This window comes from Strix uralensis, chromosome Z, assembly GCF_047716275.1.
Source record: "Strix uralensis isolate ZFMK-TIS-50842 chromosome Z, bStrUra1, whole genome shotgun sequence".
Taxonomy (NCBI): domain Eukaryota; kingdom Metazoa; phylum Chordata; class Aves; order Strigiformes; family Strigidae; genus Strix; species Strix uralensis.
This window is the reverse complement of record NC_134012.1, coordinates 81291330-81362863: the sequence shown is the minus strand read 5'-3', so window position 1 is coordinate 81362863 and position 71534 is coordinate 81291330. Positions and strand designations below refer to the sequence as shown.

At 41.3% G+C, this 71534-nt stretch overlaps 2 protein-coding genes across 7 annotated transcripts in view; one reads left to right on the top strand and one right to left on the bottom strand.

The window, feature by feature from the left end:
- The window catches only part of MIER3 (MIER family member 3), a 23860-nt gene extending 21938 nt beyond the window's left edge, over nt 1-1922 (bottom strand). For both annotated transcript variants that reach the window (XM_074855632.1, XM_074855633.1), the window contains exons 1-2: nt 1800-1922; nt 990-1014 (exon numbers count right to left, since the gene is read on the bottom strand). In XM_074855632.1, coding sequence (XP_074711733.1) covers nt 990-1014; nt 1800-1808 — 34 coding nt within the window. In that variant the 5' untranslated portion in view covers nt 1809-1922. The remainder of the gene's footprint in view (nt 1-989; nt 1015-1799) is intronic.
- Nucleotides 1923-14017: 12095 nt separating this feature from the next.
- On the top strand, nt 14018-60160 carry GPBP1 (GC-rich promoter binding protein 1). Of its 5 annotated transcripts, none has more exons than XM_074855273.1 (14): nt 14018-14103; nt 15080-16106; nt 16843-16910; nt 31726-31845; nt 43866-43989; nt 44477-44700; nt 45336-45402; nt 47741-47925; nt 49330-49470; nt 49924-50088; nt 53026-53226; nt 55400-55584; nt 58472-58574; nt 59683-60160. In XM_074855273.1, exons 4-14 carry the CDS (start codon nt 31783-31785, stop codon nt 59839-59841), a joined length of 1617 nt encoding a protein of 538 aa, XP_074711374.1. In that variant the 5' UTR covers nt 14018-14103; nt 15080-16106; nt 16843-16910; nt 31726-31782; the 3' UTR covers nt 59842-60160. The 5 variants fall into 5 exon arrangements, with proteins under 5 accessions (XP_074711374.1, XP_074711376.1, XP_074711375.1 ...); XM_074855275.1 differs by lacking the exon at nt 14018-14103 and adding an exon at nt 14497-14713; XM_074855274.1 differs by lacking the exon at nt 14018-14103 and adding an exon at nt 14497-14995.
- The last annotated feature ends 11374 nt before the right edge of the window (nt 60161-71534 follow it).

Sequence of the window (71534 nt, the reverse complement as noted above, 5' to 3'; positions counted from 1 at the left end):
TAAAGTAAACTTTGTTTAGCTTGCTTAAGACAATACTGTGAAAGTTCGTAGTATCATATGTTGTAGAGAAACATTCTGCCCCAAAATGCTTTTTATTCACATGCTATTCATATTACGGTCTCACAGAACTTTCACTATAGCAGATAATGCTACTCCAGTTACCATAATGACACTACATGTTGAATTTTCGTGCTCTTGGCCATTACATCCTTATTCAGTCTTAAGGAAGTGTCAGCTGCCTAATCTAATATAAATTTATATGTATGTGTGCTCAAAATTATTGCTTCTAATCACTGTTCCAATTCACTTTACATTTGAGTAATGCAAGTGGAAGTTCTGTTCCACTCACAGACTTTAGATAAAAAAGTCCCGCTTCTTCAGTAGCTCTGAATGCTCAATATCCCATTTAAAGTATTTAAAACTGTATTAAAAAACACAAGCTCATTAAATTTTGTAGGAGTGGTTACAAAAGATGATAAACAGCCAACGCAGAAGGCAGTTACACAGAAGCAAATACATTTCCCAACTACTTCTTTGAGACTAGCCCTGCTGATGTTAACTATGATTGCTTGTGTAAAGTATTCCAAAGAACCTTAACAGCAGTTAAAGCCTCAAAAATTACTTATCATTATGATTTTAAACATGTTATTACCAAAAAGTCAAAAATCACAAGCCTATAATTATCAGCCAAAAGAGAAGCAGACTCTCTCCAGGCTACACAGCTTTACTGAGATGTTGACTTAAAAGTGCTACAAAACTTTGTTTTCATTTTGGGTTCCAAACAGCCAATTACTAATCGCAACCGGAGTGAAGGGGAAGACTCCACAGCGCACATTTCCTTTCAAAAATCTCATAAGTGGTTAACTGTGTGAACATGAAGTGTTAGGAAAGCAACAAGGGGATAAGTTCGGGAAGGAGCGGGAAAGAGAGAAGGGTGTGCGGGCAGCAGGCGGGCCGGGTACTGCAGCAGAAGGTGGGCGAGGACGAACCTGGGCTCGAACTCCCAAAGGAAGCCTGAGGGGAGAAAACAGAGCGAGGTAAGTGCGGGCTCCCTCCGGCCCGGCAGCAGACAAGGGTCTTCATTACACGCTCCCCGCCTCGGCCCCCGGAGTTGCCCCCTTCCCCCGCCGCTCCCCGCCAGCCTCGGCCCCTGCCTCCCGCCCTGATGGCCCCTCCATCCCGTTCACCCTCTCCCATCCCGCCTTTCCCTCGCTCGCTCGTTGCTCGCTCGTGCCCGCCTGCCGTTCTCCTTCCCTCCCTCTCCGCTGGCAGAACTCCCCCCGAAGCCGCGTCCGGCCCGCCCGGCGCTCCTGCTCCCTCCGGCCCCGGCCGGGCGGGACATGACAGAGGCAGGCAGCGGCGGAGGCAGCCGGACCGGCCGCCGCCTCTTCCCCGCTCCCAGCTCCGGGGCTCGCTCCTCCTCCCTCCCGCCGGGCGTTCCTCCACCGCCCGCGCTGCGGCGGCGCCGCCGCCGGCCCGGCCCGCGCCCCTCGGGGCCCGGCGCGGCGGCCGCGCCCCCCTCCGCGCCCGGCCGCGGCCTGTCGGCCGTCGGCGGGCTGCGAACCCGGCACCCGCGCTGCGCGGCGCCCGCCGTGCGGCCTAGTCGCCCAGGCTCCCGCTGCCCCGCCGCCGGCGGCTCCGCCGGCCGCCCCGCCGGCCCGCCGGCCCCCCCGCGCCGCTGGGCCGCCCCGGAGGCGCCTTACGGGGATGTCGAGGCGGGCGCGGGGGGCCCGCCGGCGACGGGGCCCCGCGGGGAGCCGGCCGAATCCCGGCGCCCCGGCCCCGCTTTCCCCGCTCACCTCCGCCATATTGGGACGATCGGGCTGAGGAACAGCGCTGCGCCGAGTGCCCGGATGGGGCCGCTAAGCCAATGGCAGCCGCCGAGCCCCAGCCGGAGCCGGCCGGGGAGGGAGCGGAGGGGCCGGCGGGACCGGGCTGGGGCGGAGGAGGCGGCGCCGGGGCAGGGGCAGCGCCGGGACCCCACCTCCGGCAGCGCCGCCGCCACCGCCCGCCCCGGCCGGCGAGGGCGCGCTGCCGGCCGCGGCCCGCTGCGCCCCGGCCCTGCCCCGCCCGGAGAGGGCGCTCGGCGCCCGCCGCCGAGCCCGGGTCGGAGGGGCGAGGCGCCGGCCGCCGCCCTCCACCCGCCCCACCCGGGGAAGCCGGGGCCGGTGGAGGCTGCCCGCCCCGGGAGCCGGCGGGGCGCCGAGGCCGGCTGGAGCGCTGGTAACTCGGACGCTTCCCGTCCGGGTCAGCCTCTCTCCGACTGCTGCCGCTTGCCATCCCGTCCCGGGCCGGGGATGCCATGCGGGAACGGGACACGGCTGTGTCACCTGCGCTTCAGTCGGTACCCAGCCCCCTCCTCGGTGCTGGTGTGGAGCAGGGCCAGCAGTCACCGATATCCGGAGGGTCTGGAGCAGGAAACAAAATGTCAAAGCCCTCAGACCTTCCTGTTGCTGGTTGCCTGCTGTGTCTCAGGGAAAGTGAAATTAATTTTGCAGTAGGTTCTTCTATCTAAAAGTTGAGGTGGTTTACGTGCAAGGAGTATCTATCCCCTTTTTTAGTAGTAGCTTTTGTCCCACTACACATGAAACGGGAATTGGGCCGTTTTCAGCTTGATTTCTTCATCCCAGGCTATAAAGACTCATGTTTTTAATTTTAGAGTCGTGTGTTTCCGCTTCTGGCCAAATAGCGTCTGCCATACCTGCTATATTGAATACTGCTCTGCTGGATGGGGTGGTGTGCGTCACGGCAACACGCAGGTGCCATAGTGTCCCGGGCTGTGTCCCACTGGGGGAATTTGGGAGGCTCACAGCTGTATCACAAAGTGAATGGCTTCTCTGGATGCGTCCTGAGATGGGTTTGCAGACAGTGTAGAGATCCCAAGCTAGTTTAGGTATTTAAGCAGTGGAGCTCTATAGTGTTTAATTTATTCTGCTGGGACCTGTTGCTCTGAGAAACAGATTAAATTAACTTGTGTCACGTGCTATGCTGCTGAGTCTCGTCCAATTCCAGTGTACAAACTTCGTTTGCGTACCTTTGAACTACACAGCAACCCAAGATATAGACATACCTGCTCTTGATGTAACTGGGGTAAGATGCGGATGACATAAAAATCTCAAGACTTTGCAGAAACATATTTTTTAGGAAAGCTGTCACAGTCACAAGCACCTCCAGCAGTATCTCATCCACTGACTGCTCACCAGTCTTTGCCTTTTTCCAAAGCTGTATACATAGATCAGGGAGTTGTCTGGTAAAAATGATCACTGACAGATAGATAGGCTATGTCAGAGCACACTGCAAGTACTCAAAAATTAAGAAGGAAGATTTAATCCTTTCCACCTTTCGTCTGGAAATCCATTATAACCCACTAATGCTCCTTAGCCTTTTTCAGTTTTGTTCCCTCTGGATATGCCAAACCCAGTTCCTATCCCCGTAAAGGCAAAATACCTTCTCATGAACAAAGAATGTGTAAAACATACACAGGCCTGTTCATCCTGTCAACAAAATAGCACAGAAAGTGCAGCAGGAAGAATCCCCAATTTGGGCAAGTATGTATTTGCTACTATATACATTTTCTTAATAGGAATTCTCCCCAGTTTGGGTGCAAGTAGCTATTTCCTAACTTCTGAAGTAGTTCGCTTCAGTCTTTCAACTTTTTAGCATGATTAATTTTTTCAGTTGTGTGCAATTTTATAGAAAAATCTTCTGTAAATTTGCCACTTAAAATCTTTTATCACATTTAGAACTGGGTTTTTTTAATGATAATTCAGACCACTTTGATAAAATAGTATGAACTCATAGGTCTACCACATCAGGTGTGTTTCAGAGCTGTGCTGTAAGTCGCAGCAAGAATTCTGGAAAAACTAGTGCTCAGAGCTGTGGACAAGGGGCTGCAAGACAGGAGGGGGGAAAAAAAGTAAAAACCGGTTCTAGGGCATAATAGGTAAAAAACCCCAAGCATTTTATTTTCCTGTCTTTCCCTGAGATTCAGTTTTGCACTTGGAAATTGCAGCTATATAGAAGAGCTTACAAATATTTGCAGATTCCATAACCCACAAAAAATGATGGTGAAAATCTGGATCCTGAAGAGTTGAAGAGAGCTTCTATGATCCTGAATCTGAGTGGGGGCTGGATTTTGACAGCAATATCTATAGTGAAATTATGTTCTATGTTGTTACAACATGGTTTACCTCCCAGTGGTTTTCACTAAGTACAGTTGAAGATAAAGAGTTAGGATGGTGAGGTTACTGGGGTAAGCTCATTTGAAGGGGATGGAAAAGAACAAGGATGTGATTGCATCACTTCTTCCTCAATTAGCATTTTTCTCCAGAAACGGGTGAGAGTATTGTATGCTCTTGAAGTGTAGCTTGGAAACCAAACCACCTTGTGCTTTTGAGGTATCGTGTTGGTATGGAGATTCCATTAGAGCCCAGAGCTTTTACGGGTGTACTTCCACTCTCTGCCTTGCGGGTCTGAGCAGAAAGATAATGTGACATTGCTCTTTCCATTTTACAGGGACTCAGAGATGACTGAACAAAATATGTGTATGCATATATACAGTGAATCAAATGGTTACATCGATGCGAATGCAGTTTTCCATAGCTGCTGGGAATGCAAGACCATGTGGAGTTCTGTATTTCAAGGTGTCTTTTCTCTTGAATTGGAACCAAGAAGATGGGTCCAAAAAATGCCTTAACTGTTCTTTCTGAAGTAATGGAGGAAGATATGTTTTGTGCCCTTGTTTTGACTATGTTTTATTGTCCAAGATAATCTCAGATCAAAAAAAGGAAACAAAAAAAAATCCCAAATCTTTTTTTTCAATTGATTGAAACAGTCAAAAAAATGGGAAGAACTAAAGTGAATTAGAAGAGAAGAATCCAGTCTTTAAAAAAAAAAAAAAAAACAAACCAATAATGCAATGAAGCTGAACAGTTACAGGTGAGGAGTTGTAAGACAAAGAGCACAGAAACTCTAAAAGAAAATCTAGCATTTTTTTCTCCTTTACCCTTAACAAATGATAGAATTAAGTATTAAGTTTTTTACTTTCTCCACTCTTAGGTGTACAGTATCATGGATACATCCAACAGATACATGGTGATCAGGGAATACCATAACCATGTTTGAAGTTTTGGTCTGTATCTGGGTGATGTGAGCGTTGTGATACTTTTTCACTTCAGTCCACAGTCTTCCAGCAAACCTCTTGCACAAAGCCCTAGAGGAATGACCTCAAATACCCCTTTCTGTAGGCAATGATAAAAAGTAAAGCCTGCTTATTCAGGAGTGAAGCTGGTCTTAGACCCTTTGGCTGTATCTCTACTAGTAAATCAAATATGCTCAGGGATGATTCCTAGACATTATAAACCACCAAAAAGCACAGAACTGCCCACATCTCTGCTAGCAAAACCTTTGCTTCCTTCAGGGACCACCTGTTGCAGTTGGACTGCTGAACACAGTAAGTCCTGCAGGATACAGAGGAGGCAGGCAAGTCACCATCTCCCACAAATCTAGCTAGATTCTTTGAGCTTCAAGATCAGAGGATGGAAGGAACCCCATCTGTGTATTAGGCACATTACTTAATACTGTTAATCACATTGCTCATTGTGCAGATACCGTGGTTTTGATGATTGTGTCTGCAATAGAGAATAAACACGGAAAGTAAGTTTCCAAATCCCCTACTTGTGTTTGTCTCCCAGTGCTTTAATTTTCAGGACTCCCATATAATGTAAGGAAGTTTGATTATTTTAAATAGTGTTGCTTGCTTAACTCTCATGCCAAATTTTCAAAGGGAATAGCTTACCTCCTTCCCAAGCTTTTAGTATCCTGCTATTTTTATAAAAAAAAGAAAGTTTAATTTCTCCCTAAAGAACATGGATTACATTTTTTAAGTTATTTACGTTTCACAGTAACAATAATAATTTAATTTTAGTAATAGGAAAAAGTTTATTTTTGGTGAAGCTTACCAACAACCAGCAGATTTACAGCAAGGGGATGTTTTACCCAGATTTAGAGAGATACATCACTGGTAATTACTTAAGGGATGGTGTAATGTGAGCATAACAAATACTTTAATTTAGGGGATTTTTTTTATAGTCTCTTTTGTGAATTTAAACAATTTCATTTGTATATATTCATAGTTGTAAATAAAAGTTTAGCTATTGTAGCAGGAACTTAGGCAGCCCAGCTCTCCTGGAAAGTCACTCCCTCCATTCCCCTCTACAAGGGTATGCCACTTTTCAGTGAGCACTTCTTTCTGAATCATCCTTACTTGGAATCACTGTTTTTGTTTGGGTTTATTTGTCATTCAGTTTAAAGTGCCAAGGGGTTTCTAGCTAGCCCATATCTTGGGCAGATTGCCCTCCAGCCTCTTTTACATGTTGCTTGCACAGTCTGTATTGAGTTTCTCCCTCTTTCTAGATTCTAGAGTCTTCCCCATCTTTTCCAAGCACCTGTGATGCATCCTCTCACTTCCCAGGTAGCATCTGCCTGCCTCTTCCTTAGCAGGGTCTCGCCCGCATGAAGCTCCTGCCCACAGCAGCTCCTTCGGGCAGAGGTGGCCTAAGGCAGGCTTGTTATCAGGGACCCACCTTAGGCTGCACCATACAGCCCTCCTGGTTTTACCACTGAAGGGATTGGGATAATTCTGGTGTGAAGGGGATGAACCCTGTACTCCCTTGAGTGTCCAGCTTTCCCAGAAAGGGCTTCTTGCTTAGAGAAAGTGGCTTTCTGACTGTCTTCATACTGAAATGTGACTTCACTTGCAATATAATTGAAAACAACTGTTAGTCAGCTATGTATAGAAAAACAGATGACCAAGTACCTCCCCTGTATTAATTACTGTTGGAAGAGGAGCAGTGTAGTTTTAAAGGAAAGGGTAGGTATGTGATTAAGTTGTAAACAATTAAGAGCATCATGAGAAACAATTTCTCCTTAGTATTACACCTTGCTAATTTTCATTTTATAACATTGGCAGATGGCTCATGTTGTATGAAGGAAAAAAATATTGTGCTTGTGGTGTCTCACAATATTTTAAATGCATACACAATAGCTATCATAATTTGAAAAAATACTTACAGGAAACTTGCTTTTATTTAGTAAAGAAATGCTATTAGCCATTCTGGCAAAGTTAGTGTAGTGTAATAAGATATCATTGTTTTGGAAGGACTGAGAAGGAATGTTTCCTAAACAGGAAGCCATGTACTTGTGTTTTGAGGTTGTTTTGCCTATTTCTCTTGAGCCAGTTTATAATAATTAGCAGATTTACAGAAAGGATCATCATTGTCTTTCAAAAAGTTCACAAAGATACACAAGCATTTATATTCTGCAGATGTGAAAACTAAGGCACACAAAAGTTGAAAAAACTCAGCCAAAGCCTAATGCAGGATCTCTGGAAGAAGTGAAAATCAAACAAGACAATGCTGATTTGAAGCTATTGCATCATCTTCATAGATTAAAGTTTGTATTTCAGTGATTTCAAATTCAGAGTTATCTTCCACTTATTTACAAATACAAGGAGTTTCTAATAGCAACATACAAATATACCACTATGTGAGAGTATAAGTATCACTTACGTTGGGTAGGTGTCCCATAGGAAGGCACCATAATTCTAAATTTTATATTCTGAACAAATTAAAGAGAGACTCAAATTTGTTCAGGGGGATCTGGAAAACAGCATAGCATAGCTCTGGATAGATAAGTCTGAGGAAATATTTAATTTGCTTTTGACCCTATTTACAGTCTTTCATACCATTAATTTCTTTGGGTTGCCTTTTTTTTTTTTTTTTGGTGTTTTGTTGGGTTTTTCTTGGCAAGGTTTCAGATGACCAGGTTTCAGATGGTTTTGTCCATGAAAGGAAATATAGGGAAAGAGGTTCAGCTGAGAAAGAGGTAGATTTACCTTTTTAACTTTTTGCATTTAACGTTCTTGGAAAACTGAAGCTTTGCCGGGGCATTTCAGCCTGGTTTAAAGATGGAAAAACCATGCTAGTCAGAAAGCTGGTTTTAGTCTTTCTTGAAAATACTTGTAAGTGAATCTTATTCTGGTCATATGTGAAGCATTTTTTTTCTCTCAAAGGCTGATGGTAATAAAGGTAAGGAACTGCAACAGCTGAGCCCACTCTATCAACCTTGATAGTAATTCTGTTTGGGCATCGTGTCACAAAACTCAGAAGATCTTTGAACTGTGTTTATTATATATGACTGTGTTTACTATATATGACAAAATCTAGGCTTCTAGCAGTGCTAACAGTGTAAGTTTGTCTTTTTTGGGGGGAGGGCTGTGGGGTGGGGTAGGGAGAGATGATTCTGTTAATTAGATCAGTTAATACAGCTGGGAAGACAGTCTTTTCTACATGAAATTCCTGCATCAGGTCTGTCTGCATACAGAAACAACACACATCTCTTGGGCCTGTTTCCTGACGTGAGTCTTTGTAGTAACTACACACACTTTTAAAAAATGGTAATATGTACATTGATGGTGGGCAAAACTTGCAGAAAATTTTTACAAAAACAGTTTTCTTCACTTTACTTGGATGTAAAAAGTTTCTGAATTAATCTAGTCATTAAAAATGGGGGGGAAAATGTCAAGTTGGTGTCAATACAATATTAAAGAAAAAGGGATGAAGCAAATAGATTTGGCTATGAATTGAACTGCACTAAAATGAGATCTGCTCTTTAAAAGTATGTGCAAGATCCTATTATCATGCTGATCATTTGGTCTCCTTATTTCAAAATTAACATGCTCTAAGTTCAAGTTAGCAAGGTTCATTTTAGGGAAAGTACAGGAACTTCATTTCATAGAGAAAAAGGGTAGGGTAAAGACAAGTATCTTACGAAAAATTAGTCACTTGGTATTGTATGTTCAGTTCATAATTTCTTAAGCTTGTTCCTTTTCATCTAAACTGTTTATTGTGATTAATAGTTATTATTTTGAGTTCTTTCTTTGTGAAATTTAGAACAGTGGGTATTTACTTGCTCTTATTTCACTTTCATGGGTGGAACAGGGCAGAAGTTGAGTATGTTTAGGATTTACTTGCTTATTATTTTAGAGAAGGAGTACAGCATGACTTTATCCTTCAATAGAATAAATACCATGTAGACAGTATTCATCTGGGGCATATCTGAAGAACAGTTGCACCCTTTTAACCTCAGTTCATTAGCTGGATAACTTACATGAAAGGAATATTACTTAATGGAGATAAACCATTAAAATAGTTTCAAATAACCCTTGGCTTAGTACTGCCCAATGTTTCTGAAATGCATTCTTGGAGACGGATGCTTTTACTGTTAAAGGGGAAAAGCTACTAGTCAGGCTATTTTCAGTTACAATATAGGAAAAAACTTGAAATGGAGACACTGCTCTTTTAAAAGCTTGATTCTTAATGATCTTTTTACTTCCAATTAGTATAAATAGAAGAATGGCCTCAAAGTTCTTGTCCTGGCTTTTCAATAGTGTCACCAAGTTATTGATTCCTTCACGTAGAATCAGTCATTATCTTGAGAGAGATAAAATGATCAATTAATTTCAATAATATCAGTCAAATTCATACTTATGTGTCATTCAAAATTATTACCTAGGTATTGCTTCAAAATATGAACTGTTACCTACAGCTTTATTGCTCAGAATGCTGCTCCTGTCAAAGTCAGTGGTAATTTTAAGTTCTTCAGAAAAGACTGAGTTAACAAGCTCCATGTTTTAATATTCAGACCTGCTTAGTACTTGCTAATTGTATTAAAGTGCATTGAACACAGAGATGCTCAGAACTCTTGAAAAATCGAATAACTAGAGGTTATACATCCTATGATGCAAATAATGGTGGTCAATTATTTAATACAGTCAAATCCCATTGCTTTATTTCCCAAATAAAACAATTTTATCAATCATATCAATTTTTCATTTGTTACTGCAAATGTTAATGACTAGATGCTACATACTTTTGTATAATTCTTTTTGTTTTGTTACTTAAAATGTTTCGTATTGTGAACATGCAGCTGAAAGATTTGCAATAGGACTGTTTATTAAAACTGTTCATACTGATGAATTCTCACTGTGTTTGGGATCTGATTATACAAATATTCCCCTATTGAGAAGAACATATGTTAGAATTGGGTTTTTATTAGTGGTATTAGGTGGCCATTTTCTTTCTAGTTTTTAAATACTGGGCTCACTGTGCCAGAGGCTTTCTGGATCAAATCTGTATTAACCACATTTTAAACCTGTTATATGAAAATTTTGCTTTTGGCCTTTTGCCTGATTCTTTGGTTCAGACTGATTGTATATTGGGCTCACTGTGTTTTTTAGTACAAGGTCAAGTGCTTTGTACATCTTCAGGAGTGACACAAAAATGCGTACTAGTAAGGAATTAAGTATGTTTCCATATTTTTCTTTAATATTTCCTTAATTAACAGTCTGAGTGTGTAATATACTCACGTAAGTATCTTGTATTCTACTCCTAGAACAAATGAAAGCCAGCACATTTCAAGTGCCTGCCAAAATACATTTTTAACTTTTGGTGTTGTACTTCATCCCATCATCCAAACTTGTGCAGTAAATAATTTAATTTTAAATTCATTACACATTTTTCATATTAAAATGAGTTCTAAGACTTGTACTTATATATGGATGGTTAGTATTTCATGGGAGTTAAAATGTTTCTGGTTTCATTTGTTATACCTCAGCGTTGCCCACGTATTTTATTTCATTGTATTTATTAAATGCTGTCATATACTGATGTAGACAGTACTGGATATGGAATGAGCTATCTCTTCAGTTATCTCTACAGTCTGTAGTCTGACATATACCACACAGAACCTTGTATTACATACAGTATTCAGAATACTCAACCTGGATGGAAGTGCTAAATCTGTTAGTCTTTTCATCAGACTACCCAGAGGTAACTCAGTCGTTCAAAACCAGTGATTATTAGCTTGTTCTTAAATCCCAACTGTTGTCTAGATTCCACATGAGTTATCCTTTGCTTATATCGTGGTTCACTGAAAGGACTTTTAAGAACATGTGTGAGCGTCTGGCAAAAATCTTGGCCTACTTCTCCAAGTTTGCTTATCAAAAGAGAACTAACTGTTCATATGGATATATCTTCCCCCACCATATTTATTTCCAGAATGAATGTCATCATAACCTCCCATAGTAGTTTTCCAAAACAGACATGTTCTGCTCAGCCTACCTAGTTTCAGAAGCTGTTTGTTAAATATCAATCACTTTATCACTCTCACCCTCTACATACTTCTGAAGATCCAGGTACAGTTTGGGTTCAGAAGATCAAATAACATGTTTTACAAGCAAAAAGGCTATAAATATTGCTTCACAGATTTGCCATTCTGGCAATCTTCTGTCTTTCCTCTTGTCCTTCATGACAGACAATGACTATGTTTATGCTAGGATTTCTTTGTCAGTAATGGAATACATATGGTTTTATCAGTGTAGTTTAATTATTCCCCACACAAGCAAAACAACCTGTATTAGCAGAAGCACTCCTTTTCAGGTATAAACTCTGTGTATACCAGGAGAACCAGCTGGTATAGTTAGGCTGTGCATGGCAGAAACCTCTTCACAAACCAAATTCACATGCCAGCAGGCTTGCAAATTAATTCCTTTAAACTAATCCTTGCATGCTGAGAATGTCCTGTTGACTTTGCTGGAACTGCTTGAATGCTTGTGCCATGTAAACTAAAGTGCATTAAAAGAGAAGAGGTCTTGATTTGAATTCAGTGCGAGGTTTGCCACTGCTCTCAGTAAGGTAAGGACATCACCTCAGCCGTTTGCCAGGCCAAAGCCTTGCATTTTGTGAAGTGGAAATGGCATTATACCTTCTTTTATGAAACAATTAGAGGTATAAATCAAACCTTTTCCCCATTACTACGTTAATTTCCTCAATGACTATCACAGCTTTTTCTGTGGTTACTAAAATCGATGTGGTTATTGTCACCAGAAGGAAATAGAAGGATCATATATGAAGCGGCACAAACAGAAACCTATTAGGACTGGTATGGATAAATTGATACTCTCCTGCTACTTACTGTATTTCTCTTTTGATATGCACGGTATTTAATGTGTTGCAAAGCCAGAAGATGCCCAGAATAGCTGTGCAGTGTGGAGGCTTTAGCCGTAACTCACTCAAATGAGTTGAAAGGTCATTTCAGATCATTAATATAGCCTTAAGTGTGTGTTGTCAAGGTGGCCTGGAGATGCTTTATTGACTCCATACACTTTGTTTTCATGTTGCTTTCTGTTCACCTCTTATCTTGTTTTCCCAGATACTGTTACCCATCATATTTTACGATTGTGTATGTTGCTCTGGGACTTGTATATGATCCTTTGATCAGAGCTTCCTTGGTATTACATGTGTTTGAATCACGCAGCATGGTGAGTCCTGGAGTCCTGAGATGTTTTTGCTGACTTCTGATTGAACAAACCCTTTAGCTTCTAGCTACTACTGCTGCATATGTCTGATATGGGTTAAATTGATCAATATGTGGGTTATAAATTACTGTTTTGAAAAAGATTTCAATAATGAAACTTGTGAGGGCAGTTTTGGTACTGTGGTCCCAGTGGCACATCAGACTTGGCTCCTTGGCTGGCACGGTGGTTCCGTCGGGCCAGCTGGCAGGGCACTGCTCTGCCTTTCCTGCTCGTGGTTTTGGGCTTGGCAAGACTGTGAAAATACCTCAGGGACACGGGGTATGCTCAGTCACCCCGCCTGGGAAGCCTCACTTGGGTGGCACAGATCAAGGTTAATAAAAGCACAAGGATGAGGTAGAGAAAGGAGATCGCAATGCAGTCAAAGCTGTGGTGGGAACCTAGAAAATCACTGTTGCTGTTAGAAATGGGAATGAGGGTTGATTATTTGGAGTTGAGCTGAAAGTAGATGTGACCACAGCCGTTTCAGAGCTTCTGTCAGTTTTTTAAAGATGAAACTCTCATGTATTTTTCTTTCTGATTTTCTCAGTTGACTTTTAGTGGTTTTTTAGTACTTGTTGCTTTCCAGTAATGTAATCAAATGATGAAAATGGGTTCTTTTGCAGGCATATATATATGCCTTTAATATATTAAAAAAATCCTACTGTTTGTCAGGAGTTTGAGACACTTTTGTAAAAAAATCCAGTGCATAATTTCAGTTCCTACAATACCTCAAGTCTCAGTGGAAACTGCCGTTGAAAGAAAAGCCAGAATCAAATCCAGGCTCTAAGAACACTTGCCAGTACTCTTTCTAATGAAATTTAAACATAATTTTGTATATTTCATTTTTCACCTAATTAACTGCGGTATAATTTGACTTGAGTGGAAATGAGAATTCAAAATTGCAAACCGTTAATTCAGACATTTAGTTCCCGGGCTGCAAAAATCCATCACGTTTCTTTCAAAAAGGCAGGCACTGAACGACTGCAGGGACGTTAGGCGTATTTCCACTGGTGTGCTTGTAAATTAGAGCTATTTCTGTCGATTCGGCGAAGGTGCCGATTTCTGTCGATGTTTGTTTAAATGGCGGTTATCGGCTCTTTCACTCGCCTCGGCCCCCGCCAGCGCCGCGATTTAGCCCCGCTGCCGGTGCGGGCAGTGCCGAGCCTAGCTGAGGTGCGGCAGAGGCGGGGGCGCCGCAGCCGCCGGCAGCGGTCGGGACCGGCGCTGCCCGGTGCCCGCTGCACCCCCGCCGCTCGCTGGGGCGGCGGGGCTCTCGGGGCCGGTGCCGCGCTCACCGGCCCGCCCGGGGTGGTTCGACCGACCCGCGGCCCGGTGCCGGTGACCCGTTTCGGCACCTCAGCGGTGTACCGCCGGTGCCGGTAGGGGCCGGGCCGCGGGGCTGCGCCGCTGCACGGTTAATTACGGCGGCGCCGGGGACTCCCGCGGGCGGGGCGGGGTGGGGGCGGGGCGCGCGCGCGCTGGGGATTCCCCCGCCGCCCCGCGCGGAACGTTCGGGATCGTTCCGTGACGTCACGGCAGAGGGGCTCCCGCCGGCAGGGCGGGGGCGGGGTGGCGGCCGCACCCTCGGCGGCGGGCGGGAAGCCCCGCCCCGGGGTCGCGCGGCGGCTCTCGCGAGGCTTGTGCGCGCAGAGCACCGCGGCTCGGAGCGGCGCCATTTTGGGAGCGAGGCGAGCGGGGGGGGTGGGTGTGGGGGTGTGTGTGTGTGTGTGTGGCTGCGTGCGCGCGCGGGGGGTGTGCGCGTGCAGCGCTCTCGCGCCCGTGGCCCCCGCGGCTCACGGAGGGGGGGGGGGGGGGCGGGGAGCGGTGGCCGCCTGGCCCGGGGCACACCCCCACCCCCCCCACCCAGGGGCGGGCCGGCGGCGGCGGCGGCGGGCCGGGGGCACCGGGGGAAGAGGAGGCGCGGCGGGGCCGGGGCGGGTACTGGCGTGCGGGGCGCCAGGCGTTCCCTCCCCCGCCGCGCGGCCGGGCCCGCCCTCGGGGAGGGCAGGGGGAGCCGCCCCCGGTCCCTCCGGCGGCGGCGGCGGCTGTGCGGGGGCGGTGCGGCCCCGCGGGAAGGCAGGGCGAGCGCCCGGCGCGGGCCGGTGGACCCCGTCCCGGTGCCCGCCGCCGCGCTGCAGGGCTGGTCTTGGCTGGGGAGCTGGGGCTCTGCCCGCGCAGTCGGCAGGCGGGCGGCCCCGGAGCGGCGAGGCTTCCCCCGCGGCGCGCTGGGGCTTCCCCGGGCGTCTCCCGCCACTCCCCCGGGCTGTGCTGTGCTCATGCTCGGTGTCCCCGGCCCAGGTCAGCGCCTCCCCAGCGGGGGTGCCTTGTGCGGACCCGTTCATCTTTATCAATAAAATGAGAAATGCCCCTTTCTTTCCTTTTTTTTTTTCCTTTTTTTTCCTTTTTCCTTCCCTTTTTGGGGGGGGAGGTGGGAAGGGAATGCTAGGCAGGAGAACGTTTTCGCTGATAGGCTGCGTTCTCCGATAAACATGCCTGCTGCTGTCTCCGGGACGTGAGCGGAGGTTTAACCCGGGCTTCTGCACTCGGGTTCGGCTCCCTGGTTGCATGTGTGGTTGCTCTGTAAGATTCAGGTTTATGTCTTTGTCTAACGCCGGTTCGGATTTCAGAAGGGACAACTGATTGTTCTGGTTCTTTTTACCGTAGGCAGTTTGGATTACAGAGAAGAGTCCTGGATGTTTGCAGCCTTTTGCTTTAGCTGGTAGGGAGGAAAAAAGCGGAAACCGACCTGCACCAGCTGCTTCTTGTGAAAGGGGAGAAATACCGGACACTGTTCTGGGATTATTTGTCTAAGTGCTTCGTCCTGAAAAGGCTTCTGAGAAGTGAATTGGAAGTTTGAAGTCGTGAGCTTTTTCTTTCTAGCAGAGCCGAGCACCTTACCCTTGGATGCTTTTGTCGGCATGACATGGATACATGGCTAAATTTATCAAGTTCTGAATACTTCAGCTGCCAAAATAAAGTGCTTTTTTGCTTTTAGATACTTTTTTCTTCTAGTCAACATTCTGTCTTGAGTCATAGGCATAACCAGTTTTGTTAACTGGCTCCAGGTTAAATGCAGCCTGAGTCACTGTGTCATTGCTGAAAAGTTTCATGGCAGATATTTTTCCCCTTACCTTATTTTCTAGATTTTCTGCCACAGCCTTCTGACATTTTGCAATGAGACCTATTTTCTAAATGAAGAATCTAATAGATGTTTGTTTATCATTTTTTCTTTTATATTTTATTTAATATTTTTGTTGAAAGATGTTGTTGCCAATAAGCAGTATGGAGGTATCCAGATAGCTGTTGTTTACAAATGCCTCTGTTACCCGAAGCTAGGAAATGCTGCACAGTTCAGATGTGAAATTTGGATTTTTGGCTTCACAGTTTGTGGTGTAAAAAGTGTATTTATTTCACCTGGAGCTGATGCTTCTTATTGTGATATGTACATGGAATAGACAAGAGAAGAAACTCTCAGAGATTAAAAATTAAGACAGACTTGGCAAATACTGGAAATAGCCTTGTGGAATCTGTAAGCAAGAAGGATGGGTAGCTGATTTCTGTGAGGTCAAACCTATGTCAAACAGCTACGAATGTAGTATCAACAAGAACTCGGGATATTATCTCAAGGAAAACAAACTGGAAAAATATAAATCACGCAGTGCTAACACCTTGTGCAGTCCTTTTGGATTAGGTAAGTGGTGTAGTATTTATAAATCAATTTACACTTGAATAAACATTTTACCAGTAGAATGATTAAACCAGTAACATTTACGGCCTAGAGATTGTTGTTTTGTTTGAGAACATTGAAATGAGCTTGCAGAATCTAATTTTTACTTGCTGTTTTTAATAATGGAATAATTCCCTAAGAATTTGAAGAATATATGTACAAGGAGAAATGTGTAGGTAGGAGTGTGTGTTTTTTTTTTTTTTCTGGGAGATTAAAGAATACATACATCTCGACTGAATCCATAGGTAATTTAGCCTTCATGTTAATATTGTAATCTCTGCAATGAGCTATTGTACTTACTGAACAAGTCTGCTGGATGTCTTGCACATCTCAATCTTTTCCATTTTAATTTCCTTCCACTGTTCTTTGTCACTTATGGAAAGCAGATATTTTTACCAAAACCTAATTTACTGCCCATGCAAACTAGCCTTTTAATGTGTTGGTATTTTAAGGTTGGGTTTAGAGTAATTTCCTATTCTGTATGTGAATGAATGAGTCTGACTGGTCTGGAAGTACAATATTACCAAAACCCTCCACCTTTTTGGAAGGATTCAAAACAAAATCTAGTGGTGAACTAACTAATCTTAGATGTTATTTTCAGATGTATTGCTGTGCCCTTCCTCCCATAGAGGTTAAATGTTTCTGAAGATAGATGTAGTTTAAATGTTGAAATTAATATGTTTACAATAATTTTTTGTAGGTTTGCATTCAGCTGAATTGCTACTGCCTCAAAGAAAATTAAGATGGACAGAACAACTTAATTCAAAAGTCAGTGGTAATTTTACTAAAGTTCTCTCCTCCCTACCCCACCTTGATTATTCATAAGGCTTTAAACAGTTAAAGCATTATTGGGTAGATGTAAACTGAGTGTCTGGTAAAAGTGACACATTTACCTTAGTCGCCACCTTTTAGAAAACTTCTCAGGGCTTCTCCAGTACTGAAGTACTAGTAGTAGTGAGCTAATAAAAAGGAAAAGGTTTTCTCCAAGGGCAATGCAAAGATGTTTGGAAAGATGGCTCGTGTTAAAGCCTTGTAGAAAAAGTAAAATTAAGCATGTGAAACTGTACCTAAAGATTATTACAGTGTTTTTTTCCCCCCCTGTAACTTGGTATTTTGACCACAAATGAAAGACTTGTGTCTTAAGTTTTTCAAATTCTCTGGCTCACTGAAGTAGTTCTGTTCTGTGTGTTGTCTTGTCAGTATCTAAAAGTTGATCTACTTTCACTATTTTGCTTGCTTTGGATGGCCTTGCTGTTTTGTTATTTTAACTGCTATTTCCGTTTTGTTGTCTTGAAAACATGGAAACTTTGGAACATGAATAGGAGGCTGTTTCTGTAATCTCTTGTGGCTGTGGCTTGTGGCTCTTCTAACATCTAGTCTCAGTGTGGCTGGGGATTGACTGAATGAACTGAGCCACCTGTGAAGGGACCAGACCAACAGAGAAGAATGATCTTCCTCATTCCTTTAGTTGGATTAATCTGTGTTCTGTTTGAAACCATTTGGTAAATTGAAAGAGTTCAGGAGTGGCCATTTCATTTGATTTTTGTCTATTGTGTGGTCATAAGCAATAGTAATACAAGTACTTTCTTCTTAACTCATAGGAAAAGTGATGTGTCTCTTTTTTCAAGCTGATAACTCTTGGTGCTGTGAGGTACTTTTACCTCCTGACAAGAGGGTCTCACTGAAATCAAGTTGCTGCATCACCCACTTACTACTTTGGGTGACATCTTTTTCTGGATGTTTTGAAGAGTTTGCTTTTTAGCTTCATTAAATTAACTCTGTCTATATCTCTGTTTGCTGGTAGGATAGTTCTTTTTTTTTTTTTCACCGTGTTTGCATTTGGGAAGTGCATTTGTTCTTATTTGTATGCTGTGTATTTGACAAGGATTCAGGCATGTTTTACAGCTGTGCCCTTGTACCCTAAGCAAAATTCATGCTTGGGTGAGGACTATTGAGGAGAAAATGCCTAGCGCCCTGGTCCACTTTAATTCCTTCTTTAGGTTTTTATTTGTGTAGTGCTGATGGTATGTTAAGTGGTTTGCAGACAACTATGAAGATAAGGTCCTTGCCCCCAAAAGTTTATACTTTAAGCCTTGATGTAAACATAGCTTTTGTACTGGAATAACTGTCAGCAGCTTGGCTCTTTTGCTGATGCATTTATTCTGGTAGAATCCTAAAACTGGGTACGTTTATATTGAGAAATTGTCTTGAATGGTGTAAGCTATTCTGCTGTGTGAAAAAACTGTTGGTGGAAGCTTTTAAGAGTAAGCAGAGTTTAAACTTGAAGCAAAGCTTAAGTTGAATTACATGTGTAAAATGATATAGGGAAATAGTGTAGATATTTAGCTTTGTTAGTACTTCACAAGTTAATGTACTTTTACCCTCCCCCCCCCCCCCCCCCTTCCATTCTAATGAGATTCTTCTGTTTAAAATGTGTGGATAAAAGTGTGACAGTGACAGTTTATCAACAACTTCTGGGAAGTTCCTTTTATTTTTTAGTATGAGGAGTAAATTCTACCCTGCAAGGAGAACTGTTTGCAGACTTGAATGTAAACGAACTTAAAGGAGACTTGGCATGCTTTTTGTTTTGGTTTTTGTTACTGCATGTGATTGAGCAGTAGTATTACACAGTAACTGATGATAATGCCCTATGTGGTGTTCTCAACTCTTCCACAATCACCTTTTATGTTTTGGGTAAACATAGGGAAACTGCTGAAATAATTGTTTTTCTGCTTTAGATGCTCAGGATATGTCAAAACCGCTGCTTTTTTCAACTTTTTTTTTTCTTCACGATTTTGTTACATAATATGTGCTGAATGGGTGGTGATGTTGCTGCACTAACACTTCAGCTTTTGGACTTTGAACCTTGCAAAGGCCAAGATTAGGATTTTTCTAGCTTTCTGCTAAATGGTGCTGCAAGCGTGTAGGGTTTCAAGCAGAAGGAACCTGGTTGTAGTTTACCGTCAAATATGAAGTTACCCTGTGTTATGAAATAGTTTGCTTATTTAAATTTACATTTAAATAAGTATAGTGCAAGAAGGAAAATCTTTGATAAAAGTGATGATGAAGGTATTTGAAGCTCTCATTAACTTTAGCTGTTTCTAAAACTTTTTATAAAAGATGTTTTGGTTGTTATGACATTAATACTCGATTCACAGAAGTGATGTAAACCCTGTTGCTTGTGAACCATATCCATGTATAGAAAGGGGACCATGTGGTAAACAGCAGTGGTTGGGATTTTTGGAACACCAGTGTCCACCCGGGTCTGCTGACATTGTAGATCCTTATGCAGAGAAGGTGTACTTTAGTTTATTCATCCTCACACAATGAACTTGAGTCCTAAGTAGAAATGAAGGTGGGTTTTCCTTAGGTTTTTTTGTTTGTTTTTTTGCTAAGTCATGGTAAAGTTAGATTTTAGGGCTGTGGCTGTACTAGAGAATGTCTTGGCTTTCAGTGGTTAAATAATTGATTGGTACAGTTTGACTTCATACACTTCTTGTACCTAGGCAATGTCACAAGTCTTCTGGAAATGTTCAGATTTGACAGAGGACCTCACTCCTTCCTCAGTGTTCTGCAGAAAGCCTTAGTTCTTATGCGTCTTTTAAAAAGATGAGGCAAGAAGGTAAATTAAAAAAACATATGGAAATTTTCTTTCATTCTTCCATATTGCCCAGTGCTAGAATACTCATCAGACTAGTTCTGTATTGGATGGTGGGGACAGCAAGACTAAAACTGGAGATTTTACTTGCTCTGCAGTAGTACAGTTGAGAAAGAAGAGGCTTCAGCTGAATTGTTCAGAACTTTTTAATGTCTGTTGAACGACTGTAAAGGTCTGTTGAGAACACCTTTAAAGGTTCATCTCCCTTTCCTTTTATTGGAGGTGTTAAGTCTTTGACAATAAATTTTAGAGAAACAAACAACTTGAGAGAATTACTATATCCAAACTTAACCTTCCTTGTAAGTTACATGTCTGTAAACAGTCTTCTACATTGAAATGGGTGGGGGGGAGGCCGACATGCACACTTTCTTTTCAAAGTGTTAAAATGTTGGTTGTAAAGAGTTAAGCATATTGGGTTGTTGTGGCTGTGCATTTAGGTGGAGAGAAAATAAAGGAAATAAATAATCTTTAGTTCAAGTAGTTGTCATGCTTTTGCAGCAATTTGTGATAAGTAGAAATGTTTCCATTTTCAAAAATTCTATAAAGCTCGTGTGAGGGCTTGAATGTTCTCGTTTATTAACATGCAAATTTTGGATAGCAGAATAACTTGAAATAAGATTGTTTTGCTTTTTTCAAACTAAATGAATTACAGAGTAAGGAAGGTCTCTAATAAGCTGTGTCTTCAAATGGGGGATCAAAATTGAGATGTATAGGGTTTAAACAAATATTTAATGCTTACTTTTACCAACTTTAAATTAGTGCTACTCATCTGTTATCACGAGAAATTTTTTGTTTAAAAAAATGTGTTTTGTGGCAGAAAGAAACTTTTGATGGAGTGGGTTATTTTAAAGACCTGATTAGTTTGAGAAAAAAATCCTGAACGTTTCTGTTCATGAAGAAGAGAGATGGTGTGGTCTGATGGCTAGGACTTGTGCATATAGTTTCTTTGCCTAATTCAGAACAAAATTTTGTAGTTTTTCTATGCCTGATGCTAAAGAGATGAAGTAAATATTTGAAGCTAGCCCAAAGTGAGAGAACTGAAGGGTCAATTTATTCTGTAGCTCGGTTATTTCAGAATTGCTCTGTTTTAGTGAGGACTTTGCCTGCTGCTGGTGGTTCTTCAGGAAAAAAAAAAAATTACCTTAGCAAATACCTTTTTCTTTTTGTTGTCATGAAATGCAGTACAGTTGGTGTTTGGCATACTCTGATAGTAAATACTCAGTTTTAATTCTGTCCTAGAAAATTGTGTCTCCTTTCCCTTCTTGTTAAATGGTCACTCTTTTCTAAGATGTCATAAAGACTTGTTTATTGGAGCCCTCTGAAATTCGTACATATGTTTCATTTGTCTTCCTGATTTGATAAGGATTTGATATACTTGCTGTAGCTCATTACCAAGAAAGCAAAGCAGCAACAGTAGCAACAAACTTGAGCCACTGAATAATAGATAACCTTTTATTTTTTTCTACTGTCATAACACTGTAGTATAGTTTGATTTTGATGGCCTACAGCCTTCTTTTAACTCATTTACAAATATTATACTAAAAATTATGGAGAGGATGAGTTGTGAAACAAGTGTGTAGCTGAGGGATGGAGTTAAGGTTCCCACATGTAGTTTGTGGTGTGCTGTATTTAGGGTAATAATAATCTATAAGGCATTAGGTAAAAGATTATAGGTATGTGCCATTTAGATATGTGTTCATGCTAATTTTAGACTTTCCTGAAAACTACGAATGTGCATATATTCATGTGCTTTTAATACTTATTCTGTTCATGGGTTTCTCTATGCAAATCAATAGACTGAATTTCTAGTCTTCAGTGAGCATCAAGAAATTTGAATTCTTATCTGCTTTCTAACTTTGGGAATTCATGGCTTGAAGCTTCCTTATTTTTTTCCCTGTTAACTGTTGCTTCACTCACAAGCTTCAAGTATTCCTAGCTATTGGAGTTTATATTGTCTTTTATTTTAATCATTTTCTGACAATCCCAGTGTCACAGAAACTGCTTCCTGTAAAATAATGTAGGCTATCCACAGAGCACGGGAAGTACAGAAGCTAAAAATGCAAAACTGTTTTTCTTTGTCTCTAGCTTCTGGTGAGATGGGTTCAGCTGTCAGGGTTTTTTTCCTAATTTTTAGCATTAATTTAGAATTTCTTTTCCTATAAAATTTTGGTCAGCTCCATTTAAATTGGATGTCTTTATTAATATCGTAAATCTAGAAGATGGCCAAAAGCATACAATCTTTTAGTAAATTAAGTTTTTAGATTGTAGGTGTTTTGGCTATTTTACTATTATACTGACAAGCCTTTTCCTTATTATAGTGATGTCACTAATCTTATCTGTTTCTTCATAGTAGGATATTATGAAAAAACAGCTGTTTTTATTTATTCTGGTAGTTCAGACAAATAGTGTTACCAAATGTATCTTGCCAACGTTAAGGAAACCTGCCTTAAATATTGAAGACAGCTTTCTGGGCTAGGGAAGTATTTCTGTTTTGTATGCTTGAAGAGGCCTCCCTGAAGTTGGATCTCTTCAATACCAGTAGGACTGTCTTTCCTTTGCCAGCTAAATACTGGTTAGGCAAGCTAAACAACATGCCCTTAAAATTGGGCGGGGACAGTCTCTGATCTCATGTCCTTGTCATCTTAAAGTTCTGCTGTGCTTTTTTCTCCACCCTTGGTGGAGAAAGGATCAGGTTAGGGAACACTTATTTAAGATATACGTAAATCCATGGTACTTGACAGGATACTCCGATGAGTGCAGAGGGATCCAGCTGATGTCATTGCAAGGCCATTCCTTGTTATCTTTGAGAGGTCTCATGGTCATTGGGAGAGGCTCTTGAGTACTAGAAGAGAGCAAATGTCAGTCCTGTCATCAAGAAGGGTAAGAAGGAGAATCCAGGGAGCTACAGACTGCTCAGCCTCACTTCAGTCCATGGGAAGGTGGTACAGCAACTAATCCTGGAAACCATCTTCAAACACATGAAGGTCAGGACAGGAAGGTGAGTGGGAGCAGTCAGGATGGCTTTGTGAAAGGGAAATTATGCTTATCCAAACTAATAGCCCTCTGCAATGAGGTCACTAGCTGGGTAGTTGAATGGAGAGCAATGAATGGTGTTTATCTTGACTTCAGTAAGGCTTTAGACATTGTGTGCCATGACATACTCATAGAGAAGCTGACAAAGTATGTATAGAGAAGTGAATGATGAGGTGTATCAAAAACTGGCTGAATGGCCAGGCCCAGCTCATCAGGGTTGTGGTCAGTGGCACAAAGGCCATTTGGAGGGAGCCATTATTATTGTACTCCAAGGTTCAATACTGGAGCCTGTACTATTTAACATCTTCATTGAAGTCCTGGACAGTGGGGCAGAGTTTACCCTCAGCAAGTTTGCATATGATACAAAATGGGAAGGAGTAGCTGATACACTAGATGATTGTGCTTCCATTCAGAGGATCCTGGGCAGGGTGGAGAAATGGACAGAGGATCCTCATGAAGTTCAGCAAAGGGAAAACAGGAAGTTCTGCCTCTGGGGAGTCATAGCTACACATGCCAGTACGTGCTGGGGGCTGACTAGCCGGTGAGCAGCTCTGCAGAGAACTCTGAGGGTCCTGTTGGACAACAAGCCAACCATGAACCAGCAATGCATCCTCATAACAAATAAGGCCAACATGTCCCTGGACTGCATTAGGAAGTGTTCTTGAGGGAAGTTCATCTTTCTCCTCTACTCAGCCCTGGTGAGGCCACATGGGAGCACTGTGTCCTGTTACAGGCTCCCTGGTATAAGAAAGCTATTGACTTAGTGGAGTGAATCAGCAAAGGACCACAAAGAAGATCAAGGGACTGGAGCATCTTTCCTATGGGGAGAGGCTGATAACTCTTTGATCTTTCAGGGATGTATGAGTTGGTCCTCAGTCTTTCAGAACATTCTCTGGATGTTAATTTTTCAGAAGATACTTTCCAGACTTAAAACTAAGCCATCAAACTGATATTTTTTTCTCATGTAAAATTCTGTGAAGGTGAAAACTCTGAACAAGTCATTATCTTTCTTAATGCTCTTGATGGGACTGCAGACTGTTGGGACAGGAGTAGAGGTATGGCCTCAGAAGGATGTTACAGGTAGCAATACTTTGTTACAAAGTGATGCTTAAAGTTCATAACCTTGTTTGTGATAGATTTAAGAGTTGTGTTGTTGAGACATTCCTCCTATAATTTGCAATGGGTGTGGACCTGGGAAAATAAAAGGTAGGATTGCATGTTTTTACACTTGGTTCTTATGAGTTGCAAAATTGTTATAGTGTTTAAATAAAAAATGTGATATTAATACATTTCCTCTAGTTAGAACTACTTTAAATAATGAAAATAGCCTCAAAAATCACAGCAGTTAAATGTGAATGCCTATTACCTTATATGTCATAGTCTTTTCAGGATTCTGGACTTTAATAATCAGGCTTATTCCTTATTTGACCTGTTTATAGAAAACAAAACATGGAACTAAAATTCAGAATGGTTTGATTACATCTGCTTGCTCCACTCTCTGCCCAATATCCCAGAAGATCATTTCTTCCCCCCCTGCATCTGTGGACTCTCAGATGTCCACTTAGGCAGACAGTGCAGAGATTCCCTTGAGTTGAATTCTCATGGGAGTCACTCTTCCAACTCCTGAAGAGTATTGTGCACTTCCAGAGATGCTGTATGGCTATTTTTAGTGTTGTAAGTAGACAAATAGAGAGAGGGTTTCTAATGCTGGAAAGATTTGATGAGTGGAAGTGAAGCTACAAGAAATTCTGGATAAAGGATCATCTTTGTAAGGGAGCAGGAGTGATCTCTTAAATTATTTTTTGTGTAACCAGTTTATTGCAGATTTCAGTAGCCTTTGTTTTCTTGTGTTCCAGTGTTGAGTTGGAGACTTGCTTGTTTTGCTTTATTGTATAGCTTCCTAGGTCTAATTGTTTCCAGCATTTTATAGATGCCTGGCATGGGAAGAAAAAAGTCTAGGTCTGCCTTCTTGCCTTATCCTTTTGCTCCATAACTTTTGGCAGCACAACTACTTCTTGATTTACTGCTGCAGCTAAGTGGGTTAATAAATGCATCCGATTCTGTCTGTAGTGACTCTATGGTTACCCTGTCTGTATTGAGTCTGGTATGTGACTGCACTGTACTCCCATTTTTGATGTGCTACACAGATACAAGCTGGACTAACAGACGCTTGCTAGGGTTCTGCACTATGCTTAGCCTGTAATGCTCGCATACTTCACTAATGGTTAGAAACTATTGCCAGGTATTGCCAATCTGCCTATTTGATGAGATCTTTCAGGGGTGAAGGAGGATGAAGTCTGTAATTAACATAGTTGTGGTGGCAGGAATCACTAATTTAGCACAAATGATATGAGAATGAGCAAGCACCCCCCTTTTATTTTCCCCCTCCTGGTGAACATGGGGGAGCAGGGGAAAAGAGATTAAAAAAAAAAACATTGCAAGAAATTAATCAAATTTTATTAAAATGTGAAGAATTGTGTTTGTTAAACCTGAGATCTATTCCATAACACTGTTTTGGATAGTTTGTTCAACTGCATCTCCTTGATTGATGTATTTTATGCACCTGTTTTTATGTGCTAACTGCATGGATGTTCTTTGGCTTACAAACAAGCTTTGCAAACAAAACTTAAATGTTAGTCATTTTGTCTGTTCCATATTTTGTCCCAGTAATAGTGAATTAAAGGTTGCAGATAAGGTGAAAATTGTAGTGTAAGATGAAGCTTGAAGAAGCACTGTGCTCAAGTAATCTGGAAGTTAATGTGAAAGTTCGTGAATACAGGGTGTTTTCTGCTTTTGTACCATATTGAATTCTATCTGTGTTATCGTAAGGAAAAGAAAAAAATAATCTGATTTATACTTTAGTTGTGGTGGGTGGTCTTCATGCTTAGAAGGTTTGTGTTTTAAAAACTACACCGATTTCAAGTATCAGGGAAGAGAGGGGAAAAATCTTGTGGAAACAGTATTCTCATATGGTTACCACCTAAGATGGGAAAAAGTGGATTAATTATTACAGTATTATCTTTATGTAATATTACAGTATTATCTTTATGCATTAAACTATTTAGTTACAATTATCAGTTTCTGACTTAGAAGCATAATAGGAATTGACAGATCCAAGTATTTGTTTAAGTCTTAAAGTTGTTTCAGAATCTTGTTGTTCTGATCTTCAGGACTGTGTGTCCATCCTAAATCTACTATGGTTGGTATCTTCTTGTGATTCTTACTGTGTTTTTGGATTAAGACATCTTGTTTCTTGTGGAATTTACTCCTTCATATGTTTATAACCACTGTTTAAATACATCTTAGGTCTTCATTTTGTAAGGCAAAACAAGCCAAGTAGTTTCCTTAGACTATTCTTGTCCCTGATCACTGAAATAGTTTATTGTTGCACCAAGTAAAATTCTAAATTTCAGTGCTGTTATTCTAAGTGTGATTTTACTGATACCTTTTTCTGTGATTTGAAAAAGAAGAATGTAGTAGTGCAAGGAAAATTGACTATACTGTTTAGTATTTTTTTTTCATTTAATTTGATAATCAAAAGCTAAACTAATGATAGTTGTTCTAGTTCATTTTTTTGTTGTTTTTGCAGAGTTTTGGGAGTTGACTCTAGATGTTTTTCCTTAGCCTTTTCACAGAAGTCTTAACTCTTGATTCATGCAGTGACTTTCTGCTTCCCTTTTTTCAGTGTGTTACTTCTTTTTTCTAAAACAGGCAATATATTAAATTTTCAAAATGCCCCTCAGATGACACAAGTTTGTTTAAAAAGTACTGTTTCCAGCTGCTTTAAAACTAGTGAAAAACAGTTTCTGTCACAAAAGGACCTTATTGACTCAACCGTAAAAAACCCCAGCCCAACCTTTTTTGGATGTTGGTTAAGCATACTTCGTGCAGTGTCCTTATTTCAGTTGCTAATGTGGCTCAGAGAGGATGACTGGGTTAAATTTATGACAAATCTCGTCACTGTATATCATTTGGAACCAGCTGTTGATAATTCCTTGACAATCACTGCCTTAGTGAAGATCACACTTCACAAAACGACAGAATTAAGGTTTATGTAATGGAATATTGGAATAATTATTGCATGTTACCCAAAACAGAATGCTTTACAAAATTCTGTCAGATCTCTCACAAGAAATAAATTTAGAAAGAGGTTTTTCCTTTGCTGTAAACTATTCTACTGTCTACAACACAGCAAAACGTAAATTTTATCTAAATTTATGGGCTGTGGAAGACTGTCTTTTCTGAAGTCAACTACGCAGTACTTGAATCAGGCATCCTAGGCTATTGCTGAGAGGAGACTGAATATTTTGACCAGTCTGATTAAAGAAATTTAAATGCATTTCAGAGTTAATAGTATGAGGATAGCAGTATTTCAGTATCTTTTTTTAGCTTTTCTAGAATTGTGCAGCTCTGCTTCAGTAATACACTACCTGAGCCAAGTTAGCTTTTATGACACTTTGGTTAAAGAATGGCAGATATATTTTGAGTTTGTGCTGCTAGGGAATGGTGATTTAAACATTCAGTGATAAATTTTGGGCCCACTCTTGTTACCAAGAGAGTTTCTAAAAGCAGTGGAATTGTGTTCAAATCTGTGGTGTTTACCTCAATAAAGCTTGCTTCTGATAGCTGTATTAATTCTGGGAGTATAACAGCTGTTTTATCAGCGTTAATGAACGGTAGTTGATCCGTTGTGTGGTGTGTACATAAGAGAAGGCTTGCTAGCAGACAAATGGGTTCATCATGTCTGTCAGTACAATTAAAGCAGTTTCTTGTAAATGTTTGTATGGGTGCATACTACTGACTTTCATTCTATTCAAAAACTTTAAATGTGTGGGTTTTGGGTTTTTTTTTTTTTTTAAATCTAGAAGTAGTCCTATGTTTCTGAAAGGCAGAAGTGTTCTTAAACTGCTAATCAACATTACCTATTTGCCTTAGTGGCTCCTCAGTCTTTGTAAAGGCAGCTCTTGTTTGATGTCAAGCTGGAAGGATGTATCAAGTACATTTCTGAAGAACTCTCTACAGTATTTTATTTCATGATCAAAGTTATTAATAAGAGTGTACTTATTAAATTTGTAGATAGTATGAATCTGAATAGAGGTTGCAAGTGCTTTGAGGGACACAGAATGTGAAAACGTCTCTGCTGGGGAAAGCTTAGGTAATGGATGTGAACAGTAGAAAAAAAGACTTAGCTCAGACCTGGTAGGAGGAACCTTTCTAGTGATGGGATGTGTTGCAGAATAATGTGGTGGTCTCAGTTGTTGGTCTAACTTAAGTTGGAAAGCAAGCAAGGAACAAGCATGTTTGACAACCAAGCTGGACATGAAGGGTTTGAACATAATCCTTCCTGTGGCAGTAGAGTGGTCTTGCTGACATCCCATTCTCACATTCTGTGGTCGTTTTCACTTTACCAAAAATATCTTCCTGAGAATGAAGAGTATCCTAGAGCTATTGAATATTTGCCAGATTGTCAAAACAGAGCTCGTGCTTGTAATGAAAATGTTTTTATATTAAAATACATTCTAGGACAAATGTTGACAATATCAGAAAGCTAGCATCTGTAAGAGTATTTATGAAGCCTGACGAAACATGGAATTGGCAACTTAAAGCTGGGTAGTCTATGTACTCTAAAACACATTCTTTTTAAAAAAAAGTTAATATTTATCCGTTCCTGATGTGCTGTTTGTTTCCCAATTTAATTATGGCTAAGGTATTTGTGCCTGTTAGTAAGGTTTGATAATACAGATATCTGATTTTTCTGTGTCTAACTGGGAGACCAATAATACGTACAATTAGATGAAAGTGTTTTCTTGACTTTGATGTGGAGGTCAGTATCCTCAACAGTTGCTTTTCTTGGTAGTCTAACTCTAGACCTCTGAAATTGATCAGGTAATGTTCTGAAAATCTGTTCTTTTGTTACTGCTGCTCTTTTATCAAAACTAGCTGGAAGAATGAGGCCTGAAAGAGTGGGGGTTTTTTATGGGCTTATTGAAATTTACAGATACTCTGTTGCTGACTTTACACTCTTGAGTATTGTGCAGTTTTGGCCCAGGCATCTGTCTTCCCACTTCCCTATACTGCTTTGTAGGAAGAGATTGACTCATCCGACAGAGCAGCGCTATAAAAAACCCTTTGTAGAGCTTTTAGTTGGAGAGCTGAGAACATGAGGAAGACTTGAATCTGCTTCTAGAGTAATTTTTGCAGGAAGAAATAACCCAGTATCAGTGAGCTGTGTACAAAGCTCTGTTAAAAACACTTTACCAGTCTTTGGATACTTGGTGATCACCAAATCTCACCTAAGCCCTTGATTTATGTGCAAAAGCTAAAAGGTAGGGATGTCAGTGAGTTAAGAATAAACTCTTTTCATGGCAGTTGGATAAATAGCAGTGTTAGGAAGCTTGACTAGTTTTCTAAAAACAGTAAGATGAATTTATTAAGAAATTGTGTTGTTAGTGCCTTTGTCCCATATGTAATAGCCGATTCACCAATAACTTGGTAGTATTTCTCGGATTCTTTGTTACGTTCTTCTTTGGTACAAGCCTAATTATCTCCTTTTGTTTTTCAGACTGAGTGTGCCTTGGTCTGAAGAGTTTGTTGTTGTTGTTGTGCTGATCTTCCAGCATTGATACTTGTCTTGATCCTTTTTAAAGGTTTCTTGATTGTTCCGCTTGGACATGAGAACTGTATCTAGAGGGAAGGAGAAAAAAAAAAATTCACATGTTCACATGTAATTTACTGTTTCTTAGCATCTCTTGTATTGGTTCATCTGTAAGCATACGCCGTTTCTGTTTCTGTACCACTGCTGAACATGATTAATCAGTTGTCATGGTTTTGGCTGGGATAGAGTTAATTTTCTTCCTAGTAGCTGGTACAGTGCTATGTTTTGGATTTAGTGTGAGAACAGTGTTGCTAATACAGAGATATTTTTGTTATTGTTGAGCAGTGCTTACACAGTCAAGGCCTTTTCTGCTTCTCACACCACCCCACCAACGTGTAGGCTGGGGCTGCATAAGAGGTTGGGAGGGGACACAGCCGGGACAGCTGACCCTAACTGACCACAGGGATATTTATTCTATACCATAGAACGTCATGTGCAGTATATAAACTGTGGGGAGTTGGCTGCGGGGTGGATTGCTGCTTGGGTATCTGTCAGTGGGTGGTGAGCAATTGCATTGCGCATTACTTGTCTTTTTGTGGGTTTTATTTCTTTCTTCTTTTTATTATATTCCATTTTGTTACTATTATTATTTTGTTATTGTTGTTATTATATTTTATTTTAGTTATTAAATCATTCTTATCTCGACCCATGAGTTTTACTTTTTTTTTCCCCGATTCCCCTCCCTATCCCACTGCAGGGGGAGGGGAGGAGTGAGCAAGTGGCTGCATGGTGCTTAGCTGCTGGCTGGGGTTAAGCCACAACATCAGTAAAAGTGAACTTTTAGAGGTTCCTGTTAGAAAGAGAAGCCACTATTGTGATGGTTCTGTGACTCTTCCTTCATTTATTTTTCACTAGTCTGACGTAGTTGGATTCTTTAGAAAATTTCTCTGGAATTTTTGTTGAGGTTAATTTAGAATAGTGTTGGATGATTTCAACTGAGTAATTTATAAGAATTTATTTTGGTGACATATATCTTTAAACTTGTCCCTATTTAATGATAGTAGGTTTTGTGCATCTTACCTTACAGTTTAACTCTGGCATTGCAAGTGCCTAAAAACCTAAGTGTGAGCTCATGGCATAAAAAAGAACTGGCAGCTCAACTAAGTGCAGTTTAAGGCTTACAGATCTGTTAGACTTCCTTTTAGAAGCTGGAACATTCTCATCTGTTACTGAAAATCTGCAATAGCCTGGTTCGGACCAGAATATAATAATAATTATCAGTTACCAAATTAAGATTCCGTGGCTCTTGCTTATGTTGCAGCAGCCTTAGATCAAAGTGAACTACATCTATGCTCTGCAGACTGACAGATCTGCACTCTCTTGTGCAGAGGTGTGGAATACACGTTTATTTGGGTCTCCCTATGAAATGTATGTGGGTGTTTATGATGTTTTCACTAGCTGGCTTTCTAATAGTGTGTATATCATACTTAAAATATTTTTGAATCATTGACAATTTTGTAGTGTCTGGCTGCAGAGCTTGATTCAGGTACCCTTATAGTCAGGTAGTGTTTCATCAGTTTCTTTCCTTTCTGTGCTATAGTTCAGCTTCAGGTAATATAGTTCACATTATCTTGCATTTTTTTGTTTATTGAGAGATGTTTTCCTACCAGTAGGGAGAGCATGGGGTAGAAAAAGCACTCTTGGGTTTGAATCTTAAGCCATTACCTTCTTTTGCCTGTTGTTGAACTGGAGAATTTTACTGGATTTCGATACTGTTTCTGGACACATGGACTCTGTTTCCATTGAATCTAGAGATAATATGGGATTTATGGTGGCCCTGAGCATCTGTTTTTTTCATAAGGAACCTTAACATGGCCTCTGAGACTTTTAGGGACTAATTTAAAAAAATCTGCTTCTTCTAGGAGGCTAATGAAATAGCTCCTGAAATCCATTCTAGATAGTACCAGAAAGTGTTTCAACAAGTTAATTTTGCCACAGCTTTCTGGGTCAGACCTTACACAAGATGCTTCATCCCATGTATGAGGAAGTAAAGCAAGGAATGTTACAGTTGTGTATTCATGATACCTGAGGTATAGTTGATTAGTGTGACAGTTTGGTAGTAAAAGCACAAATGTGATGCTATAAACGAGATGAGGATAGTTAGATTCTAAACCAGATCTGTGTGAGAAAATAATACCAGAAAACAGAAGGGAAATTATCATCAAAACACCACAAGTATAATCCTCTTGTAATATAAGCACCTGAAAAGTACTCATTTCTTGTTTTTCCAATTACAGGAACTTGCCACGAGGTGCTGAAGCCTTGTTTCATTGATTTGGGGAGACTGGACCTAAATGGCGCAGCATGACTTTGCTCCAGCCTGGCTTAATTTTCCTACTCCACCATCATCAACAAAGGTATGTTCTTTGTTCTTCTTTTGAACAGGCATTCTCGTTATTAGGGAAGTTTAAATGTCATAACCTCAATCAAAGTAAAAATGCCAATCCCTTTATGAATAGGGTGATAACAGATGATATCTAGCAAGTCTTCTTGTTGTGATTTAAGTAGTTGTACTGTGGCTGTTAAGCTTATACCTCCAGTAGAGTTTTTCGCTTGAGCAGCTGAGTTCATGGAAAGAAACATGTGCCTGGCCACATTATCAGAGCTGTTGTTGGATTAAGATTGCCTTCATCAGGGGCTTAAAATGAATTATTGTATTTTGTGCTAGAAGTACCATGATGGAGGCATGTGCTTGATGTTCTTGCTTCTGATTTTGCTCTGTGCCCTATAAATTTTACAGAAGTGTTATTCTGTCATCCAAGTGATTAAAAAAAAATGCTTTTGAAATAGACCTTCTGAAATGGCTTTTCAGTTGCTGGTGGGATGCCTGTTACTACTGTTGAAATGTGGTGCTTTCAAATAGTTGTGCATCTTTACTGTGGTTGTTTCATCTTGATTACCATTACTTACTTTATACAATGGGTCAGTTGGCTTGGAAACAGGAACTAGAAATCTCTGACTTGTTAGGATTTGTAAATATTCCAGGAAGTCAGGAGTATATCTATATCATGAATGTCTCTTTTTTTTCTGGCCTATCCTTCCACTCTTTCTTAATTTGTGTGAATGCAGAAGCAGAGGCAGCACTGGATATTCAAACTCCTGTCATATATTTCCCTATTTGTAGACCTGTCTTCTTCATTATAATCTTTTGAATGCAATATCCATATCTGCAGCTATGAGAGTGGCATTACCATACTTTAATGTATTTATGTAAGTTTCTTGTTGTCTTTCATGTGCATGAAAAATGTTTAGCCTTCATAAACTTACGGAAATAAGCTTGAGGTATTGTTTAAATGCAGTTAGCCATCAGTATTAGTGGTGTTCCCATTGCTTTGCTTATATGTGTCTACACATAAACACATACATGCATTATTTTAGTCAGGTCATCGAACGGCCTTATTCACATTGCTCTATTCGTCTATGTTCTACACTGACCTAGCTAGCTTCTTTGTTTAGTATAGTCTATCAGCAATGCTCAGTTGCTGTTCTGGGAACTTTAAGCCTATCTGTTCCAGGATGGCTCCTGTGATCTGTTTGTTTTCATTGTACTTGATTTCTGATGTATTTAATTCTTTTGATCTGCTTTTTCCAATTTAATACATTTTCAATTGGAAGAGTAATCAGAGCTTAGTTTAATTGGTGTCACAATTAGAAAGCAGTCTTCACCACGTATTTCAGGAATCTGCTGGAAGAGCTTTACCTGCATGCTTGAAGTGTCAATATAGCAGAATAAAAGTTTTAGAACTACTCCAGTACCACTCGAATATATGAGGTATGGGTTGTATTTGTGACCTCAGAATTGTGGGAAACTTCATTGCAAGCATGTGTTGTGGATCCTCTTCTCTTCTGTGAATCTTTGCCTCAAGGCGTTTAGATAGACTTTCTTTCATCTCTTCCAAAAACTCTGTAGTTGCATGCTTCCTCCGTTATACTTTGTGCTTCATTGTTTGAAATGCAGCTTATTTGTGTTACCTCCTCCCTCAGTGATCAGCGTTCTGTGATATACAGCACATTTGGATATTAAACACTTGTAAAGTCTTTTTGGTTGTACCTGATGTGTAGCTTTTCTTGGTTTACAGAATAAGGCTTGGCCTGTCATTCCTTTGCAAGACAGGTCTCAAATGTGGCCTCCTGTCCTCTCCACTTTCTAGAATAGGTTTTTATTTCTGTTTCCCCTATATCAACAAAGCAGCTGAAGAGAAAAACAGGTAAGAGGGATAGAGATGAAGAGGAAGGATGGGGAGAGGAGGGCAAGGTGTCTCGTGTTTCATGCAGAATGGAGCTAGGGTGAGGCTATGGCATCAACATCATTTAGACTTGAGAAAGAGAAACTGAACTCTGGTCAATTTTTATTTCCCTAAAGACGCAGTTCTACGAATTGAATCTTTAGGAGCTTGGTTTCCCCCCTCAATCCTGGATAGGCGAGGCTTTTCTTTACATAGGTAAATGGCATTTGAAAAACCTGATGCTGGGACTGTGAATGAGCTTTCTTAATGTGACTGATACAGATTAGTTTAACTGAAACCCGTCTTGCCTATTGCTGATGATTTCCTTTTAAGGATAAGCTTTTATATCATATCCCTGTCACTTATATAGCAAACTCCACCTAAATAGCTGGGTATTCATTGCTCAGTAGCTTTCGTTCGGGTCTGGAACTACTATATTTGCATCAGTGCAGTATTGCAGTTGGGCAAATGGAAATAGGAAGGTGTTGTGAATAGTGAAGCCATTTTGGGATATGGACAAAACTTTTCAGAAAGGGTTGCTGTAAAACCTGTATGAGAAGATTGCAGGCAGACTGGTGTACTCTGTTTTTACAAGCTTACTTTGACTTCATGTTAACCAGTAAGATTACTTCTCATACTTCAAAAAATCTGTGTTGCTTGCTTTCTTGGCTGGCTGAACCTCGACAGATAATTTCTCAATTTCCAGAAATTGCCAGTTGATTTCCTGTTGATTACAAAGTTTACTGTTTCTGCCAGAAGAGGCTTGCTAGACTGATACCGCCATCATGTGGGGAAAATGCAAACTGCATGAATCCTTGCACACAATTTGGAGACTTTAGATTCATTACATGATGTGCAACTGAAACACATATATAAAATGCTGTCAGTTATACTTTGTGAAAATGTGATTGTTCTTCAACGTTCATAGAAAAAAAAGAAAAATTACAAAGGCAATATTAGAAGATTTTCATATGTAAATGATCACATGAAGCTAGGTTCTAAAATTTCATTGATGATCAACACATCTGGAGCTTTCTGAAATTTTTGGCAGCTTATTCAAAATTTGTTTAAGGATTTATTTTTTACTTAAATATTGAGATTCATTATGATAGTTTTTGAACTACTTAGATCTTCTGATATTTTCTTGTGGTTTTCTGGTTTTTCTCACTACAAGTTTGTCAAAGTAATTCACTTCTCAGGTCTCAAATTGAGAGGGCAGTCCCTTTTCATTTGACTTCTGTATGGTTTGGAAATACGTACTTTGTATCTTAAACATGTCTGTTGCTTACTTGAGTTCGAATTTTAAGCAGTGAATTTTGAACAGCACCTTGAGCTCTGCTGGGGCATTGTCAGTAGAACTTGAGTATCATTTTTCTTGGTGTGATGGTCTCATGTGGGGGCAAGGGAGGTGAGAAGGAAATTATTTTCTTCAACGTTTTAACATTTTCCAGAGGAGTTAAACCTATTACTATGGTTTCCTTTTTTTTTTCCTACTCACTTTGATCAGTGGACTATTTTTAATATTAATATAGTATGATTAGATGTTAGTGGATAATAACAGTCAAAATAAACTTGGGGTTTTGATTTTCAGACATACACTGTTACTGCTGTATTTCTTTTTCCCTGAATGTTACTCAGTCTGGAGAGGGAGTGAGCTTCAGTCAGCAAAGTTGATACTTCGGGTGCAATAAAGTTCATACTCCCTGGAATCATTAAGCTTAGTTTGCTGACACAGTACATTTCCATGCAGCTGTGCATTTATGCATTTGTAGCTCTTACGGCTCTGGGACATGTTGGTTCTCTTGTACATGTGCAATACAATGGACATATATGTGTACAGTAAGTCTACTGGGAAGGAAGGGGACTTTGCTTCATCCGCATCAAAGGCTGTCTGTGTGGCCAGGAGGTGATGGGTAACACAGCCCTTTGTTGTTCACTGGGAGATGTGTGGTGTGGACAACAGTAAGACTAAGCACTACTTTTGCAGAATGAAAATTTATTCTTTAATTTTTAAGATGTAATGGTGAAAGAAATGTTATAGTGTTAAAATAGTAAAGCCAGATAGAACTAATAGGGAAGACATGATCTTTTTTAGTTTAATCCCCTTAGGTATGAGTTCTAGTCAGGATGTATTTTGATTTCAGAGTGCTATTCTCAACATGAAGTTTTAGTTTATAAAGTACTTCCTACTGATATATTAAAGATTTATTTCTTTCAGATTTCTACAATGCCTATTTATAAGCTGATAATTTGAAGTATATTTGTGAATCTCTATAATTTTGAGTCTAGGTTTTATTTGTATTTCTTAACTAGTTGTATTTGCCTTATTAAGTTACACTGGCAAGACTAATAAATTGGGCCTTTTTTGGGTATAGCTGCCTCTGGAAGTTACTTCTTGCTTTCCATGGAATGCGTATGAGTAGTCTCTGACCACCCAAGTTAAGATCCCAGACTTTACTTCTGCCTTCCAAACTGTGATCCTCTGTCCTTTCTTACTGTCTTTATTTTTCCTCTGCTGCAACATGTCATTTGTACTCTGTTCTGCTGCCAACACAAATGTCGTGGTTTGAACTCAGCTGGCAGCCAACCACCACACAGCCGCTTGCTCACCCTTTCCCCTCACCCAGGAAAACAGGGGAGGGATAAAAAGGAAAAATACCTTGTAGGTTGAATTAAAAAACAGTTTAGTGATTGTAATGTAACAGAACAATAATGGAGAGCCCAGACAGGTAATGCACAGTGCGCTTGCTCACCACCCACGGACTGACACCCAGCCTGTGCCCCCAGGAATGATCCTGACAGAAGGGAGATTCCGCTGCAAACATCCCATTGCACTGACCTGAAGCGAGAGAACCCACCTCCTTTATGTACTGGGCATGATGTTACATGATATGGAATGCTCCAGTGGCCAGTCTGGGCCTGGCACTCCAGCTGTGCTCCCTCCCAGCTCAAGGAAAGTTAACTCTATCCTGGCCGAAATCCAGGTCAGGTACTCCGGCTATGCTCTCTCCCAGCTCTAGAAAATTAACTCTATCCCTGCTGAAACCAGGACAGTCTCCACCCCTTATTCAATACCATTTATGTTTCGCTCAGATTCCCAATACATTCTTAAGGAATCACCACCCCATTCACTAGTCTCACAGGTATTATTCCCTTAGTCTATGGGCCATTCTTCCAAAATGTCTACTGAGTTCATTTAGTCCATAACTTTGGGTTCCATCTGTCATGACAGTCTTTTAAGGCTGGAGGGATGAGGTGGAGTTGACTCAGTCAGTGAAGCAGGTGGCCTTGAATGTGGCAGGAAGATGTTGCGGGGCACCAATTGCAATAACAGGGTTATTTGACAGTTGTGCGATTCATTGGTTTTTTTTCACCTAAAATCAAATCCCCTTGAGGCACACATTGGACTTCTCTGTTCTGCATTACCCACCAAGTGCACCCAGGTCCTTGGGCAAAAGTAATCCCACATATTGGTTTACCATTACCCGATACAAGAGTAACCCAGATGGTCTTCCCCAGCATATTTTTAATGCGCGCTGCGGGGGCTTTATCCCCATCTACAGTATGTAGGAGGTTTGATTGAGCAGGACCAGCTTGCTTGGCAGATCCTCTGGTATTGACTAACCAGGTGGCTTTTGCTAAATGCACGTCCCAGTGTTTGAAAGTTCCACCACCCATTGCTCTCAGTGTAGTTTTTAGCAATCCATTGCTATCGCTCAATTTTCCCAGAGGCTGGTGCGTGTTAGAGGATGTGATATATCCACTCAATACCATGTTCTCTGGCCCAAGTGTCTATTATTTTGGAAATGCGTCCCATTATCTGACTCAATTCTTTCTGGGGTGCCATGCTGCCACAAGACTTGCTTCTTCTGGGCAGTGGCATGGGACATGGCATAAGTTTCCAACCATTCAGTGGCTGCTTCCACCATTGTAAGCACATAGCGTTTGCTGTGCCAAGTTTGTGGGAGTGTGATATAACCAATCTTCCAGGCCTCCCCATATTTATATTTTAACCATCATTCTCCATATCAAATGGCCTTTAACCGTTTGGCTTGCTTGATTGCAGCACATGTCTCACATTCATGGATTACCTGTGCAAGAGCATCCATGGTTAAGTCCACCTCTTGGTCACGAGCCCATCTATATGTTTCATCTCTTCCGTGATGGCCTGAGGAGTCATGGGCCCAGCGAGCCATAGATTTTTCACCCTTATGTTGCCAGTCCAGATCCACTTGAGCCACGTTAATTTTAGCAGCTTGGTCTGCCTGTTGGTTGTTCTGATGTTCTTCAGTGGCCCGGCTCTTGGGTACATGAGCATGTACATGGTGTACTTTCACAACCAGATTTTCTACCCGAGCAGCAATATCTTGCCATAATTCAGCAGCCCAGATGGATTTGCCTCTGCACTGCCAGTTGCTCTGTTTCCACTGCTGTAACCGCCCCCACAGCACATTTGCCACCATCCATGAGTCAGTACAGAGGTAGAGCACTGGCCACTTTTCTCGTTCAGCGATATTCAAGGCCAGCTGGATGGCTTTCACCTCTGCGAACTGATTGACCCTCTCCTTTGACATCTTCAGCGACCCATCGTGTGGGGCTCCACACAGCTGCCTTCCACCTTCGGTGTTTCCCCACAATGCGACAGGACCCGTTGGTAAACAGGGCATACCGCTTCTCATTATCCAGTAGTTTATTATATGGTGGGGCCTCTTCAGCACACGTTACCTCTTCCTCTGGTGCTATTCCAAAATCTTTGCCTTCTGGCCAATTTGTAATCACTTTCAGTATTCCCGTATGGCTGGGGCTCCCTATTTGAGCCCGTTGTGTGATTAATGCAGCCCATTTACTCCACATGGCATCAGTTGCATGGTGTGTAGAGGGGACACTCCCTTTGAACATCCAGCCCAGCACTGGCAGTCGGGGAGCCAGGAGGAGCTGTGCTTCAGTCCCAATCACCTCTGAAGCAGCTCAGACCCCTTCATATGCTGCCAATATCCCTTTTTCAGTTGAACTATAGCGGTCCTCTGATCCTCTGTATCCCCGACTCCAAAACCCCAGGGGTCAACCCCGAGTCTCCCCTGGTGCTCTCTGCCAGAGACTACAGGTAGGGCCTTTTTCCCTGGCTTCGGTGTAGAGCACATTTTTAACGTCTTGTCCTGTCAGAACCGGCCTGAGGGCCACTGCATGAACTATTTCTTGTTTAATTTGTTCAGAAGCTTGTTGTTGCTCCGGATCCCATATAAAATTAATTCTTTTTCTGGGTCAGTTGATAGACGGCTGACAATCTGACTGCAATTTGGAATGTGCAGTCTCCAGAAACCCAGAACACCTAAGAAAGCTTGCGTTTCCTTTTTGCTAGTTGGTGGGGACATAGCTGTAATTTTATTAATTGCCTCCATCAGGATCTAACGATGTCCATCTTGCCATTTTATTCCTAAAAACTGAATCTCCTGTGCAGGTCCCTTGATGTTACCCTGCTTTATGGCAAAACTGGCTATCGGAAGGATTTGGATTATTTTCTCCCCTTTCGCAAAACCTTCTTCTGCTGTATTATCCCATATAATGATATCATCAATGTACTGTAAGTGTTCTGGGGCTTCACCCTGTTCCAGTGCAGTCTGGATCAGTCCATGGCAAATGGTGGGGCTGTGTTTCCACCCCTGGGACAGTCGATTCCAGGTGTATTGGACACTCTTCCAGGTGAAAGCAAACTGTGGACTGCACTCTACTGCCAGAGGAATGGAGAGGAATGCTGTTAGCAATATCAATTGAGGCGTACCACTTGGCTGCCTTTGACTCTAGTTCATACTGAAGTTCTAGCATGCCTGCACGGCAGCGCTCAGCAGTGGCATGACTTCATTCAGGCCACGATAGTCTACTGTCAGTCTTCACTCTCCATTAGGCTTTCATACTGGCCATATGGGGCTGTTAAAGGGTGAGCAAGTGTTGCTGATGACTCCTTGGCTCTCTGGTTGACAAATCAGTTTATGGATCAGGATTACAGAGTCTCGATTGATGTGATACTGCCATCGGTGCACTGTTGTAGGGGCAGTTGGCACCCGTTGTTCTTCGACCCTCAACAATCCCACAACAGAAGGATCTTCTGAGAGACCAGGTAACACAGACAGCTGTTTAATTCCTTCTGTTTCCAAGGCAGCTATACCAAAAGCCCACCGATACCCCTTTGGGTCCTTAAAATACCCTCTCCTGAGATAATCTATACCAAGAATGCATGCAGCTTCTGGGCCAGTCACAATGGGGTGTTTTTCCCACTCTTTTCCACTTAGGCTCACCTCGGCCTCCAATACAGTCAACTGTTGAGACCCCCCTGTCACTCCTGAAATACAAATGGGTTCTGCTCCTTTAAAATTTGATGGCATTAGGGTGCATTGAGCACCAGTGTCCACTAGAGCCTTATACTGCTGAGGGTCAGATGTACCAGGCCATCGAATCCACACCGTCCAGTAAACTCAGTTGTCCCTGTCCTCTGCCTGGCTGGAGACAGGACCCGTCTAATGTTGGTCATAATACCTGCTAATGGCAAATGGGTTAATGTGGTGTGCACGGGTTTCAGTCTCATCTTAATCACTCACTTGTTGTGAATACAAGTCAGAAGTTCTTCTCACAGGATCATGAGCAAAGATGACATTTCTGCTCTGATTGGGCACCTGATTACTGGAAACTGGAGCAACATTTTTCCCGAAAGAACCCTGTTTTCTACTTGTTCTTTCTTCCAACTCACCCACTTTTCTAGGAGGTAGGTAGGTTTTCCATCCCGTTTCTTCATGTCTTCTTCATGGTCACGCAGGCAATACCACAGGTTCCCCTGTGGTGTATACTGGTTCTCTTGAGTAGGGAAATGCTTCTCATAGCTGAGATCCTAGTCTGTGCAGGTGGGGAGTAGGACATCTCCTCTTTAAATTGCTGGAATTCTTGAGATAGTTCCTTCGCAGCTGTGAAGAGGGAGGAAGAGAGACTTTCTTCATGTGTCGTAGTCAGCGAGCCAGTTCATCCACTGTTGGTCCCTCTTCATCTCTCCAGTCCATTACTGTTAATGCATTGGCATATGATAATGGTGTGCTCTGTACAAACTTTTGCCATATGGGCCGGGTGCATTGGACTTCATCTGGATCTGTGGGTAGCCACACATCATCTGGGTCATAGTCCACGGCTAGCTTCCTCAAGTATTGGATACCTCTCTCCATAGTGGTCCACTTACTTGGATGACATATAACATCTTTCTTGAAGGGATACCTCTCCCACATGCTTGAGAGGAGTCACCTCCAGAGACTGAGATTTTGTGTCCTTTTTCCAATTGCTTTGTCGATGCCCCCTTCCCTAGACAGGGATTGTAGCTGCCTGGCTTCGCTACCCTCTAATTCCACACTACTGGCCTTGCTATCCTAGTATCAGAGCAGCCAGGTAATGAGGTGCTTACCTGGATGGCAGCTGATATCCTTTTGCATGTCTTGAAGCTCACTCAGGGATGAGGATCAGGTGATTACCACTGATTCTGCCTCCTCCTCCTGTTCCATGATGGCCTTGGTTCGTTGTCATCCTTCACACTGTGAGGGAATTTTCTTGCATATTTCTTCTTATGTACAGGAGCAACTGTCACGGGTTGGTTCTCTGTGTTCAGCTGCAGCACCTGTCATCGGGGTTGGATTAGCTGCAATCCCTGTTGCCAGAGTCAGAGTGGCTTCAGCACTTGTCGCGGGCGTTGTAGTGGCTGGAGTTTCTGTTGTGAACTTTGCAGAGTGGCTGCAAGGTCTGTCATTTTGTTACCGGATCCAGAGCCCTTCTCTTCCCTTTGAGGGTACTGAATAGTGTTTAACAGGACTTGGTAGACATGGGCCAGGCCCCAGCATGTTGCAGTGAGCTGTGCCTTTCTGGAATTACCCGTGTGACAACATACTTCTTTCAAATATTTTACTAGTTCTGTAGGATTCTGCACCCATTTGAGAGTGAAGTTCCAATACACTGGAGGTGCCCACTGTTCTAGGTACTTGCCCATGCTATCCCACACCCCCAGCCATTCATAATTCTCCAGCCTTGGGGTAAATCTCTGGGTGATACTCTTAAATAGTTGCTTAACCCTGAACAAAGCCTGAATCACATGCAGGAACACACTGGCTCCCAGCAGTAAGAGGACTATTTTAGTGTCAACATTCTAAGGATATTCAAAATTCCCAAAGATCTCAAACACATTGTAAATAGCCCCAGGACCACCGACTTCATTGTGCCATAAGTCAGCATTACATAGTACAGCAAAACCAAAATCTTAATCCAACCCTTACGGGTGGTGAGCAGCAGCATGGGGACTACGTACAGCAAAGGAGGAGATAAAATCTTAAGCAGCCAAGCGATTGACATTATGACCCAATCTGTCATTATCTCAACCCTCATGCCCCATGTTGGATGCCAAAAGAACTGTCATGGTTTGAACTTGGCTGGTGACAAGGTTGAAATAAAAAACAGTTTAGTGATTGTAATGTAACAAAACAGTAACGGAAAGCCCAAACAGGTAACGCACAATGTGCTTGCTCACCACCTGCTGACCAACACCCAGCCTGTGCCCCCCGGCAGCGATGCTGACGGAAGGAAGTGCGAGAGAGAACCTGCCTCCTTTATATACCAAGCATGATGTCACATGATATGGAATGCTCTAGAGGCCAATCCAGACCCAGCACTCCAGCTGTGCCCCCTTCCCAGCTCAAGGAAAATTAAGTCTATCCTGGCTGAAATCCAACTCTGAACATATGCATACTTGAGGACTGCTACACTGTCTGCCATTGAAAGTCCTTTTAAAAATGAATTGTGTATACCATTGTGAGAGACAACCTGTAAAAACAGCTCCTGAAAGAAACAGGCCTACGAGAAACAAAGACTTGAGAAAAACAGCCTGAGAAAGAGATGAGGGATAGCAGGGGGAGTAGAGGCTCTCTGAGCTGAGGAATGTCTGAAACACTTGAAAGTAATGAAACTATAGTCACAGGGTGGATAGTGTGGAGGTCGAAGCTGATAAGGCTGCCCAAATAGCACAGGGTGCAGCTGGAGAGGGGAGCCCTGTGGAGACAGGACAGTTCTGCTCTGGTGCACCTGGTCATATTTCAAGGGCCATCTGTCTGGTGAATGACCTTTGCTTCATTATCCACAAAATGCATATTAAAGTTAATACCCCTGAATATGGTAATGAAGATTAACAAGATCATGCTAATTACATCACCTTATGAGGAGCGGCTGAGGGAGCTGGAGTTGTTTAGTCTAGAGAAGAGGAGGCTGAGGGGAGACATCATTGCCCTCTACAGCTACCTGAAAGGAGGTTGCAGGGAGCTGGGGATGAGTCTCTTTAATGAAGTAGCAAGCAATAGGACAAGAGCTAATGGCCTCAAGTTGTGCCAGGGAAGGTTTAGACTGTATATTAGGAAGTATTTCTTTACAGAACGGGTTGTTAGGCGTTGGAATGGGCTGCCCAGGGAGGTGGTGGAGTCCCCATCCCTGGAGGTGTTTAAGGGTAGGGTTGACTTAGTACTTAGGGATATGGTGTAGCAGAGAACAGTCAGTGTTAGGTTTACGGTTGGACTAGGTGATCTTCAAGGTCTTTTCCAACCTAGATGATTCTGTGAAGCACCTTACCCCTCCCCATACATGGGATACATAGATACATGGGTCAACCTAGGGGACGGACCCAAGGAAAGTGTGTACAAATTGAGGGGGGACAGGGGGGGGGTGGGTCGGAGAGTGAAGTGAAACAAAGAAGACGGCTGCCTCCTTGAACCCTCGCTGGTGGGATCAATGCAGGAACCCAGACCGGTGATCTCTATTTCTCTATTCTCTCTATCTCCCTCATTTCCTTTTTCCCCTTTTTCTTCACTACCGTCAAGTAATGCAAGACATACTGTGTTGCTTGCCACAACTCGTTATATACTTATCCAATTATCGTGTATCCAGTTAGTACATTGTGGGAAGTTAATAAACTTTGAACTTGTCTCACCATTGTCCACTCCATTGGGGATTTATGAATCTAAGTCACTTGTCTCCCTTGTCTGAGTGGGGCGTGACAACCAGGAGTAATTTGCATGTTACAGTTCTGATAATTCAGTTTTGTTATGAATCGGATATCTCAGGCCTCCACTTGTGCTCCTTTACAGTCATCACTGAATTTTGAGAAACATTCTGAAAATATTTCGTGGACAGAGAATCGTTATGAAGCAAATCGTAGAAGACACAACTCTTCAGATGGGTTTGATACTAACATTGGACGGCCTAATGGAGGTATTTAGCTTTCATGGAACATTTTGAATATGTTTATATCATTGCTTTGTAGTACTAGCTAGAAAAAAAGTCCAATGATAATATCTCTCCTATGCTAAATTCTTATTCTGTAGTAAAATAGAGGTAATGGAAAGACATATCTTCTGGGAGAGAATGTGATGACTAAGGGTTGGTTAAAGTAGTGTGATTTCAGGTGTATTTCTTTTTAAGAAGAGTAAGAGTGTCAAGTTAATATTCTAGCCGACAACATACAAATGACCATCCAGAAAAGGAGATTGACTTGTCTGAATGTTGGACTATTACCCTCTTTCTCTGGCACTGTTTTGTAAGGTTGTTCCCTACTGCTTATGTGAATGAAGACTTAAGTTTACAATGCTGTCACATCCCAGAGTATAGAGCTACTGACTTAACTTCTCTAACAATTTTGCAGAAGTAGAATGTTCTTTTAAAACTGCAATTACATTTCTTTAAAATTGAAAAATCTAAGGGCATTTTGGGAGAAAAGAGAAGAATGGTTGGCGTTCACAAGGCAAAAATGGTACAGAAAACATAAACCATCGTGGGGGATACCATGGCGGAGGTTCCCGTGCTCGTTCCAGCACTTCCCACTGTGGAAAAGGCCAAGGACTGCATGAAAACAATGTACCTGATAATGAAAGTGGGAAAAAGGAAGACAAAGAAGTACCCAAACAGTTTGAAGCTGAGGATTTTGTAAGTTAATTGTAATTATAATAAACAAGGTTTTGTTTTTTCTGCAAGCGCCGTTTTGTCCATCACAAGCTACTTTATGAGATTTCACTAGCTTGAGATCATACATAAGGGACCACTCTTCCCATAGGTAAAAAGGGTGTTAGTCATTTGTCCACTAATTGTTTCTCCTTCTATATCCAATTTTTATCATTATATGTTTATTATTGTCACTTAAGCATTTAAGGGAAACTACAATTGGCTTCCAGTTCACTGTGGTATGTGTATGTATTAATTTCCACACAGTTACCTTACTGGAAATCTGAAGTACTAACAAAGTGATCTTCCTGGCAGTGGCCCTTTGAGATCCCATGCTTCAACCTAGCACTGTAGGATGTAAGAGGAAGTCTGAGCTTCCCTCTGCTTTTTGCTTTCTCTAGACAGATCTTGTAATGGTATTGATTGCCTGAGATGTTTTGTTGGAGAAGAGAAACAAGTGAGCATTGACCTATTTGGGTCGCAGGAGGAAGTGTCTAGTCTGTCTCCATTTAAAACTCTTTGACAGCAGAGGTCACACTGCAATATTATTGTGATTCGTTATTTCATGGGTCCCAGAATTCAAGCCTTATTTGTTTAATGATTATAAAACTTTCTTTCAGCCATCTTTGAACCCCGAATATGAGAGGGAACCAAACCAGAATAAATCTTTAGCTGCAGGTGTGTGGGGTGAGTATTTTTGATGTTTTTAAATGTAAAAATGTAACAAAGATCTGAAGTTGTTTCAAATAAAACATAGAATTTTTTTAAAATTAAAGGTATAGATTTAAATGATTAAAGGTATGGATTGAAATTGAGAAAATTTCAATATTATTATTAGAGAGGTAACACTTCTATTTGAATATCAATCTGTTGGTCTGTAGATGCAGCTACAACTAGGATTCTTTCCCAGAACAACTTTTTGTAAAGATGTCAAGAATTTATCTTCACCTTTATTTTCAAGAGGAAAGGCAATGAAGGCGGATCACCTAAAGTAGTGATGTGATTGCTAGCTGAAGACTGTGTAAAACAATGCTTCTGACTCCATTAGAGCTGTTGGAAGAGTTCGGAGAGAAACGTAGGAGGGCTGGAAAGAGCAGGTTAGCTTGCAAAGATTTAAGGTTTCCTCCTGGAAGCAAGTGTCTTAAGCTGTTGGTTGTGTTCACAAACTGCTTGTAACAAATCCAATCCTGAGAGTGGGCCTTGAACTGAACTGTAGTCTGGGACTCTACCTGATTAAATTGGCTACTGCTCTGCAATTCTGTGGGCTTTATGTAGTCAGTTGTTCACCTTTAAGAAGGTGGCAGCTTTATACCACACAGGTTTTAAAGTAATAAACTTAAAATAAAAACCTTTCTCTTTATGAAGAAACAACTTTTATTAAACATAAAAGCTACTACTTAATCTGTTGATAAAACTGAGATCTGAAACGTTGCTCATTTTAAATGGTACTTTAATTTGCTGATTATTTTTCTCATACTTCACTAGAATATTCTGCACTCTTAGGTAACACTAGATACGGGCCAAGCCCTCAATATAAATATCTAATTGCTAAGAACTTTTGCAGGAGCCTAAACAATTGGACTACTTTCAGGTTTTGTGTGTTCAGCAGCTTTCATGTAAAAGTCAGGAAATAGTTATCTTTCAATAAATTCTTTCCGAACAAAGTTGGGAAAAATTACATAGCAATTTGAGTGTTTTACAACTGCATGATGTGGCTCAGTTTGATCTGAAGGAGGGCAAGCTTTCCAGGTTTTTTTTGGATATCACTCTTCACAAGTAAAGGAAGGAACAGTTTTGTTAGCTACATAATATCATAGAATGGTTTGGTTTGGAAGGGACCTTTAAAGATCATCTAGTCCAACCTGTAAGCCACAGTGCATTGGCTTGTTGTAGCTTTCAGCTCGGTATCTTACCTTATTACAGCTCTGGTGTTGCAAACCTTGTTTTGTAATTGAAAAATTGGGATTAAGGCTGTTGTTACTCCTTTTTAAAGGAAACAGTATTCAAGACAGGAGGAATGTTACTATCCCCTTCTAATGCTTGTTAAAAAAGTATGCTTCTGTTAGATTCCATTTTACCTTGTGTATACGTGATGGGTGCATGTAAGTATTATGAAAAGTCTTTTCATAATGAGTTTAATGAGAGTTAAGTGTACAGTTACTATAAATGTTTTGTGACAGCTACCTGCTAAACAAAGCTAAAGTCACTTATGCTTTTATGATCGTTTTTTTAAAATATAGAATATGGTGACTCTGCCTTGTGAAATAGAAGAAATGCTTGCAGGGAGAGGAGATAATCATGGAAAATGCTGTTAATGCAACTTTGGAATGCATGTGCAAAAAAATAATTGAAGTATTTTCACTTTTTTGAAAATTTTAGAACTGTTTTTAATAGGTGTTCTTTAAAACTTAAATGTCAGTTGCTTATTATGACAGCTGACTATGTCTCTTAGTACTCTTGAACATGGAAATGTTGTAAGTTTCAGATGTTCTGTTGTGCCCATCTGAGGCATAGAGATGGACAAACTGGTCATTGCCATGGTCTAGAGTAGTGCACATCTCTTGTCTTATGTTTATAGAGCCTTGGTGTGGAGTATTTCCCTCTAAATTGAGCTGTTAATAAATATATAAGTAATTATTCTTTTAGTAACCTTAAGGGGAAATATGAAAGCCATAATCTCTTTTGAATATTAGGTAACTGTCAACAACTAATAGTATTTGGATTTTAGATTTGCAAAGATTTGTGTAGCTGTCATCTTTGAAGAGTATCTTTACTTTCCAAAAGTAAAATTCCTGCATTGCCAAGTGAAATATTTTACAAATAGTGGTTGTAGAGAATGGAACAGAACCTGTGTTTCTCCAGGTTTGTACAGTGTGTTATTTGTGGAACTAATACTGGACTAAGTTCCTGATTTATGACTGTTTGCTCTGGCCCATGTGGCTATCCAGTACCTTCTGAACTAGAAACTTAAGATTGTATACACGTGCACACATATATATACACACTTCCTTTTTTTTCTTCCCAGAGTACCCTTTGAATCCTAAATCTAGATCTCCGAGAATGCTGGTCATTAAGAAGGGCAGTACAAAAGAACTGCAGATATCTGGATTCCCAGTAGTAGGAAGTCTTCATTCACAGCCAGTAAGGAATGGAACTGGCACAAGTGTTTATAAAGGATTAGTCCCTAAGCCTGTCACTCCACCCGCAAAGGTGAGTCTTGGCTACTGGTGGCATGAACAACATGCTGAAAAAAAACCATGCTGTTATTCTGAATGTGCTTATTTCACTCCTGAGAGTACTGTTCCTAGATGTCCTGGTTTTGGCTGAGATAACAGTTAATTTTCTCTTGGTAGCTGGTACAGTAGGTTTTGGATTTAGTGTGGGAATAATGCTGATAATTGACTGATATTTTAGTTGTTACTAAGTATGCTTATCCTAAGTTAGGGATGTTTCAGTTTGCCATGCTCAGTCAGCAAGCAGGTGCACAAGAAGTTAGGAGGGTGCATGGGCAGGACGGCTGGCCCGAACTAACCAAGCGGATGTTCCATACCACAGAACATCATGCTCAGTATAGAAACGGGGGAGTTAGGTGGAAAGGCGGTTCCTACTCAGGGACTGTCTGGGTATTTGTCAGTGGGTAGTGAGCAGTTGCGTTGTGCATAACTTCTGTGGATTTTTCTTCTTCAGTTTTATTTCTCTCTCTCTTTTTGTTATATCCCTTTTCATTACAATTATTATTATTATTGTTATTACTCTATTTTATTTTAGTTATTAAACTGTTCTTATCTTAACCCATGAGTTTTTTTTCTGATTCTCCTCCTGATCCCTCTGAGTGGGGAGGAGTGGGTGAGCAGCTGCCTGGTGCTTAGTTGCCAGCTGAGCCTAAACCACGACAATAGAGTATTACGCTTTCAATTCTTGCTAAGTGCAGCACAACCCAGAAGTGAATGGAAACAACTTTTTCTCATTTTGCTTTTTCAACTATACTGTAATTGGATAACTCTTTGTTTCTCATTTACCTTTTTTGGGAAGTGCAAAAACTGTCCAAGTGAGAGTGAAAAGGATCTTTTTAACTTACGGAATAGCAATGCCTTTTGTATACATGATTTTAACAAAGAAATAGATACTAGTGGAGAGAGATAGTTGGCATGAAAATACCTTCAAAATTTATCCCAATTATTGATAGAGATGATGTTGCAACCTGTTAGTGTCATTCTGGTCCCTTTCCAAATGAAACTTTCTGTGTTCTTCTCTTTATTTTTGTTTCAGGAATTCTTCTGCTCCTGAGAGCATGTAATGGAGTAGTTCCTAACTCTAACATTCTACATTAAAAACAATACTTTCAGCTCTTTAAGACATATTTTGATTCTTAATACGTCAAATATGATAGTCTTAATTGTTTTGAAATTTGAGTCTTTATATAAAAATTATAAACAGTATTTGAGCAGATGAATTGCTCATAAATGGCCTCTTTTCCACAAGAAAACAGGTGTTTGCACTAAAGTATGGTTGTGGTAATGATTTGCTTTTGCTTAATAATTTTTCTGAAGATTCCTGAAAATAATCATATTGTAGTTATTGACTCTTTAAATTTCTGTTTAATTTTTTATTTAGCCTACACAGTGGAAAAGTCAAGCAAAGGAAAATAAACTTGGGAATCCATTTCCTCATGAATCTGCATATGGTGTTTGCAATTTCAGTCCTTTCAGATCAACTGCCAAGGCATTTACTGTATCACAAAATTCAGTGAAAGAGGTAGGATGACAGATAAGTTTTATCAAATCTATAAAATGTTTAATTTGGTTAGATAAGGGGATCAGTAGTTTTATGCAGGTTTGTATTAAGTTCTTTTGGAAGTTAATGTATGAGAAATATGGAAGGCACATCACTGGCTTTTAAGTACTGCACAGTTTGCTTTGTATGTTTGATTTGAAATAAAAATGGTGCATTAGGAAGTATAACCTGATAGGTTTAAACGTCAAAACTGCTAATAGTATGGTGCACTTCAGAAGGTACACTGTTAGCAGTCCTTCATAAACCTGTGTCTCTGAGTTTACATGTAAGAACTATATATACTGAAATACAAATATCTTCCCTCTGCTTTGATTGTGTATATACATGAAACCTGAAACTAAGGTGCCAGGGAGTCTTTTTGTCTTTCATTCAAAGTTTTCTAATATTCTTTCTTTTTCTGATTCCCTACATTAGTGTAATCGGTCAAGTTCTTCATCCCCTGTTGACAAAGTTGGTCAGCCTCGTTTAACAAAATTGACAAGAATGCGGACTGATAAGAAGAGTGAATTTCTGAAAGCATTGAAACAAGATAAAGTGGAAGAGGAACATGAAGATGAGAATCACGCTGGGCAGGCAAAGGTAGTTTTGTTCATATCTATTGTAGATCCAGCAGTAGTAGTTTTGAGATGGACTGTGAACTACTTTTTATTTTGCTGTAAACAGCTGTTAAGTCATGATCTCAGGTCTTGAAATGAAGGAAAGGGATTGCATTTTGGTGAATTTTAAAAAGTTGTTCCGAGTACTACTCTTTCCTCAGTGTGTCTTAGTAGGTTTTTTTTTCCTGCAGTATCTGTCATACATGTTAATAACTCAGGTACATCTGTGTCTTTAGCAACAATAAAAAGAATAAATTAAGCTTAGTAGACTAACCTAATCATAGAATCGTTTTAAGTTGGAAAAGATCATTAAGGTTGAGTCCAACTGCTAACCTGGCACTGCCAAATCCACCACTAAACAATATACTTCAGTGCCACATCTACACGTGTTTTCAATGCCTCCAGGGATGGTGACTCAACCACTTTCCTGGGCAGCCTGTTCCAATGCTTGATAACACTTTCAGTGAAGAAATTTTTACTAATATCCAGTTTAAACCTGACCTGGCTCAACTTGAGACCATTTCCTCTTGTCCTATTGCTTGTTACTTGGGAGGAGACTAACACCCACCCACCTCAACCTCCTTTCAGGTAGTTGTAGACAGCAGTTAAGGTCTCCCCTCAGCCTCCTTTTCTCCAGGCTAAACAACCCCAGTTCCCTCAGCCACACCTCATAAGACTTGTGCTCTAGACCCTTCACCAGCTTTGTTGCCTTTCTTGGGACTCACTCGAGCCCCTCAATGTCTTTCCTTTAGTGAGGGGCCCAAAACCAAACATGGTATTTGAGGTGCAGTCTCACCAGTGCCAAGTACAGGGGGATGATCGCTTCCCTAGTGCTGCTGGCCACACTGTTTCTAATACAAGCCAGGATGCTGTTGGCCTCCTTGGCCACCTGGGCACACTGCTGGCTCATATTTAGCTGGCTGTCGACAAACACCCCCAGCTTTTTCCCCACCGGGCAGCTTTCCAGCCACTCTTCCCCAAGCCTGTAGCATTGCGTGGTATTGTTGTGACCCAGGTGCAGGACCCGGCACTCAGCCTTGTTGGACCTCGTACAGTTGGCCTCAGTCCATCAATCCAGCCTGTCCAGATCCTTCTGTAGAGCCTTTTTACCCTCAAGCAGATCAACACTCCCGCCCAACTTGGTGTCATTTGCAACCTTATGGAAGTTGCACTTGATCCCCTAGTCCAAATCATTGATGAAGATATTAAACAGAACTGGGCCCAATACTGAGCCTTGGGGAACACCGGTTGTGACTGGCTGCCAGCTGGATTTAACTCCATTCACCACCACTCTCTGGACTGGGCCATCCAGCCAGTTTGTTACCCAGTGAAGAGTATGCTCATCCAAGCCCTGAGCGGCCAGTTTCTCTGGGAGAACGCTGTGCGAAATGGTGTTACTAAAGTCCAGGTAAACAGCCTTTCCCTCATACACGAAGTGAGCCACCTTGCCATAGGAGGAGATCAGATTGCTCAAGCAGGACCTGCCTTTCATAAACCCATGCTGGCTGGGCCTGATCACCTTGTCCTGTATACGCTACATGATGGGACTCAGGATGATCTGCTCCATAAACTTCCCCAGCATCGAGGTCAGACTGACAGGTCTGTAGTTCCCCAGATCTTCCTTCCGCCCCTTCTTGTAGATGGGCGTCACATTTGCTAACCTCCAGTCAACTGGGACCTCCCCAGTTAGCCAGGACTGCTGATAAAGGATGGAAAGTGGCTTGGTGAGCACTTCCACCAGCTCCCTCAGCCTTGGGTGAATCTCATCCAGCCCCACAGACTTGTGGAGTGCAATGTTTCATGCCTTGGCTGTTAGTTATCCTGCAAAACAAATAATGGAAAAACTTGTCTCTGCTTCTCAAATAATTTATTTTCTAGTTACAGCGTTTAGATAGCCAGAAGTTCTCTATTCTTGGTCTAGTCATAAGAGCAATAGTCATTTTATGCGTGTGTAAGGAACCTGTTTTTACTTCCTAATTCACAGAATCACAGAATCATCTAGGTTGGAAGGGACCTTGAAGATCATCTAGTCCAACCGTTAACCTAGCACTGACAGTTCCCAACTACACCAGGTCCCTCAGCGCTATGTCAGCCTGCCTCTTGAACACCTTCAGGGATGGGGACTCCACCACTACCCTGGGCAGCCCATTCCAACGCCTAACAACCCGTTCTGTAAAGAAATGCTTCCTAATATCTAGTCTAAACCTTCCGTGGCGCAACTTGAGGCCATTCCTATGTGTGCTATCACATTCCTATGTGTCCTATCACTTATTACTTGGTTAAAGAGACTCATCCCCAGCTTTCTGCAACCTCCTTTCAGGTAGTTTTAGGGGGCAGTGAGGTCTCCCCTCAGCCTCCTCTTCTCCAGACTAAACAACCCCAGTTCCCTCAGCCACTCCTCATACGACATGTGCTCCAGACCCTGCACCAGCTTCGTTGCCCTTCTCTGGACATGCTCGAGTAATTCAGTGTCCTTTTTGTAGTGAGGGGCCCAAAACTGAACACAGGAATCGAGGTGCGGCCTCACCAGTGCCAAGTACAGGGGTAAGATCACTTCCCTGTCCCTGCTGGCCACGCTATTTCTGATACAAGCGAGGATACCATTGGCCTTCTTGGCCACCTGGGCACACTGCTGGCTCATGTTCAGCTGGCTGTCAATCAACACCCCCAGGTCCCTCTCTGACTGGCAGCTCTCCAGCCACTCCTCCCCAAGCCTGTAGCGCTGCTGGGGGTTGTTGTGGCCCAAGTGCAGCACCCGGCATTTGGCCTTATTGAAACTCTCCCAGTTGGCCTTAGCCCATCGCTCCAGCCTGTCCAGGTCTCTCTGCAGAGCCTCCCTACCCTCGATCAGACCAACACTCCCACCCAACTTGGTGTCATCTGCAAACTTACTGAGGGTGCACTCGATCCCCTCGTCTAGATCATCAATAAAGATGTTAAACAGGAGTGGCCCCAAAACCGAGCCTTGGGGGACACCACTCGTGACTGGCTGCCAGCTGGATTTAACTCCGTTCACCACAACTCTTTGGGCCCGGCCATCCAGCCAGTTTTCTACCCAGCGAAGCGTGCGATCATCCAAGCCTCGAGCAGCCAGTTGAGAACTTGGAGGCCTATATTGTCTGTATGTAATGTGTTGGGTTTCTTTCAGTCTGGATGGGCTTATGCAGTGCTTGGCTGGCACCAGAGGACATTTGTGTCAGTGCTACCAGCCACCAACAACCCATAAGCATAGTTACCATACATAGTCCAAGTGAAGATAAGTATTGTATTATTGATTACAAGCCTGTTTTCTGTAAATGAGTGGTTTAAAGTGTGTTAACAATACAAAAAAAAATTACAAATCAGCCAGATAAATGAGTGGTTTTGAGGATGGTTTATTCGTATTCAGAAATGTGAAAATAGAAGTGGTGCCAGTATGCATTGCTTATAAAAGAAAGATTGACTTTTCTGACCCTGTTCCTATTTCAGGCAAAATAAAATTTGCTGTAATGTGACTGTACAACTTACCTCTGTGTGTGAGTTAAGAAAGGTCTGCATCTCTCCATTAAGTATTCTGTGGCTGAGCACCCTGAGATGCGTGTTAGGGGTAACGTTGTTCATGTGTTTAAGAAGTTAAGAAATACACAACGATTTTGACCTAAGATTGAAAAGATACTGAGAAACACAGTCTTGAGCTTCAGAATTCTGAAAATAATATATGAACTTGGTGGAGGTTTCTGTTCCTGAAATTGTCTGGAGTTCATAATATCTTTGTGATATGTCAAATGCATTTCATTGTCCCATTGTACACAGCCGATTATCAGAAGCAAGTGAGTTTAAATTAAAAAAAGAAAAGGCTTTTAGTAGTGGAAGTTGTAATGTCATTGGACAGGTGTATGTAACATGTAGCATGGAGTAGTTGTTGGCAACTGCATGTTTCCTTTTGTGTGCTGTTGCTGTTTCACTAACAGTTGTGAAAAGATGTTAAACAAATCATGCAACTAAGTTCTACTTCCAACATTCATTTTAATGATCATCAGTAGAAGACATGGTGAGCAACTGAGTGGATGGGGAGATAACTTTAGCACAACAGTGTTCTAGAATGTGATCCTGTGATGGAGTTTTAAGGCCTGCAGTAACAGATTTCACTCTGAAATAATGAGGCAAATCATAATCAGTAGCTAAATCATGCTTGGGAGAAGCTGCTTTGCCCTATAGATACTAAAATTGTTTAATATTTTTATGAATTCTGTTGATAATCTGAGATGCATTCTTCAGGTGTATGATTTAACAGCAGAATGTATTTTTACTGGGATGCTTGTTCTAAAGAAATTCTTGCTAAGCATTCTGAAATTTCTGGAGGCAGACAACGGTGAGTGGGAGGGAAATGGTGATGGTCTTGATCCTGCACTCTGAAGTATGGTTTCTTACCAGTGCAGAACTGGCTGATTGAGTGTTTGTCTCCTGCTATGGATAATGCTGTTATATACCTAGTTTTGAGATTTTGTTGTCAAAAGGATGTTAATTAGATAATGATCGTACTCTTTTTACAGTTGGTAAGACTTCTGAAGCTATTTGGTTCGTTACTACACAAGAAATACAGGTTGCTGACTGAGTAGAGTAAAAAGAAACATCTCTGGTTTATAGGATTAAAGAACTTTTAATATTTGAGTGAACCTGAACAGTCTGCTTTATAAAGAGACTTTCTTCATAGTTCTTACTTCATGGCTAGTGAGTTACAGTTGCTGTTAGCAGACTGAGAAGCTGTGGTAGGTGCTTGTGTGTAGGGGAAGTTGTCTGAATTTAGAGCAGTATCCAGTCTTTCTGAGCTTGTGGCAGATGAATTTGCTGGTTGAGGTGTGGTAGCTGTGACCTGCCCCTTAGACTAAGTAACCTTGAGAACTCTTACACTTTAAACTTCTCCTGACACACATGGCTCTGATATTTAATTAGGAACATTGTTTGTAAGTTCAACAGATAACCTATTATTTCTTTAAGTATAAAAGGCATCTTAAATAAGTTTGAATTTTAAGATATGTTTAAAACTTTGTAGAAAAGAGCTTGAGACAGAGCATGGAAGTTGCTTTCTACAAGTTTGAGACAAGTTTGAGTTTACTTGATCAGTGGCATAACTTAAGATTTCTGTAGTATCCACATACTGCAAACTCTAGAGGTATGAACAGAATTACCCCTGAAGAAGTATAGAGCGTCTCCATTTAAACTTAAACAGAATCACTGAATTGCAGCACTTCCATTCACAAGTAAATGTCTGCAATTTACTTTTAAACTTCGTAATACATAATTATTTTTAACAGGATGATGAGTCCTTTAACTTGTGTAACAGCAACAGTCCTCATCGTGAGAGAGATATAAACCGAAACTTTGAAAATGAAATGCCGCAGGAGAATGGCAATTCTTCAATTACATCTCAACAGATCGTTCAATCTTCAGCTTTCCCTCAGGCAGATGTTCTTTCAAGCTCACTTGAGGCAGAGCATAGGTATGTACTTATATAACATAAAGAGAGTTCCTTCATGGTAAGTGAGCATGTCATAAATTCTTACTAGTTCAGAAGTCAGAATCTGAAAACTGAGAACAGATAAAATGTTTGATGAATACTGTCAAAGTTTAACTTTTAGACATGTACTGATTTAACATGGAATATACTTTGTTTCTACTAGACTTATGTACTGACTTAAACTTGCTATACTAAAAATTTGATGTATTTCATTATGAAGAAATAAAGCAAACTGCATAGTGACTTCATCGCTCTGATTTTGGTCTGCATGTCTGGGAGGAATAATGCATGTTATTGCTATTTGTATTAATAGTACTTTAAATGCTGACCTTACGTAAAATTCCATGGAGTTTTTTAACATCATTGTTAAAGTAGTTAATTATTTCTGTAGCTGACTATTTGACACTATTAGTGATATCACAAGACAGTGCACTGGAAAGGGAGAAGGTAACTTCAAAAAAAGAATGAAACAATTCTAGTATCTCATAAAAGTAACTGCAGTAGCAACTGGTAGAGATGAGAATCATGCTGCTGGGAAATCACAACTCAGTCTGGAGATGAGCTTGTCATGAGCTCTGTCAGATTCTTACTGTTTCTGGCAACTACAGAATTGCAGTGATAGATTGGATAGAGAGTTGTTTGGTGGTTTTTTTGGTGATAGATTATATGTATGTGCTGGACTAGACAACTTTCCCTTTTGTAGTACCAGCGGAGGAAACTTTCATGATCTCTTAAGCCCGGATGAGTATGAAAAATGAAATACACCCTCCTCTGTTCCTTTTTTGCCACCATTGGCTATGGAGACAGAAATCTTTGGCCACCAGAGGCTGCTGCTACTGATTTTTTTACTAGAAGAAAGGAGTCAAATCAAACTCTCATTTTTCAATTCAAATGACTTTGAATGGCCTTCATAGGGTTTCTGGGCAAGTGTCTTTCCTTTGTGGTATCCCAGAGAGGCTGTGTCTCCATATTGTCCCAGCCCTTTGTGGCCTTTGCATGCATGTAGACAGATGTTATGGCAAGCCTTTTTGTGGTAAATTGGACTTGAAGTGACTAGCTTAACTCACAGGGTACTGGTGCATACCTAGTAACAGTATTGGAACATCTTGTACAAAATACATCTCGGGCTTCCCTTCTGCTGGGAGAGTTTCCAACATGCAGCCATCCTGTTGGGTGTGAAGTTTGCTAATCTGAAGTTCAATTTTTTTTATGTACTTCACGCTTTAAACCATTGTAGAAGCCTAGTGTCGCTTTAAAGGGACAGTGGTCCTGCTAACTTTAGACAGTGTTTCTGTAAAGTTAGTCAGCCTTTGCCCTAAATTTAATTTACATTAACAGGAGCTCTGTAACTATTCACTTTATTGTACATAATACTGTTAACATCTTAGCTTGCTTGCAGTAAAACTTTCTAACTCAAATTACTGTTGCCAAAAATATATCATTGAACTGGATTTGGCATTGCGAGTCTTTATGTGTATATAAATGCACGTATTCACTTAAAAGAGAGGTCTGAATGACTTGCATGTTATTTCTGCTGCTTCCTGAGGAATTAATTGGGCCTGGCTGTCACATTGTCCAATTTAGTGCAAATACTACAGAGGATGTAATTTTCATTTCTGTTATTGTCCTGTTAACTTTTTTTAAAACAGATTAGTGCTGTTCTCCCTTTTTCCTTCTGCAATTCCAGGCCTTTATTATGGTTTTAACAACAGTCATTGGTGCCATTGGTCACCTGCAAGTTTGCCCAATGCATGTCCATTGTATTGGGACCTAGAGTTCTTTCTAGGAGAGGGTTATGTTGAAGGGCATTTTTTGCTGACATGGCTAAATGAAGTAGCCGGCACATGACATCAACTGTGTATTCATCTTGCTTACTTGTTTTAATATATTTGTGATTCTTCAGCTCTGAGTGTCAGTATCTTCTGTCAGTTCTGGCACATACTTTAGAAACTTCTTTATTTTTTGTGAAATAGCTTTAACCTCCTTTAACATTTAAGGTCAACAGGTGTGTGGTTTGCCTGAAGAAGGTACTAATCTTTTTGGCAAAACCTGTGCAGCAAGAGACCTTACTATTTTTATTGTTAAATGTCAATGTGTCTTCAGCCTCAGATAACCCCTGTTTTCACAGCGTCTTCAGATGTAAAACCACTTTCTTTCTGCTCAGATACTGCTCTCCCACTTTCGGCACTAGGTAAAACGCGTTGATTGTTGCATCTTTGGATATCTCAAAAGCTTGAGTCACAAAGAGAAATCTGTCTTGTTTCCTTTCCTTCCCTCATCCCAAAACTCACTCCTAGTTGTAGTCTGTCTGTGCTGAAATATCAGCATCTGCTGTTGGATGAGACTCAATTGCAAAGAAGCCTGTCCTGGCTCTGACATTAGTATGTGCTAGAAAAAAGAAACTGTATGAGGTCATTGCATCCTCAGTTGGTTTCCATGGAGGGACACCACCAGTATTCCTCATGGCTGCTCTGTGATCCAGGAAAACCTGCAGGTTCCCTCAGTGTGAGTCTTTGTCTCTTCATACCGTTTTCAAGGGGGTACACTGCTGCTCCACCAGAGCAGTTATGCAAAGGAAATTCATTCTTCTTTTTCCACCTGACGCAGATTTCTTGCCTGAAAATGAAGGTACAGTTTTTACTATGTGTAGTGGTAAAACAGGGTCATCTGTGAACGACCTGAACTTCTCAACTTCTATGCCTTATGTATCTTTTGTAAGACTTTTAAACTACTTTTATGTAAGCAATTGTTTAAAAAAAATTATGGACTGATTAATCCATTTGTTACAGACCTTTACACATATATGTAGGCAGAGCTTGAAATGACTGTGTATAGCAAATTCCTTAACGTTGTCCTTTTTCATTTAAAGGTTGTTAAAGGAGATGGGCTGGCGGGAAGACAGTGAAAATGATGAAATGTGTGCTCCACTAACAGAGGATGAGATGAGGGAGTTCCGAGTTATTAGTGAACAGGTAAGACTAAGTTAATGTTCCATTATGAACTTGTAGTTGGCTACCCTAAATGCCTACCTTTGAGGAGGATCTGCAGTAATTTTGATGGTTAGAGATGTTGCTGTTTCAGTACCATTTCAGTCGTGCTTTTGGAAGAATAGTGGCTTTAAAAAGATAGGGAACTGGTATTTATTGTAGGGTAAGGCCATTCTCAAAATATCAAGGGAGGGGTAAGGGAGTGCAGTTTCCTTGGTTCTCTGAAACCTGAATTTTCTCCGTTGGAAATTGAGAGATGTTTAATTCACTAGTAACGAAGTCTGAAAAGGCAATCTAGAGTTGTTGGGTTTTTTTATTATTTTTTTATTTTATTTTTTAATTAGAAGTGTTGTATATACCTGATGGGGGTCAGTGAGGAGGAGCTGGAGGGGAGAATTTTTTTCAATGTTAAATCTGAAGATTTGATATTTCCACAAGTCTAGCCACACACATATTAATTAGACCATCTTGAATATTAATTACAGCATTTGGAATATTAATCAGAGCATTTAGAATATCAATAAAAGCATTTGAAATATTAATTCCATCTTTTGGAATATCAATTAGAGCATTTGGAATATTAAAATCCTAAATGCTTGGCAGTAATTCCTTTCTTGTTGTAGAATCGGTTGTTTCCTTTCTCTTTGGTGTCTTTGACTTTCCAACTGCATCAGGTAGACAGACTGGGATACCCATTCCTCCCTGCTGCTTCTCCTCTTCTGGGCCCCTTTCTTATTGCAGACCCTGCCCTTCTTAGCACAGATGTTTGCATCACTGTGGAAAAAGGGACTGCCTCGCAGGAGAGACCATGTGGGAGGAGGGATCAGTGGGGCAAGACGTCTGAGGAAGTGGGTGAGAAGAGGGTAAGCTTTTGTTGACTGCAGAAGCTTAACACAATTAGAGGCTCTTGGATACAGTGGCTGGCCCAGAAGTGAAGGCTCTCAGGGGAGTTTTCCTTTGTGTGTATGTATGAAAAGGTAGTGCTGTGAATCTAATGTAGCCCAGAGATGAACATGTAGAGAATGTTGAAACGCAACAGATTGTTGTGTTTGGCTTTTTCATTCTCTAAATACATCCTGTTTTCTCATTTCAGTTAAAAAGAAATGGTCTTCGGAGAAATGGCATTTTAAAAAATGGCCTCATCTGTGATTTTAAGTTCAGCTCCTGGAAAAACAGCACTTTCAAACCTTCTCTGGAGAATGAGGATTCTGAGACAAGCAGCAGTGATACATCAGATGATGATCATGTGTGAAGACTTCGTAACGTCTGTAGAAGCCCATTTTGATCTCATGAAAATTTGGGGATGTGTTGTCCAAAAAAATTTCTAATTTATGTAGTTAAGATACCCACTAGAGGAAGAACGATGGGACTTTTCTCCGAAGAAATCGAGGAATGTTTTGTTGGTTGTGTTGAACATTACTATGATTTCTTTGTGAACGAATGTTGTAGAATGGGGACTTGGGTTGACCCAGCATTGACTTTCTTCATCACTGAAGCATTTCTGACTAGCAATGTGACAATGTAACAAATCAGACTTTCTCATTTAATAATAAAAACACAGAATTCTGCGATGTCTGTAAAGCTCCTGTCTTAAAATGTCCAAGTCTATAAGGGAAAAAAAAGGCAGCCTGACTCAGTGTTTTGCTTGCCAAGTCATTTCTTTCTTACAGTGGAAATCCTGGAGTCCACTTTGTACGCAAAAAGGGCAATGTAGCATGTTGGCTAAAATGAGCAAAGTGCACTAAAACTCTTTTCCTTAATTGAGCTGTTGTACTGTTCTACTTCTATACATAACTGCTCTTTAGCCATTTCAAGTGTAGTTGTTGTTACTAGAATCATAGAATGATTTGGGTTGGAAGGGACCTTAAAAATCATCTAGTTCCAACCCCCCTGCCATGGGCAGGAACACCTTCCACTAGACCAGGTTGCCCAAAGCCCCGTCCAACCTGGCCTTGGACACTGCCAGGGAGGGGGCAGCCACAGCTTCTCTGGGCCACCTCTTCCAGTGTCTCACCACCCCCACAGTGAAGAATTTCTTCCTCATACCTGATCTAAATCTCTATCTTCTTTCAGTTTAAAACCATTACCCCTACACTCCCTGATAAAGAGTCCCTCCCCATCTTTCCTGTAGCCCCTTTAAGTACAGGAAGGCCACTCTAAGGTCTCCCTGGAGCCTTCTCTTCTCCAGGCTGAACAACCCCAACTCTCTCAGCCTGTCCTCATAGGGGAGGTGCTTCAGGCCTCTGATCATCTTTATGGCCTCCTCTGGACCTGCTCGAGCAGGTCCATGTCTTTCTTATGTTGGGGACTCCAGAGCTGGACACAGCACTCCAGGGGGGGGGTCTCACAAGAGCAGAGGGGGAGAATCACCTCCCTCGACCTGCTGGCCACACTTCTCTTGATGCAGCCCAGGACATGGCTGGCTTCCTGGGCGGTGAGCACACATTACTGGCTCATAGTCAGTTTTCCATCCACCAGTACCCCCAAGTCCTTCTCCACAGGGCTGCTCTCAATCCACTCATCTCCCAGCCTGTATTTGTGCTTGGGATTGCCCCAACCCATGTGCAGGTCCTTGCACTTGGCATTGTTGAACTTCATGAGTTTTTCACGAGCCCACCTCTCCAGCCTGTCCAGGTCCCTCTGGATGGCCCATCCCTTCCCTCCAGCGTGTTGACCACACCACACAGCTTGGTGTCACTGGTGAACTTGCTGAGGGTGTACTCGATCCCACTGGCCATGTCTCCAACAAAGATGATAAACGTTAATGGCAAAAGACCCTGATGTTACAGTTTCAAATTTCTAGAACTAACCTTTAAATTGAAAGATTTATGGGTTTTGCATGACCCAGTGTTCTCACAAGGAACGCATTCTTGTGGGGAAAAAAAGCACTTTTATTTTACTATTCACATGCAGTAAAGGAATTACACTGACTGGATTTGTCCACGACATGGAAAATAAATTGATTTAGAGAGTATTGTCTCAGTGCCAAGCATCAAGGGTATTGTTTTTAAATCTGGTAAGTTTTGTTCGTATTTATGTTAAATGTACTCTGGCCGCAGTGACTGCATTTAAGAATGAGGTAAACATAACTTCCATCACCGGATCTTGCTTTTGTAGCAGCAGAAGTAAATCTATGCAATAAGCACCTGTTTTACTTGCTTTGTGTCAAACTTGTTCATTATGATCACACATTTAAAAACCAATATTATTTATAGTTTTATTTGGTTCATTTTAGTTCTTCAAAGATTTTTCATAGGGCTGTAGAAACTGTAGCATTAATTCATAAGCACAACTGCTCTCAATGATGTTGCATGCATTTGTAACATAGTTTATATAGAGACATTCCCCCTTCAAGATATTTGTGAATCATGCTATTTCTTATAGTAAATAATTTGCAATTTAGAAGTCTGAAACAAAAATATTTATAAAACTGAGATTTTTGTCCGTATTTAATTTTAGGAAAAGACATTTTTTAACAAGGTGGTAATTATCAATTTTGGGCCTAAAATGGTATGTTTCTTTTTTTATTTCTTATTAGTTTAAATAGAGATTTCTATTCAAAAGGTCAGTTTCTGTCTTGGAACAGGGATGCAAATGTTGATGTACTTAATTTTGGCACAGTGTATTGAAATACTCCATTTTTTGGTCTAAATTTAAGAGGATAAAAATGTTTCCTGTTTTAGAGAGAAAGCTGCCATATCAGTAATGAAGTCTTTCCTACCTGTATGCCTTACACACCTTTCTCCTTCCCCTTTTCTGCAGGTTTTTTTCGCTAATTTTGAAACCTTGTTGTAGTCTATTCCCTTTTTGGTTTTCACATTCTGTCAACATGATCTTCTGCCTATCTTAATTACTTAGTGATATGTGAATATGCTATTTTTGTTACTAAGTGAAAACTTTTTTGCCTTGCTATTTCTCAAAGTGGGACACAGACTTTTTTCCCCTCTATTCATTTTAGTAACAAGTATCACCTGTAATTAACCCTTTGGGGAGATGGTGATTATAGAAGACTTGTGCTATACTAAGTGTATAGACTTGGGAAACTTACAGGTTGTAATTGAGAAAATGCTCTTTAGAGAAAGTAGAAATAATAGTTATACTTGGTATGTCTATTTTGCTAGTTTATATTCTGGAACTTGTAATGGAAGCACTGGTTATAATGATCTGCGAGCAAAGGAGGTAATGGGAATTGAGTAGTGGTTTTGCTTTGTACAATGAAACACCTTTTTACAGCCTTTGTAACTTCTTTCCTATAAATGTGTGGTTTCTTCTCTTGTATCCGCTGTGTTGTCCATCCTGACTCTATACATACAACATAATTACTCTCTACTCCTACTACACTGTGTTTGCGTTTCTGAAGTCTGGCATGTTTGATACTGTGATTTGATGTTGGTGCAGATGCATAGTCTTAATCAACTGATACCTGTGGGTTCAGTTGTAGTCCTATACAGTAGTCCATTCTGCTAGTTCAGAGATGTGTTAGAGGTCTGCATAGTCTCTAGCTTAAATGGTTATCTGCCTGCTCTGTAACTTCAGTTTGCCCTTCACTGCAATACAGAAGTGGGGAGGCTTTGACGTTTCCACTGAGGGATCAGATTGCCGTATGATGCGTTCATATTTACTTGTGCCAAAGCTGAATAGTGCATTGGTCCTCTCTTTTGACACCTTCTGAAACCTTTTAGTCACTCACTGAGGAATTCTGTTTTCAGTTGAGATTTTGATTTTCCTGGCAGATGTCACTTGAAACAAAGTTTGGTTTTCATATTTTACTTCCATAAAATGTATGAAAGCATTCTTTTTTGCTGCCCCCTTCCTTTTGTTCAGTGCTTGAGCATGTAAAGCAGAAAGAAATCTGATTCTCTTGTATGTAACAATGCAACCTTTTCCGTGTTTGACTTTGTTCCTTTCCCAGGGCAATTTTAGTAGTTCATCAGCCTTTCTCTTCTATCATACGTAAACCACAATCCATTCCCAGGATACATTCTCTCTTGTTTTTTAGCTTGAGCAAATTAAACACCTCCAAGGAAGTCTATTTAAAGGCTTAAGAAGTTGGTGGACTAGACTTGCCCGTTGCCTTAGTAGGTTCTAGTAAGCTTTGGATGTTAAAGAATGTCTGCTGGGCTGAAAGAGCTTGACTTCAGTGACAGTAATCACTGGTTACTGCATGCAGACGTGGCACTTTTGTATGGTTTGCAGTCACTGCCATTTCTCCTCTTCATCCTTTATTGGCAGAGAACTGTATCTTCCTGGTTCCCCTTTTCCTCCTTTTTCAAAAGGGAAGATGAGTGATGAGTCAGTCACTGATTTCCTGATCTGTTGATGATGAGGGATGCCCTCTGTGTCTGCTGCTGGTGTGGAGGGTACCTGTGTTAATGTTGGGGAGCTGGGGCTCTTTTACCTCATCTAGAATGACCAGGGGCCTTCCTCACTGACTTGCACAGGGCCTTTTTGTTCTCAACTGGTAAGACAAGCTAGTTATCTTTCCTGAAAAGAGTGTAATTATAGTGAAGTTGTCCATTGATGCATATTGGACTCAATCAAGAATCTGAAGGAGATTTTTGCTGCTTGTTATCCCAGACTTTGAGAAATGTTATCAAATGTGAAGGAAATTGGTTTCTGTTCTTCTATGCAGTTGCCTGTGGGGGGAAGAAAACTTTATTTATGATGAGGACCTCAACTTTAGTGTTTCTTCTTTAAAGAATACTGTTCTTCAGTAAATACATTTAAACGGCTGGCTGCTAGAAACTGGAAGGAGAGTTTAGTCAAGGATGTCTTTGTTTTTCCCTGTTTTCTGTTTGCTGCTAGGCAGTGGCTGAGACAGTTTACTCAGCTGCAGGGAGCTTCTGTTTTTGGGGTTTTTTTTAATTGTTGTTACGCACCAAGAATTATTGTCTGATTAGGATGATAAATATGCTGACTTGCTGGTCAGCTTTTCTTGTGGTGTTATTCATAATCATTGGTGAGCTTTATTGCAAGCTGAATGAGATCTGGTTTGTTCCCTGGATCTCTCTTCAGCTTTTCCTAGAAGTAGCTGACAAGGCATTTGCTAAACCAGCACTAGCAGCTGTTTGCAAGGCAGTCTGGCTCTGTGTGAGGCATAGGTGTGTATCAAAAGCTTTCCTGAGATTTCTGGAGGTTTGTGCTTCTTCAGAGATTTGTAAGCAACTTCTGAGGTCTATCTTAGTGTGTTGCCAACTAGGAAAGACCTTCAAACAGACTAAAGAAAAATCCGTATCTTCGTCCAGTTGGTCAGTGGAGTGTACTGGTCTGTTACTGAATTCAGTGCCTATCAAAGCCTGCTTCCATTGCAGTCTCTTGTGCAGATCTGATCACCTCATGGAGATGTGAGGTCTTACAGGGTCTATAGTTGCATGCATTTCTCAAATTCCTATAAAGATACCTGAGAGTATGCTTGCTATTTAGGCTTCATCCTATATATGTCTTTGGACATCCTCTTAGTATGCAGCTATTTATTCCCCTGGCAACAGCATGATTATTACAGAGAAAGGACATTTCATACTTGCAGGGCAAATGCTCATTTACTTTCCTATCTTATCTGGGTCAAAGATACAGCTTGAAGTTGAAGGGAGTATTTTTGACAACTGGTATGATTGCTGATGTCCAGAGAAGCATCTGCACATCAGGCTGATGGAACTTGGGTCAATATGAGAGAACTTGAGTTCCCCATAGCAGATGTGGGGAGATAACTGCTTCTGGTGGTACTAAGCACTACAGAGTTTCAGCTTGAGATGCAAAGAAGAGCAAACTCCTTCCACTCTACCAGGAAGCAGTCAGACTTGAGAACTGATGCAAGAAATTCCAAATGCTTGAAAGATGAACTTGGAGCATCCTGGTGGCCTGAGCTGTTGAATTTTGCTACATTACCAGACTGGCTCTGTGCTGTCCTATCATCTTCCAAGCCTATAGATTCTGAAACAGGCCTGTTTGCATCAGGTACCAACAGACAGCTCCTGACCTGCTCTGAAGCCAGACAGTATCCACTGTTGCCTTAGTTTTCTCACAGCTGGGTCAAGGAAGGTTATGTAGCTTTTCCTCCAATCTGTTACTCAGTATAGCCAAAAACAGGACATGATGTCCAGCTCTGATCCTGCTTATTCTAGTATCGTGGCTTTGGTACAGTGTCTTCCTTTTGATTCTTAGTTCTTTTTCAGTGTGACAGCTTGATATCTGGGAGCTCTGTGCTATTCTAATGCTTTCTATTCCATTGCAAGACTGCTGAAGTGGAACCATCCTTAGCAAGTTTTGGAGCATCCTATCTGAGCTCAAGTGACTGCATCATGGACAGATGAAAATGATTGAGCTTTGAGTCATCTGGCATGGATACGCACACACACAATTTGAATGTAATACAAGGGGACATTGTAGAATTGTTAGCAATAACTTACTTTCTACACTTGCCATTTGTACCTGTTGGTGTTATTGGTGGCTCTTGCCATGAGTATCGTGTTCTTTCCTGCTCAGGGTATACAAAACTTAAATTATAGCCGAGCTGAAGGACCCCTTCATAAATTACCAGGTTCACTTTTTTTTCCCCCCTGTAACATTGCTTTAGGTAACAAGTTATACTCTTTGAAAGGATGATGTTTGAAATGAGCTGATCTGTAAGGAGTTGATGTGTACTGCAAGCAGCCTACTGAATCAAGCCACTCTTTATGATAAGCTGTAAACACTCAGTTACCAAAAGCTGAGAAATATTTCTGTCTGCATTGGAAAGCTGTTTCAAAAAGAAGCTTGAGTATGAATGTGAAGTACACAGATATTTTATGAAGTCCTCACATGAGCATTTTTCTCTGCTCTGATTTTTTTCATTGTCCACCTCCAAAGTGAGTGTGCACAAATAATCTTTGTACAGAATAAGAAGATTTTCTTAGTTGAGGTTAATGAATTAGTTATTCTGAAAATGAAATGTGGAAATATCTTAATGTTCTAGTTAAACTACAGATTATTATAATTTAATTTTTAGACTTTTGTTTGATGAAACTGCTGAAAAATGAACATATCGTTGCAGGTGGTACTGGTGATACTGACTGTGGTTATGGTTATCTTGTGCTTCCACTGCAAGGATCTGTTCTCAGTCACTTAGCTGTCAAATACTTAACTTTGTTAAGTGACCCCAGTGACCAGGTCACTGAGGATGCAGCTGCAGGGTGGCAGAACCCAGCAGGTGGGCTTAAGACAGCTAAAACTGGGAAGAACTCTGGCAAAAGAGGGAAAAGAAATTTCAGTGGCAAGAATAAATGGGAGCAAACAGGAGGAGGCAGAATCTCATATTTTTGAAAAGAAAGGTCTGCAATATGTTTCCTTCCAGATTATGTAGCTGAAAGCTAGTCTTGTCTTCTGATGCCTGTGAAGTGTTCCTCCCTGTCTCTTAGTGGCTAGTCTTGTGTTAGAAGATGACAGACAACATTTGCTGCATGTGATGATCTCAGATTTTGCAGTTGCATTGTAAGAAAGTAAAAATCTTAGATGGTTTGTGTAGAGCTTTGATGTGGTTCTCTTAATTCTTGTATCTATTTTTTACATTTTTTTGCTTTATGTTGAGAGAACTTAAAGCTGGTCAGGACATGCCAGGTTTAAGAGTAAGTAAGAGGTTGATTTCAGTGGATGTTGGTGAAAATTTTGGTCTTAATGTTGGGTGATTTATTTACTTTGAGAAAATGGACCATACTGTGGGCTAACCACAAGGATATGAAAGTAAGTTATTGTTGGTGAAGGAGTCAAAAGTACCAAGAGTACAAGAGTACCAGAGGCACACTTAGGAGGAGGGGAGTAGTTCTGTATTTTGTGCACAATGTGGATGATGTGTTAAGTAGGTAAAAATAAAATACTGAGTAAGGCAGGTGTCCTGCCAGGTGAGTGGTATGTGCTTATGCAATTGAAGGCTAATAAGTAATATATGCCTGCAAGGCTTTTGCTTCTGGGCTTCAGTCAGGTTCTGTATTTCTCATCTTGCAAGTGCTTAACCTTAATTTTCTTTGAATACCTTTCTCTTGCTGCTTAGCAAAGGTGATCCTGATGTTAGAATAGTTTTCTGTTGTATGAGTGGGAAAATTAAGATTGAAAAAGGGATGAGAAAAAAAATAGAGCTTCTGTAAAATCCTGAAGGGATTTTAGGAGCAGGCACAGTCCTGTGGGTGAGGATGAGGGCATCCTCCAAGTAACCTGGGGTGTAGAAGTGCCCTTACCTAAAGGGTGCATCACTGCTAGAGTAGAGCAGGGGTGGCGAAAGGCCAGACCATTCCAAGGAGGTGAGGCTGTGTGGTTTAACCTAGCAGGCATCTAAACACCACACAGCTGTTCGCTCACGCCCCCCTCAGTGGGATGGGGGAGAGAATCAGAAAAAAAATAAAACTCATGGGCTGAGATAATGGCAGCTTAATAGGACAGAAAAGGAAGGGAAAATAATAATTGTAAAAGAATATACAAAACAAGTGATGCACAATGTAATTGCACGCCACCTGCTGACTGATGCCCAGCCAGTCCCCCAGCAGTGGGCTGCCATCATGCACTGCACTCGCAAATACCTAATAGCAAGGAATCAATTTGCTGGCCAGAAGCAGAGGTTGCAGTCAGAAAAAAAGAAGGGCTGTGACCAAAGTGAAATTCCTTGTGGTGGTTGGTTATTAAGAATTGCTGAAGGTCTTTGTATAGCTGTCTAGTAATCCTTGAAAAATATTTCCTACAGATGTTCCTAACTGGGTGCCTAAGACTGCTGCAGCTATTGAAGAGGAAAGGGCAATAAAGGAAATACGCTATAAATCTGGTAAGTCCAAACTTAGTCACTCTTTCCTAAACAGCAGTGCTGCCAATATAGTAAACTTTGCTGTTTGGTGGGTTCCGCGCCCCCCCCCCCCTCCTTGGGGTGTGTTTAAGAGAGTACTACAGGATTCAGCCCTCTCACAAACACCAATCAACAAAAACCGTGTCTTCACCTCGGGAAAACGAGCGGTTACCCCTGGAAGCTACCGACCGAGACTCACAGAAAGGCAAGTACTTTTCATCTTCTTGGACAACGTTTACCACTTTTAAAATGACTATTACAGGGAGAAACTATCGCAGAGTTTGCCCCTCCTGCCCACTTTTTAAATTTAGTGTCGATAAAAGATAGCGTATTCCAAAGAGCATAAAAACACTTCAGTAATTTTCCCCCATCTCTGTCTCTCTCTGTATATATGTATACACATATATATAGTGTCACACACGTGGTGACTACCTGTATCGATTGTAGGTGGAAAAGGTAGAAATGGGCTGTTAGCCCCATGTGTGCTTTCCTGAGATACACAACATAGGTCTTGCATCTACTTGTTCTTCAAGATCAAGATTTGTGCAGCCTGGTTTTAATCGTCCTAAGGTAGGAATGTAGTTTCAATTCCCCATCAGGCCGTGCAGGCACTCTTAGGGGGCTATTTATTGCATCCTAAGACAGTGCCAAAGAGAGGTGAGACCAGTCCCTTTCCCAGAGGTGCTCTGTGCTCTCTGCTGGCTGTCTTGGGTGTCTAGATGATGAAATGCAGCCACATATCAAACTTTTCTATAACTAAATTGAGATTAAATAAATACCCCCTTCAAGTGCCCTCGAAGAGACAGTAACAAAAGAGTTCCATTTTGTTCTGAATGCTAGGCTTTATCCAACATAATGTAGGACAAAGAAATACAAATTAAGAAATATTTCTCCTTCATTCTGGAGCAAGTGGCATGACTGAAAAAGAAAAATCTGTATTCTTTTACGAATAAGCAATAGTATAATTCCATTTGAGGAGAGAGCATTATGTTCTGAAACACCAAACTCATCAGTAGATCAGTCATCAGAAATTGCTGGACAGAAATATGACCTGCTACTTTCAATTAAAAAAAAAAAAATTTCACAACAGTATCAATTTCAGGGATAAAATCTCACACCCAGGAGGCTTCTCCTGTCCTAGCCTGATGGATGTGGCTGCTGCTGTTCCCACGCGTCTGTTCAAAAGGTTTACACTGCATTCCAAAGAGCCAGATACACAAACACACGTGCAGATTTACACAATTGATGTAACAGCAAAACAGATTGACGCAGGCAGAGCGATGCCTTTACCAGCGCCCATGTATTCGTAACCACCACTTACATAAACATGCCGGTCCTTTTCTGCCTTTCCAGATGATCAGGATTGGATGTTTATTGGAAAACATAAATATACCTTCACTCCCTAGATTCACAAGCACAGCACGTGCAGAGATTCCTCAACTAACGGTGTGGAAATTAAGTCCGTGTAATATCCGTGCCTGCATGTCAAGCTCCTTACCCCGTCACCAGTGCAAACCGTGGGTCTTTCCAGACCTGTGTCTCCTGTGCCGTGACAGAGTCCAGTTTCTACTTCACTGGTGCATTGTGCACACACAAGGATCCCACCAGTAGCTGGCCTAAGACACTGTATTTCCTACTTCTGTGCCCGAGATCTCTAGCCCCCTATGACCAGACGACCCTTTTTGCACTGCACCCTCCCCCTCCCCTCTGACAGGCTTGGGTTCAGCCCTTCTGAGTGGCTCTTTCCCTTTGTGCCCGACCTGGCTGCCTGCAGCCTCATCTAGCAGGTGCCAGGCATGGAATCCTTGCCTTGCACAGGAGACTGAATTGGACTGCAGCGTGGTGAGCTGTGAAAACTGCCAACTTTATTTCAAGAACTAAGTCACCTTCAGCATTTGTGTGCGCTCAGAGGAGCGTGGTCAGGACTGAACAGGCCTTTGACACTGAGGCTGCCTTTGGATCAGCAGGCAGTGCCCCAGTAGATGGTCGTGGTATAGTGCAGCTTGAACTTTGAGCCTTTTTCCCCCTTAGGATCTGCAGGATCTTTAATCTGCAGATTAAAGAATTCCACCAGCTTCTGGCATGTTGGTATTGGCCTTGGCCTCTGAAAGGGGGTTGAGGTGAAGACTGGCCGTGGCGTTGGAGTAGCAGTTACTGCTGGGCACAGTCTCATCTGTACCAGGATCCAAGGACCCAAGGAAAGTGTGTCTAAATTGAGGGGGAGCAAAACGGCAGGAGGCCTGGAGAGTGAAGAAGACGGCTGCCTCCTGGAACCCTCGCTGGCAGGATCGACGCAGGAACCCAGACTGGTGATCTCTATTCCTCTATTCCCTCCATCTCCCTCCTTTCCTTTTCCCCCTTTTCCTTCACTACCATTAAGCAATGCAAGGCATACTGTATTGCTTGCCACAACTCGTTATATACTTAGCCAATTATCGTGTGTGCAATTAGCACATTGTGGGAAGTTAACAAATGTTTGAACTTTGAGACTTGTCTCACCGTTGTCCAATCTGTTGGTGATTTGTGAATCCGAGTCACTTGTCTCCCCCATCTGAGTGGGACGGGACAGTCTGACATAGTACATAGATCACTATGCGTTTCTCCTAAAGGTCATTGATTCTTAATTCAAGTCCAGAAGTGGTCAGAGCCATGGGAAAGGAGGCAGGGAGGAGGGGTTGTGGAGAACACCAGAAGAAGAAGAGAGAAGGAGGCACTAAACATCTAAGTGTAACCACTCCAAACATAAATTCAAGAACAAACTTCATCTCTTTGTTACAGAGTGGAGATGGAGCCAAGGAGTAACATTCCCTAATATAGTGCTGCCCAGACACTCACGGGCACAGGATTTCTTAAAACAAGTGCATTTATTGGGTATTTAGGGACAGAGACTATATGCAGATGCAGCATGGGAAGCAGGGACCTGGCTTGTGTTCGGCTCATCATGGGGCAGAGGAGGAAGCACAGCACATTCTCCAGCAGGTGCTCCCCGGGGATGCAGGAGTGCCTCGCCAGCAGGGCCCCCATGGTGCCCAGCTTTGGTGGAAGACGTGCCGAGGGGTGGTCTCAGGGGCACCAGCAGCAGGCGGTCGATGATGTTGCTCTTGGTGGTGCTCAACCTTAGGCTGGATGCATCCCTGCCAGAA

Bases quoted from the DNA above. Each gene is read 5' to 3' on its own strand.
- GPBP1 (XM_074855273.1), top strand. From the start codon at position 31,783: ATGGCGCAGCATGACTTTGCTCCAGCCTGGCTTAATTTTCCTACTCCA. The intron at 31,846-43,865 runs GTATGTTCTTTG...GCTCCTTTACAG, and splicing joins CTCCACCATCATCAACAAAG to TCATCACTGAATTTTGAGAA. The intron at 44,701-45,335 runs GTAAGTTAATTG...ACTTTCTTTCAG, and splicing joins AGTTTGAAGCTGAGGATTTT to CCATCTTTGAACCCCGAATA.